At 42.8% G+C, this 71,005-nt stretch overlaps 5 protein-coding genes and 1 pseudogene across 7 annotated transcripts; 2 read left to right on the forward strand and 4 right to left on the reverse strand.

Annotated features, from left to right (window-relative positions):
• Positions 1–14,187: 14,187 nt before the first annotated feature.
• LOC147459630 (uncharacterized) lies at positions 14,188–16,763 on the forward strand. Its single transcript, XM_086510844.1, has one exon. It carries the CDS (start codon positions 15,564–15,566, stop codon positions 16,755–16,757), a length of 1,194 nt encoding a protein of 397 aa, XP_086366970.1. The 5' UTR covers positions 14,188–15,563; the 3' UTR covers positions 16,758–16,763.
• A 70-nt stretch (positions 16,764–16,833) lies between these two features.
• On the forward strand, positions 16,834–19,649 carry LOC147459631 (LRR receptor-like serine/threonine-protein kinase RGI5). The gene is made up of 3 exons (XM_086510847.1): positions 16,834–18,182; positions 18,625–19,034; positions 19,186–19,649. The coding sequence occupies exons 1-3, from the start codon at positions 16,834–16,836 to the stop codon at positions 19,647–19,649; spliced, it is 2,223 nt and encodes a 740-aa protein (XP_086366973.1).
• A 70-nt stretch (positions 19,650–19,719) lies between these two features.
• Positions 19,720–22,991, reverse strand: LOC147459632 (double-stranded RNA-binding protein 2-like). Of its 2 annotated transcripts, XM_086510846.1 has the most exons (7): positions 22,838–22,991; positions 21,972–22,219; positions 21,629–21,848; positions 21,127–21,446; positions 21,027–21,043; positions 20,022–20,084; positions 19,720–19,934 (listed from the first exon to the last, which is right to left on the reverse strand). In XM_086510846.1, exons 2-7 carry the CDS (start codon positions 22,215–22,217, stop codon positions 19,913–19,915), a joined length of 888 nt encoding a protein of 295 aa, XP_086366972.1. In that variant the 5' UTR covers positions 22,218–22,219; positions 22,838–22,991; the 3' UTR covers positions 19,720–19,912. The 2 variants fall into 2 exon arrangements, with proteins under 2 accessions (XP_086366972.1, XP_086366971.1); XM_086510845.1 differs by lacking the exons at positions 19,720–19,934; positions 20,022–20,084 and having other exon boundaries at positions 20,756–21,446; positions 22,838–22,989.
• Positions 22,906–23,891, reverse strand: LOC147459633 (uncharacterized). Its single transcript, XM_086510848.1, has 4 exons — positions 23,721–23,891; positions 23,521–23,613; positions 23,229–23,425; positions 22,906–23,042 (listed from the first exon to the last, which is right to left on the reverse strand). The coding sequence occupies exons 1-4, from the start codon at positions 23,889–23,891 to the stop codon at positions 22,991–22,993; spliced, it is 513 nt and encodes a 170-aa protein (XP_086366974.1). The 3' UTR covers positions 22,906–22,990.
• A 3,517-nt stretch (positions 23,892–27,408) lies between these two features.
• On the reverse strand, positions 27,409–45,176 carry LOC147459634 (uncharacterized). Its single transcript, XM_086510843.1, has 2 exons — positions 44,891–45,176; positions 27,409–30,397 (listed from the first exon to the last, which is right to left on the reverse strand). The coding sequence occupies exon 2, from the start codon at positions 30,293–30,295 to the stop codon at positions 27,821–27,823; it is 2,475 nt and encodes an 824-aa protein (XP_086366969.1). The 5' UTR covers positions 30,296–30,397; positions 44,891–45,176; the 3' UTR covers positions 27,409–27,820.
• Positions 40,514–44,894, reverse strand: LOC147459635 (uncharacterized; annotated as a pseudogene). Its single transcript, XR_015187889.1, has 5 exons — positions 42,256–44,894; positions 42,103–42,153; positions 41,465–42,014; positions 41,141–41,374; positions 40,514–41,035 (listed from the first exon to the last, which is right to left on the reverse strand). The product of XR_015187889.1 is annotated as an uncharacterized LOC147459635 (transcript).
• Positions 45,177–71,005: the final 25,829 nt, after the last annotated feature.

Genomic DNA, 71,005 nt, shown 5'->3' on the forward strand with positions numbered 1-71,005 from the left:
TGTTTCCAAAATAATACTTGAAAATATTTCGCTTTCAGGATGCACAATTGTGAGTGATGGTTGGTCAAATGTTCAAAGAAAACCACTGATCAATGTAATGCTGGTTTGCCCAAGGAGAGAAACGTTCATAAAGGCGATTGATAGTTCTGGTACAATTAAAAGTAACAAATATATTTTTTAGGTCTTGATTAATGTAATTAAAGAATTTGGTGTTGAACATGTCGTTCAAGTAGTCATGGACAATGCAAAGAATTGTAACAACGCTACTAAATTAATAAAGAAGTGATTTTTGAACATTTTTGCCAATGGTTGTAATACACACAGCTTAAACTTGGTGTTGAACTATTGGTACACTAATGAAGAAACCATATGGTTTGCCAAAATAATTGACACAGCACGTCAAGTTGTGAAATTTATCTTGAAACGACAAAGAGTGCTCTATTTGTACATAACGCGAATGTCAGTGATGTTGAAAATTTCTATTGAAACTCGATGGTGCACGCATTTTTATACATTGGAATCACTTCTCCGCAATAAGTACGCTATGATTGACACTTTCAATTGCACAACCTTTGATGAATAACAGCTTGAGCAAAAAAAAAAGTGAAAGAGAAAATTACATGTCTATGTGACAACATAAACAAAGTTTCTTGGTGGAGGAGTGTAATGGATGCATACCATGTTCGCGATTCGCATTTTTTATCAAAAGCCGCCAAATATGGACAAAGTGTGGATGACATGGTGGTCAGTCCAACAGAGTCTTGAAAATCCTGAGGAGCTGAAAGAGCCTGTAGCAGAGAAGGAGTGGAAACTACCATTCTCTGGCAAACAACGAAGAATTTTGGCCAAGTATTTTCATGCAAGATGGAAGAGTGCTCATAGTCCACTCCATAGTGTGGCTTCCATGCTTGATCCGGAGTATTGGAATTTAAATATGATGTCCAATATAGAGGTGGTCAGCGGTTTCTATCACGTGGTCAACACGTTCTACTCCAACGTTCATGACCGAATTGATTGTATCAAAGAAATGGGTGCATTTAGATTAAAAGAAGGTCCTTTTGTGAATTATTTTGTACAATCAATGGCAAAAGAGCAACCTGCATGGAAGTGGTGGATGATAGATAGTGAAGAGCATCACTCGAACTTACGTCCCCTTGCAATAGAAGTACTATCACAATGTGCAACAAACTCAAGTTCAGAGAGAAATTTGAGTATGTACAAGGATGTTCATAGCACTATTTGCAACAGACTATTAGCAGATAGAGCGGAAAAATTAATGTATATGTTTTGCAACGAAAAGATATTGCATCACATCGAAAGTGCTAGCTATGAGGAGGAAATACCAACCTGGTTGTATAATTGTCAAAACATATACAAAGAAGAGTTCAATGTCGGTCTATCTCAATGCACTATAGATGAAATAGAAGAGAATATGATAATAGATGTGGAAGTTGAATTACAAAGAGACCCATAACACTCAGATTTAGAACCAGATAATAACTTCACAGATTCAATATAGCTTGAGAGTAGAATGAAGATTGTGTCAAAACCATTATGAAAGAGCTTGTATTCAATTTCTTTTGATCATATACAATGACTCATATTTGCGGTTGCACATAGTTTGTTGATCTCAATTGTTATGCTCAGAACCAGCATCTTGGTCACCAAACAGATTTCTGATTGTGCTAGGGGTATCTTGGCAGGCTTGCTTGAATTTATACTCATTTGCCATGCCAAACATAACATATAATCCTTGTGGAATATCTTGTGAACAGATTGCACATCGGCTACTATTTTGCATTAAACGAATAAAACAAACGAAGTGATAATAATGACCACATATCAATATATAGTATCCACTCCATCCATCAAAATTCTTGTAGCAAATTGAACATTGGGAAGATGAAGATGCATCCGAAGTAGACGAGGGGACCAAATCTAGATGCAGGATAAGGTGACCGATGTGTGTCCCTTGTACAAGCGGAGGATTCACTCGCTGTGTCAGATTCTGAACATCTTGGCTTAGGCGGTGAATACTTTTCTTCATCCTGACCTGTGAAGGTTGGGTGTTTGGGTGGCTACATAAAACCGTGTTATTTTTGCATCTTTCTCTACCAGCTGTGTCGTGTAAATATCTTTCTCTCTTTAACTGTAGGTGCCGGGCGCCTTTAACTATCAATGCCAGCTCATCTCGGGTGAAAGTGACACAACTCTCCTTGATATCATGGGTGGCAACATTTGTCTCCTTTGACAAAAATTCCATTGATCACTGATGCACAAAATAAACATATAACATTTTTACAAAATATTTCTCACAATCTGCATTGTGCCAATGGATGGCCATAAACTTCCAAGTAGATTCTCTCAGCGTTTTCTTTGATCGCTTCCTGGAGGCACTTCGATATCTTCCACCGTCCTTTATCATGTTTGATCACATGGCCATATTGTTTTGATCATGTCCTTGATCACTTATTTATTGATCTCTTTCCATTGCATGTGGTTTGGATTTTCCCATCTTGAAAGTCGTCGAGCAGTGCGCATCGCTTGCTGTGCCGACATAACGTGGGCTAGAGATTTCAATCGCTAAATGCATTAAAACAGCCGCTTGTTGTTGATCATCAGGCACTGATTGGGTACCACAAACTTGTTCTTCATCGGCCATTTTATCTTAGAGCTGCAATAGACAACTAGATAAATATTCAATATCATTGAATATTTGTCTATTATCATTGAATGGACAAATAAACAAATATTCAATATCATTGACAAAAATATATTCTCACACTACAACAAAAGAAGGTGTTATCGACGCATATATCGACACTGCCCGTCGCTATGAGCGTCGCTATACGCGTCGCTGTGAAACCAGTCGCTATTAGCGACGCTGATAGCCACGCGTATAGCGACGCGCATAGCGACGACCATAGCAGAAAAAAAATTTCTTGGGTAGAGGGCAAGTAGCCTGGCCTATGCCCAGTTAAAAGATGGACACAGCCACAGCCAGACTTCCTGCCCTCTGCCCAAGAAAGCGAGCAGCACCAAAATATCAACCATGCTCCCGCGCGTAGAAATTTCGACAGAGTTCCCTTTGTTTTTACATAAACTTTTCAAAAAAAACCATATCATGTATACGCCTCCTACATGCTATCCATGTAGGATCTCACATGAGATTTAAGGCCAATGAAAGACAACCGTACCAACTGAAAAGCATAGCCATAACTTAAAAGCATAACCATAACGAACCATAACCATAACTTAAAAGCATAACCATAACTTAAAACCATAACCGGCTATAATCACTTTGATCAAAACCATAATGCAGATAACCATAACCATAAACAAAATTAACAATAACCATAAGCATAACCAGAAAAAGAAACAATAACTGTCTATACAATGGCAATGACAATAATCATAACCATAAGGGAAACAATAACTGTCTGAACACTAACTATTTGTACAAAAAAGAGACACAACAGCATGTCTGTGTCTCACAACGCATATAGATGAAATCTGGTCCACTAATGACTAGGCGTCGTAACCTGCACATAGGACAACTCACAAAATTAGTATTGATATTACTTCACATATACTGACTTAATTAAATCAACTCACGCATATTAACGTCTCACCTCAAGCGATCAGCGAGACTATAAGGCCTCCCAGTCTACAGGCTCTCCTGAAGCTTCAAGATCATTCAGTACTTCATAGATACCTCCGCGATATCCATCTGACTCCTCCTCGCGTGATGGAGCTCGATGCATCGCAAGATTCTGCGTTTATACAAAAATCAAAGTAATAAGAATACATGATTCATCGCGTTTTAAAAAACGCCATAGTTAAGATTGGATTAGAAACTCACAAACTCATAGCGAAAGGTGTCGAACCCTCCGCTGCCAAGATGAGATGTCCCCCTAGTCATTTGTCGTACCTGCGCGGCCTCACGCTGCTGTCTAAACCGCGTGGCCATTGTCCGCTCATCCTCCCTGATCTGCAGCCACGCCTCGTGTGGGATGCCCGAAGGCTTCGGCGAGCCAGTCCTGAAAGCCTTCCGAGCTGCATCTCGTCGATGTTTGATGGTGTCCCGTGCAACACCCTTGATCCACCGCGCCGAAACAACGGAAGAACCCGGAGCAGGCTGGTACTCTCTCAGGATGGTCTCCACTATGTAAGTGACTTTTTCCTTTTCTTGCTAATCCCAAGACGTCAGAATACTGGTCAAAAACTGCAGCTCCACGAGCTGGCGAATCCGCTGTCGCATCTTAGTCCCGACTCTATCCATGTCAACAGAACCATCTCCCCGTACAGTATAGAGCTTGGAGGCACTAGGATCGTGTGTCCCCCAAGGTGTCCGAGGTGTGCCAAGAGGTGTGTCGAGAGGTGTGCCTGGGTAAGACGGGGGTCATGAGTGAGGAGGGGTCGAAGCATCTGTGGACCCTCCTCCACAACAACCACCACCTCCACCTAACAATCGCCGAGATCGGCGAGTGAGCCTGTGCTGCGGAGATGAGGACGTACCCGCCTCTGCCCCACCCCTAGGTGTCGAAGCGGCCGTGATGGGAGAAGAAGGCGTCGTACCCATAGGCGTCCTGAACCCCGTAGGCGTCCCCCCCCTAGGCGTTGGTCCCTCGGGTGTGAAGCCCGGAGGCGTAGTACCCGTGCCTCTAGCTACCCAGTACTGAGAAGACTCTGCCATCTGAGCAGGCGTCATCCGTGTAACCAAGTCCATGAATGCATCTGCACTCATGGAAGCAGGATCTGGAATCTCGTCTGCCATACTAAAGTCCTGCACAAAGAAAGTAAAATAAAGCGTCAAAACACAGTTGTTTAAATTAACTTTAAGCTTAATTTTAAATCAAAGTCTTCGCACAAACACTTACAGGCCTAGGCCTCGACAAGTGAGGCATCATCGATAAGATCTTGCACCGTATCATCGTCTATCTCTAATTGCAAACATAACTCTGCCCCAACTCGTTCTGGCAGATTGTCTTCATCCATTGCATCTTCATCTACAAGTGTCAATTCTGGCTCGTCTGCGTCATTCCTCGTATATCTGTCAGCTTCCTCTGCCATACCTTCATCCATCTCATCTAATGTCACAGTAGTATGGACGTCTTCTGACTGACTTTCCTCCAGGAGATATTGCCCTTCAAATACTTGTTTATTTCTTGGAGCAACCTGAACCACAAACCACCATTGTCGCTCTCGAGGGTCCGGTACAAAGACCACTTGCTCGCAATGTTCGGGTAGAGCAAATGTGTCGCTCGCATCTGTCCAAGTCTTTGTAGAATCTATTTGCACAAGTTTGTTTCATCTTTGCGTACCGTTGCATTGCGACCAGAAGTAATCACCTTGAACCACTTCACATCCAACAAAAACATCTCAAACCGCCTGAAGCTTACTTTTAGGATATCTGACACCAGACCACAGTAATCCAGATTGCTAGTGCTCTCATTCGTGTCTCTAGCACTGGCCATGCTCTTTTGCATGAAACTAACCATTACCCCACTGTCAAACGTGTTTCTTCTGCTGTCAATTTGTTGTGTTCTGAAATGCTTTCCATGCGACCACAGTGCCATGTATGTATGATACTTCCAGTCACATCCAATAGCCAGCTCTTCCTCTTCTAGAGATATGGGTTCTCCGATCTGTCGAGCTGCTCTCACTGTCTTGTCCAACCATGCCATTGTAGGGAATTCGGGTATAGGAGCGAGATAGTCTAGCAAGGGTAAGCCTCTAGTCGTTCGACTTCACCTGAAATCCTGTCGCTCTAGATTGCGTCTCTCTTTCTCTTCTTCGTACCTTTCAAGCCATTTTTGCATCGGCGCTGAATTTAGTATACAGAACTTCATGATCTTTTCTCGCATGGCCAGGTTCATTTTCTTCGGCACCCCTTGCCCTTGCGGCTCCTCTCCCACCAGTCTTGCATCCTCCTCATCGCTCCACAGTCGAGGCATTTCTGGGTCAGAAACGGATAGAAATTCGGTCGTCAATACAAGAGACTCTTGCACCAGCCATCCTTCTACCATGATCCCCTCTAGACGCGCTTTTTGGCGAACAAAACCCTTAAGTGTTTTCATGAACCGCTCTAGAAAGAACATCCAACGGCTGTGGACTGTACCTGCCACTGCAACCTCATCTACTACATGGACGAGCAAGTGCATTTGGATAGTTAGGCAGCTCGTGGGTAGATACTTCTCAATCATACAAACTGCCTCAATGGAGTTATCCCTTGCGACTGCAATAGATTCCTCCCGTATCTCCTTGGAAGAGATCCACCACACTCGCTCTGAAATCTTGTATATGCAGGTCCGCACTTCCTCCGTTAAACACCCCTTGATCGCAATTGGAAGAATGAATTGCAAGAACTTATGCCAGTCGTGCGATTTCAACCCTGACAGTTGATCGTCACGGGTGAATGCTGTCTTGAGACATCGCATATATCCTGTTGGCATCCTAAACTCTGAAATCACCCTTTTCACTTGTCGCTCTTCGTTTTTTAGCAATACCCATGGCGCTCTTGGAAGTTTTGTTTGACCAGCTGCATTGGTGAAAGGCCACAGCTCTGGCATCTTTCCAACTGACTGCAAATCATCTCGTGAAGCTCGATTGTCTTTCATTCCCATGATTGTCTTCGAGAGGAGCTCTCCCACATTCTTGAATATATGCATTGGATCCAACAAATGGTTAATTAGTAGATCACCCCAGTACGGCAACGTATGGAGAATGGACAAACGTTTCATTCCTGGAACAGGTTGCCCCTCATGTTTCTCCCATCGGCAACGCCACTCTTGTACATGCATAGGACGACATTGGACGCGACCAAGCTGGCCTTCGCGCAAGTGATGGCCATCTGGAAGATAACGGTGGTGGCTTTGATAAATTGTCTTTCGAAGAGAGGTAGAATAGCGCACATCCAAAGACTGCCCATTGGACATGCATTGTATCCCGAAGTTGTTAGTCCTGCATATATTAAAGCATGAATCAGGCCAAGGCAAAGGGCTTGCGAATAGCGAGAATTTTGTAAATCAATAACCATTACCAGAAGCTTCTCCGTATCCTGGCCAATCATGCATAGTCCACATAAGAAGTCCATGGATCCTTGCATGCTATTGTCCTACTGGTTCAACCGCATCTGCTATGTCGATCCCATGCCATAACTCCTGGAGCTCGTCAACTAGTGGAGCTAGATAAACATCCATGTTTTTTGCCTTGAACTTACCAAGTACAATCAAGCTTAAAATCAAATGACCCTTCTTGATAGCAAGCCACGACGGGAGGTTGTAATTGATAAGGCACACAGGCCAAGTGCTCCATGACGAGCTTCTCAAGCCAAATGGATTGACTCCATCCATTGCCATACCCAAACGCAAATTGCGTGGTTCACTCTTAAAATGTGGCCAGGTATCTTCAATGTGCCTCCAAGCCCTCGAATCAACGGGCACCCTAAATGTTGCGTCAGTGGATCTATTTGTAGAATGCCACCGCATCAACTTTGCAATGGAACCACAACGAAACATGCTTTTTATCCTAGGAATAATAGGGAAATGCCACAACACTTTAGCTGGCACTGTCTCGCCAACTGCATCTTGTTTGTAGCGCATTGCTCCGCACTTAGGACACGACAGACAATCTACGAATTCATTGCGAAAAAGAATGCAATCATTTGGACATGCATGAATCTTGTTGTAGTCCAAGCCAACTGAGGTCAAAAGTTGCTTTGCGTCTGGCCTGGAGGGGGGCATTTCATTGCCAACCGAGAGAAGTTGCTCCCACAATAACCTGTTTAAGCCACATTAAATTAAAAAGCTCTTCGAGCACATCACCGTTGCAATCGGAAAATCTCTTTTGTAAATTACGTACCTAAACAAAGCAGTGACTCTTGCATCTGACCACCCGTACACTGACTGAAGATTCAAAAACACCAGACAAGTACGAAGCACAGATATTTTGGCGCCTTCATAGATTGGTTGACGTGCCAACTTTCTCAACATGTCTTCAGGAGATAGGCGCATGGCTTCTGGTGCTGCTTCGTTCGCGTTCTCCTCGCTTGTCTGGAAGAAGGCATCCAGCATCTCCTCCATGCCGTCGTCTTCTGTCTATAATCCCTTTTCTGCTTCCATCCGTGGCTCTATATTGGTCGAACCTTCACGCATAATCTTTTTCTCTCTCTCTCAAATGTACGTGCTATGTCGCGGAAATCAATGCCCGTTTCGTAGGAGTCGTATCGCAGATTCTGTACGATTTCTCTAGCAAACTCTCCGTACTTGTGCACATGCTCATTACATATCCTACGCTTGCACAGGATTTGATACTTGCAGAGCGTGCACGAGCATGCAATCTTTTCCTCCATGTTAGTTGATGACGTTGCCATCTACAATGATTATGAATGTTGTTTTAATATATATATATATATATATATATATATACTCCTCACAATGTAAATTACCTCGCATTCTCTAGTCTTGCCCAATCTCCGTACACCTCGGTCCAGAGGTGTACGGAGATCAGGACCACCGGGTCAAAATCTCGTCTTTATTGGTCAAATCCTATATGGGTAGACACATAAGTGCACTCCCAGGTGTACATGGCAATGCATGTAGCAGACAAAACCCCTTTGCCTCTTTTAGTTCCATAGTTTCTTCTCTGTCTACGAACCCACCTGCCTCCATTCCGAGGTAGCCTGTCAGAGAAAGCTTTCCAATGCCGCACTTGATGAATCATATATTAACCATTTTTGTCATTTTTGTAATGTTCCGTCTGTTTGCAATTTTTTGCATAGGTTTTTCCAAGGATATTATGCCCATCCTGGTGTTTTTTTCACCACATGCACAAGCCATGGAAGTTCTCAGCCCAATGAAAGTTTTCTACCTAATTGTAAACTGGACGGGGCCTCCATGTCCAAGCCAGAAGATAATGTGGAGATGGATGAGCAACTTGAGAAAGATTCAGAAGCCTTGCATGGTTCTTGCTCAAAAAAGCGATCTCGGTCTCTCTTTCTCTCTCGATCTCACTCTCGCTATCTCTCTTTCTCTTTCTCTCTCTCTCTCTCGATCTCGCTCTCGCTATCTCTCTTTCTCTCTCTATTTCCTTATTTTCCTATCTCTCTTTCTGTCTCGCTCTTCACTTCCCTACCTACTCTCTCTCTCTCTCTCTCTCTCTCTCTCTCTCTCTCTCTCTCTCTCTCTCTCTCTCTATATATATATATATATATATATATATAACTCTCTTTCTCTATCTCTCTAGCTATTTCCTATCTCTCTCTCTCTCTCTCTCTCTCTCTCTCTCTCTCTACTTACCTCTCTCTCTCTCTCTCTCTACTTCCCTATCTCTCTACTGATCGAATGAGCGACTGAGCTAGGGAGATCTAGACGTCCACGACTACGGAGGACTACACAACATCGACAGAGGCTGCATCAGAGGATCTAGCTAGGTCACTTTGGCTCGACATGCATAACGCCCGGTCAGACTACTGACCATGGAGGAGATTGATGAGATCCGCCTGCAACAGCTGCTGGATCTCCTATGATCTACCTATCCCAGCTAGCTGGTTTAGCCGTTTAGTCCATACCCAGCAGTTTAGGATTCAATAATATTTTATTTTGTCATCTTCTTACTCTGACTTTGTATCAGATCCATCACATTGTAACTTTCTTGTCTCATGTCTCATAGGTCACTTTGGACTTTCAAAGACGTTAATATAACATTTCATTTCATTTCTCTCTATAATTATTTTTCTTTAATTTTAATTTCCTAAGTATACATTAATTCTCTATCTCTCTCTCTCTCTCTCTCTCTCTCTCTCTCTCTCTCTCTCTCTCTCTCTCTCTCTCTCTCTCTCTCTTTCCTACACACACACACACTTCTCTCTCTCTCTCTCTCTCTCTCTCTCTCTCTCTCTCTCTCTCTCTTTCCTACACACACACACACACACACGATGTAGAGAGAGAGAGAGAGAGAGGGGTTGGGGGGGGGGGGGGCATAATACCTGCGCAGCAGGTGGAGGCCAAGATTTGAGCAGAGCGCAGGCAAAAATGGCCCCTGTTGCTTGCGGGTTTTGCTTTTTTTTCCCAAATTTTTTTGCATCGCTATACGCGTGGAAAATAAATCCTTTCCACGTGTATATCGACGCACATTGCGACGCGTATATCGACGCCCGCTAATTTCGTCGATATACGCGCGTCGATATCTCCATGTTGTGTTGTAGCAATCACAATTCAATACTCATAGATACACAAAGTAGATCCATCTCGTCCACTACATAAGACGTCGTAGGTCGACTAAATCAAATCACAATTGATGCGACTAAACAAAATCACAATTGACGAAACCAACTGAACCACAAGACAAATTTGAAATACCCCGGACAACAAGATAAATTTGAAATGACTAAAGATAATTGATCCAATTAAAATACAAGACAATTGATCCGAGTGAAATACAAGACATGACTCAATGAGGTGAACCACCCCAAACCAGATAAGACACTTCAATACAAATAAAATACCCAAAAAACAAGACGAATGTATATCACAAAAATGTTTAGGGCGAGTAAAAAGATGACGCAAGTTCAACATGCGGTCATTGGACAGGATTAGGGTCTGTCTTTAAATGTTCTTTGAAAAATATTAAAACATCAGATGTATTTCTTCTATTTTCCCGCTCTCTTAACTTCATCCAATAGTCTACTTTTATTTGAATAGCCCTCATAACATCTTGATCGTGGCGGTAAAATACTTCTTCTGGGAAATAAACTTTTTTGACTACACTCCAAAAATCTATCAACATGTCGAATAGATAATCTAATGCATAAATGTCACTCGATTTTGTGTACGCATCTGTGCACCGTGGACCGTATAGTTTTACAACAATCCACGGTCGCTTCGCAATCTCTCCTTCCCCTGCTTTCTGTGCCTCCAAAACTGCAGGGTTCGACTATCCACTTGGATACAGATAATTATTTAATACGCACTTAGCTAGCATTCTAAGCATCATTCCCCAATCAATGATACCAATGCGGGGTTTATTTACGCGAGTAAAGTCAAACATTATGTTGAAAGGGTGCAGGTCGTTGTGCACTATATCAACCGAGTGAGCAGCCGCAACACCATCAATTAGGGCATGACAGATTGTTAGCATCTGCTCAATCACTGCTTTGATCCGTGTTGTCTCTATCTCTGGTAAGCGCTGATTTTTTGGTGGCAATGACCTCCAGCCGTGTTGTAGCATGTTCATGTGGCATCTGAACGCTCCATGGGCGAATGGCAAGCGATACATCATGTCCCCCAAGGTGCCCCCATTGTAGTATGAAAATATTGTGATCTACGGAGCTTCAATGGTAAAGCCAATGCATCTTACAATGGAGAGGTGAAGTGTTTGTATTCCTTGCTCTGTCTAGAAGCTATCAAATTTTGCCTCACTCCCTCCTTCGTAGAATTTTTCCACATATGTTATGTGCTCTGGAAAGAAAGAGATGCCTTTGATGGTGTATAATGTGCACACACCAAAAGAGCCTGCTCCAATCCTTGTACCTTCTACCAAGGCCTCGTGGGGAATGCCAATTAGATGAGCGCACTTGGCATTTAATTTTGTGCAATGATTGTGTCGGTGCCGCTCGCATCTGATCGGTCACCCACAGCTGCTTGCGCATCTTCGGCCATCTTCAATCTCTTGAGTAAGAAAGCTTGGTCCTAAGCTTTCACCTGTGACCTGTTTCTCTCATAATTTGTCCCAAAGCTCTACTTTTGTCATATCGCAAGCAGGAGGGATATCGTCCTTTAAGTCTCTGCAACAGACTTTCATATTGCCCAACACTGTCCTAACCTTGTGGTGGGGGTCAAATTCTCGAATCCCTGTTGGAATCAATAACTTATATTGGTCTTCATCTTGCAGCCTGCGCTCTGTGTTCTCCCATATAGCGCTAGTGAGGTCTTTAATGAAGATGTCGTTTCCACTAATCTGTTGTATGCGACCATCTACACATGATGATATTGTCAAAATACATTCTTTTCGAATGGCACGGATAATAATTATCTTTTGGGTAAGAAAGCTTCGTCCTGAGCTTTCACTCGTGACCTTCTAATCCTCCCATAATTTGTCCTACAGCTCTAATTTTGTCATATCGCAGGTAGGAGGGATATCTTCCTTTAAGTCTCTGCAACAAACTTTCATATTGCCTAACACTGTCCTAACCTTGTGGAGGGGGTCAAATTCTCGAATCCCTGTTGGAATCAGCAACTTATATTGGCCTTCACCTCACAGCTTACGCTATGTGTTCTCCTAGGCACGCATAATAATTATCTTTTGATCTAATGTCATTTTAGTACTGGATAATAAAAAACAACATATTAAATACAAATTCATGGCTACACACTACACTAACACTCTCACACTAGTTCAGACAAACCATAACCATGACTTGAAGACTTTAAGAAATGTGCACGAATATATTGATAAGCATTGGAAACAATTTTCACTTTAAAATGCAATATGTACTCGTGTAAAATGCAAAGCAAACTAGTAGTTTTTAAGAATTTCATTTATATACATGTTAAAAACCTGAAATATTTTAGCATATTGTGAATTTATAACTTATATGTTTCACCGTGCACTCTCACACTAGTTCAAACAAAGTATACACTGACTTAAAGACTTCAAAAAATTGTGCAAGATTATATTTATTCTAGTTGATAATCATTTTGACCAAATCTAACAGAACATGTTAAAAGCTCAAAATAATTCAAAATTTTTTGATAGAACAAAATACCCGAGTTTATATGTTGCACGTTATCACAATTCACTTCAAAAATAATGCCTCTTGGAAGATACATGCATTGTGACGTACATACTACCAATTTTATTTTAGCTATAAACCGGGCTAGAAAATTGCAAAGAACATCTTGCTCTTTAAAAAGATAAAAATGAATATTTAACATGCAAATTGTGTGCATATACTTTTTTACATAGAATTTATGTAAATGTAGCATTTAAAATAGCGATGGTGATTGATGTATAAAGCATTCTTTTGAATACGATTAGCTAGTGGATATTTTCATAAGAATACTTAAAAACAACAATTCAAACATTTGTATATGAAATACTCTTCACGGCTGCGCTACCGACCAAGTATTTCATATACTTAATACTTAAAAAAATGAACTGCACATGCACATACAAATTATATGGCATTCGTACGGCTGGGTTAACGACATGAACGTCACATTTATGCAAAAATAGATGCTTCTAACAAACGACACTCAATTAACCGTGCTACCGATCGAATGCCGCTCAAATCTAAGGAAAAATAATGGCTTGCATACGAGCATCATATAGACGCGTTATTGATCGATACCCATATGTTTTGTTGGAAAGGGAAGGGAAGTTGACTCATCATAAGGATACTAGAATCGTCGAGTTACCAACATAGTATCCAAACACTGAGCCAATGCTTGCCACAAAGACACCATTTTTCCCGCGTCACCGAGGTGATGCCCCCGTGGTAAGCACTGTTCCGTAGGACAGCTTACGCACACACTCCCATTGTGCAATAGAAAAAAAGCACGCTACCACACAACGCATACACACACATACAACACATGTCCGGGTCGTGTGGTCAGGTACTCCACTATTGCCGCGCACTGCGACGCAGAGTACGCTCCCACACAACTCCCTCTCTCCTCTTGACGTACATGCGAAGTCGATCGTCTCTCTCTCTCTCTCTCTCTCTCTCTCTCTCTCTCTCTCTCTCTCTCCCAAATGATGGCTCAAGGAATAACACCCAATGGGCCCGCTGATCGGGGTCCTATATATATTATTTTGCGGCCCTGCCGAGCTTCTTGGTTTTCTCAATGGGCCCGCAAGGAAAACTTAAAAGCCCGACGGGCCCACAAGGAAAACTGAAATTCCCGACGGGTTTTTTGTAGGTTTCCAAGTTACTCTTAACCGGCTTCTTTGTGATCATGTTAAGTGTGATTATGTAAATGTGTCAATAAGACCTTGTGATCGCACAAAATTTGTGGTAATTACGTAAATATTAAATCACTGGAGAGGAAAAACACGCAATGCCATCTTATCTCGTGCTAGTATTGACCTTGCTTTTTGCCATAGCTAGGATCTCTGCTTTGACATGTCGAAGCGCTTGGATCGATCACGGTTACTAAGTTCTTGTGCAAGCATGGTCTTCTCGCATCTCCATGTCGTATCTGAGGCAGTTTTATGCTCATCTTGAGCTAGAATCGCCGCAAGAACATGCCCTTTCCAATTCACCAATGCTTCATCCACATGCACACGTGTCGAAGTGCTAGAGCTCGGCACAGTCAACAGTCGCGTCTTGTCAGTGGTGAGTTGATTGTTTGCTTCCTCCTCGATGGCACCTTGCGAACCCTTCTCATATGAGTCTTCTACTCTCTGTCATCTTCACTTGCCAACGGGACCCAACAACATATGAAGTCCTTTCAAGTTTCGGATTCTCAGAGGGTCTGTTACCCAAGGTTGAGTCTGAAAATCGTTTATAGCAACGCGGAAAAGCGGAATTGAGAGCTAAAAACTGCATAAGAAAAAGTTGAAAAGCTCGTTGTTTTTGGGTTTTTTTATTGATAATTGACAATTGATAATTGTTATCATGGTTGTCGATAGAGATCTCCAATCTCTGGTCGGGATTGAGCCAAGTGGCTCAATACCCTGGCCTTATTTGAAAAAAGGAGATTTGGCTCACCAAGTAAAAACTCTCGTTGTTCCTAGGGTTTTTAATTGATAATTGATAATTGTTATCACGATTGTTGATAGAGATATCCATTCTATGGTCGTGATTGAGCCAAGATGCCCAATACCCTCGCCCTATTTGAAAAGAGGAGCTTCGGCTCACCAAGTATAGAGGGAAGTTTTAATGTGGTAGGAACAATCTCAAGAGACCTCAATCAAAGATCTATCCTGCGAGTTTTGAACTGGGATAACCAATCTACAACACTTGCGTGATACTTCTTGGTGACATACTGGCTCGTTTGTTAGTATATTCAATAGCACACCAGATTCCCTGGAATCTCAAATGTCACGCATTTCTCCACTCTACAATGCCAAGGTTGAAACTGAATGCAGTCAGGTGCACAATCATGACTTTGAAATTATTCGTGTAACCGGTCCAACACCCGGCCAGTGCTGATGCTGATACCAAACGTCACATATAAAAAAATGTGAACTGGCGCAGCTCAGCAATCAGCTCTCCCTGCACGCATGGCATCCCTCCTCGCTTGTCGTCTGAAGCTTGCGCCCCTCCTCGCATATCGTCTGCAGCCTCATGCCCCATTGAGGGTGCCTCGCCTTGCCTCCCCGTCAGTCATCGGCTGCTTGCGAGGGGATCCTTGCCGATTCCTATTAATAAAATATTTTCTAGGATTGGGTACCCCATAATACCTTCTTATTATTTGAGGAACGAGGGGACGGGTCCACCTTGAGGTGCTTGATTCTCTTTGGAGCTATGTGATTGTCCTGAGTATGTAATACTCTCACAGTATTCAAACCTTCCTTATTTTTTAGAGACCGTCCGTGGCCTTTTGGTTTCAAATGGCATGTGCAGCAGCAAAGAACGTCAAGTTGCTGTGATGGGGAATATGCGGAATTGCAGGGGCAGAGAAGGTATGGCATTAGCAATAGTGTGCATGCAGATAGTGGGCATGCAGCTACAGGGAAGTACAATAAGCGCAGATGAGGAAGAATTTAGCATAAGCAGGCAATTGGTGTTTGAGGTACTCTCCTCCTTCAAGCTAGCCATCAGCAATGATCCACTTCAAGCCTTGGCCTCTTGGAACACCAGCTCTTCCGCCATTAACCCCTGCACCTCCAACTGGACTGGTATCTCGTGCCAATTCCTGTCCAATGGCTCCCCTGACCTCATCTCCTCCCTCTCCATCGACCTCCACAACCTCTCCTTGCACGGCTCCGTCTCTGTCGACCTCGCCCGCCTCGGCCCCGCCCTCTCCTACATCGACCTCAGCATCAACCTCCTCTCTGGCACCTTCCCCTCCCTCTCCAACTTTTCCACGCTCCAAAACCTCTACTATTTCTCTCTTGCCCAAAACAGCTTCTATGGCCCCCTCACCCTCCCCACTTCTTGCTTCCCTAGCCTCCTCTTCCTCAGCGTTGCAGAGAATTCGTTCTCGGGTCCACTCCCTGCCGATCAGCTCTCGCGCTGCCCCTCTCTGCAACTGTTGAATGTCTCCAACAACCATTTCACAGGCTCCTTCTTCCCATCAGGGCTTGGAAATCTTACTGGGACGCTCTACAGGGTCGATGCAGGCATTAATAACTTCTCTGGGCCCATTCCCCCATCTATTGGCAACTGCTCATTGCTGAATTTCCTCAGCCTCCCTGACAACAACTTCTCTGGTCAGATACCATCTTCCATTGGCCTGGGATGTCCCAACCTCAAATTTTTCTCTCTAGTAAGCAACAGCCTGAGTGGAGATATTCCAAAGGAGATGGGAATGCTTTCACAACTATCCTACCTATCCATCGGATACAATAAATTCACTGGCAAGATCTTCAGCGTCCTCGCAAATTGCACTGCATTATCCACCTTGGACATCAGCCAAATGCTCATCACTGGACAAATACCGGATGATATTGGATCGCACCATCCAAATCTTACATTCCTGAACCTCGAATTTAACTTGCTTACGGGCTCAATCCCTGAATCGTTGGCGAATTGTTCCCGCCTTGATTATCTGCTTGTGGGCTTCAACTACAATATTTCAGGTAAATGAATCTCTTCTCATTCACAAGTGGCATCAAATTCCTCTTTCTGAAGATGAAAATTCCTCATCGTTATTATGTAGCATTATGCAAACATATATAGTGCTAGACTTGATGCAATTGTGTCGGCCAGGAATGATTTCACCGAGGTTATTCGAAGCCCAATTCATCAGCCAGCTAGACCTACAGCACAATTCATTGACCAGCAGCATCCCGCATCAGATAGGAAACCTCACCTCCTTGCAAAAAGCTTATCTTAACAACAACCAGTTTACAGGGAGCCTTCCAGAAGAGCTGAGCATGCTAGCTTCGATCCAAGCTCTCGCCTTTGAGCACAACTCCTTGTCAGGCAATTTCCCGAATCAGCTCTTCAATTGCACCACCTTGATTTACCTCAACTTACATGACAACAGGTTCCTAGGGCCCATCTCGTCTTCCATCGGCTTCCTCAGGAATTTGGAGGGATTTGATGCATCCATCAATCAGCTCACAGGACAGCTACCTTTGGAACTCTCTAATTGTACCAACCTCAGATCAATCTCCCTAAGCAACAATATGCTGAGAGGTGAAATCCCCACTTCAATCGTTGATGGTCTTGCTACAAGTTGCCTCTCATTCGAACTCGCACACAACTTCTTGACTGGTCCAATACCAAATTCAGAGTTTCAACACATGACCTTTCTGCAGACTTTGGATCTCTCTTACAACCAGCTCTCTGGTCCCGTCCCCTCCGGACTTGCAGGTTGTGCAGACCTCCAATCCTTAAACCTGTCTCAAAACAAGTTAGTTGGGCCCATTCCCTCTGGACTTGGAGGGGGGCTGCTTAGTTTAATAGACCTTAACTTGTCTCACAACTCGATAAACGGTAGCATTCCAGAGGAATTGGGCCTTCTCCAGCCTTTGCAGCAGCTAGACTTGTCTTCCAATGCTTTGTCAGGAACAATTCCTTTAGAGTTGGCAAATTTGAAAGGCTTAAGGTTTCTCAATCTGTCTTACAACAGCCAACTGCAGGGCAAAATTCCTGATGATGGGGTCTTCGGCAATTTGACGAAGACATCTTTCTTGGGTGATCCAATGCTCTGCGGCATTGCTGTCAATCAAACGTGCACCATCAGTTCTACCACAGAAGGTTTTTACAAGAAGTGGAAAATTGTGAGCATTGTAGCGTCAGCCTCCGTTTTCCTCATTGTTATTGTTTCCATCTTGATTCTGCTTCACTGTTGCAGAAGAACTCTCAAAAAAGGGAAATCACAGCTGGTGGGAGCCAGTTGGGATTTTGATCCTTACTTGAGACTCACCTTGGAGGATATCCAGCAAGCAACCAGCAACTTTAGTGAGGACAATATCCTTGGTGTTGGAGTCACAGGAACTGTATATAAAGGCACCTTGAGGGATGGAACGATACTTGCATTCAAGAAATTCAATCTGGACAACAGGTTGGTTGTTATCTCAAATGAAAGTTTCTGCACTCACTTCTCCCATCACAAAATCCTATTAAAGGTTGAGCGACTACTCTCATGACATTTCTTCCTCAGTCAGGCATTGAAGTAAAACGGGTAACAGAATGAGTACAAGAGGAAATTAGAGAGATTAACCACAAATTAGTGTTAGACCTAAGTTGCGATATGAAAGGATCAAATAGTGGCCCCAATCAACACCACAATGAAAAACAATTAAAAAATCTGCAAGTTGAACATGACAAGAGCCCCGACAACACAAGCCCAAACCAAGTGACATTTAGGTATCCCTTTACCTGAGAGTGCCTGTGCAACATGAACCCACAACCTTCCTTTTGTGCAGCACTGCACAAATCTGTTTGTACTTCAAAAGCTTCATGTTGTACTCGTGCCTGTTTTTTTTTTGTTGATTGAGAGACAGCTCAATTCAGTCCTTCATTGGAGAGCTTCAATCCGTGGGACTGATCAGGCATCGGAACTTGATCAAAATTCTGGGTTACGTCTCCAATCAGCTGGATGCCAACATTTTGATACTCGAGTACATGCCAAATGGAAGTCTACATGACCAATTACATGGGCAAGATCAGGGAGGGCTCTCATGGGAAGCTCGTTTGCAAGTAGCAATGGGTGTTGCAGAAGGATTACTCTACCTTCACAATGACTGCCCTACCCCAATAATTCACTGTGATCTCAAGCCTCAGAACATACTCTTTGATGAAAACATGGAGGTTCGCATAACAGACTTTGGTCTTGCGAAAGTATTGGTGTCTACCACGGAAACATCTAGCCTCACTGACAATATGAAAGGCACCTTTGGATATATGGCTCCTGGTACATCAAAACTCTTCTGACAGTTCCATTTATACATCAAATTTTCTAAATCTTAATTACCTGCCTGTGGGCATTACATGCTTAGTGTGGGCATTACATGCTTAGTGTGGGCTTGTCAATCTACCTCACTACTTGTATGTTGTTTTGGCAGAAATGGCATCCTTTGGATACATTTCAAGGAAATGTGATGTATACAGCTATGGAATACTTTTGATGGAGTTGATAAGTGGGCGTAGGCCTTTGGAGGAGGGGCATGTAGAATTCAGCAGTGAAGAAGATGAGGGCACGACGATGGCACTAGTTCAATGGATTGCTGCCAAGTATGATGCTGATGAGATGCTCGCTATAGTGGGCAAGCGCCTGCAAGAAACATTTGGAGAAAATGAGATCAATCAAATGAAGGAGCTGGTTCGTCTGGCTTTGGAATGCACACAAACAAGTCCAAAACAGCAACCAACAATGAAGCAGGCGGTGCAAGTTTTGTCCTCGGGATCTGCAGCTTCCTCTATTGAAGGCTTGAAACTCATTCACCGGATAGACCCAAAAGAAGCAGCTTTTGACCCCTTTCCATTCCTAACCCAAAAGAAGCAGCTTTTGACCCCTTTCCATTCGTAGCCGTGAACTCCATTCTTAGACATCACAGAGCGCTTGTAAAAATTCTTCTGACAAGTTGAGGTGCTTCTGAAGAGAAAATGAGGCGCTTCTAAATGTGTACTCGCGTAAACAAGGCGTTTGGAGGCAAACGATGGCAATGCCTTTCATTCTGATCAAAGGGAGGGTTGGCCAATGCCAAAGAATGTGTCCATATCAAAGAATGTGCCTTTCATTCTGATCAAAGGGAGGGTTGGCCAATGCCAAGGAATGTGTCCATAAGCATATCACGAAGCACCACAAGAAAGCCTTCATGGAACAATCAGAATCAAATCCCATGAAACAAAGGCAGTCAGATCAATGTACCTAGAAACAACCATTCCACCAGATACATACCTCTCTAGTAGCGTGGCAAGGGCCGATACAAAGTGTGTCGATATTGGCTCCAGGACCATGAACCTGAAAGACTTAATTGTGAAATCTACAACTAAGCCTACAATTAGATTTAAGTAGGTAAGTAAACCTGCAAACTCAAACTCTTAACTATGAATCATGGTTATTTTCAACTGGTATTAAAGTACATATGCCATACCACTCACAATTCTTGTCAAGGAGTGAAAATAACATTACAAACCAAAATGAGGACATCATGTCTAAACCAAGGACTAGTCTTTCAAAACCAGTGTGTACTCGTATGGAACCATGTATGTCATACCACTTACAGGAACTTCTAGTTTTCGACCTTTACCACTAGATCAAACCATGAGCAGATGTGAAAGGAAACGTAGAACAGATTGCCAAGGCCAGCTGTAGTCATTGCTAGCAGTTCATAGAGGCCACATATAATGACGATTATTGCTGAGAAACTGCATGGGACTAGACTAAGTACTGCCCAATTGCAAGGCTCACATTTGCTGTGAAATACGGTTGGCCAATACATACTGCAAACATGGAAGGTTTGAGAGCCGAAGTTGCTGGACTTCTCAAATTGACTGTATCTGTTGAACTGCCATTAGTGACCAAACAGAAAAGCTCTAAAATAACATGTAGAGTTGAAATAGACAAAACATCTTATTGCCTTTCTTGCCGATCATGAAAAAACGGAGAGTATGTAATGCCACAATACGGTATTAAAAGGAACAATCTGTCAAGATCTTGTTTACAAAACTCCAATTTGTAATTATCAATTGAGGATTTGATGCAAAGCATGCTCAACCATATACACATTGGATAATATGACTGGCTAAGTGCAGCTTTAGAAATATATCTTTCAATTATCTAGCTGCATACTTGTGATGTGGGGAACATTCAACAACAACAGGTGCTATTTTCCTTTTTGATACACCAAGGTGAATAAAAGGTTCATGCTGCTACGGAAGATTTGTAAGAGTTGCCTATTACCACCATTTGCTCGACTTCTGGAGAATGAATCTTGTTGTGTAGGATCATTGCCAAACCAAGATGGGCTCCTTTGATATCCCCCTATGATATTTGGGCTCACCGCATTGCTGCCAGCGCTGGATTGACTACTAAACAGATAGCTTTTGTCCTCAAAACCGATGTCAGAAGGTGGGGACGAAGGAGAAGAAGAAGCCCCAAAATGAAATTGCCCAGCTGGGCTCCCTTCTCTGCTGAGGCGATTTTTGCCCCTAATGTTTACGACACGCACCCTAGAGCGACTACCATAGCTGCGGTGGCATGATTGTATCTGAGAGGAAGTGTCATCTCTTCTGTTCAAGGTCAGTGCATAAGTGTTGCCAGTTCTCTCACCATCATTGGAAGCAGCATCCTCTGAGCTTGTAATGGCAGGAGGCTGTGTCCCTGCCAAAGGCACAATACAAGCTCAATACAGAAATAATTTTGAATAGCATTCAAAATTCCTTATACAAGGATACTAACTGATAGACATAATTCCTACTGTGAAAGTTGAATACATAGATACCCCTCAAGAATGAGGAAATTCCAAGAAAAATCGATTTGAACATAATAAAGAAATCACCCACATTGCTTGATAACAGACCATGCTGCCATGGCTGCATTTTTCTCTGCTTGCTTCTTGGTCTTGGCTGGCTCTCCTGCAAAAACCCTTCCGGCAACTTCCACCAGACATTTGAAGACAGGAAGATGTCCAGGTCCGAGCCTCATGGTGGTGTACATAGGGAGAGACAAACCAACTCTTTGTGCCGTCTCTTGCAACAAGTTCTTGCATGCACTAGTCTCATCCTATACAGAAAACCTATGCAATCGACATAAATCTACAATGGTGCAGTACCCAAACTAAGAATACAACAACATATTTCAGAATCTAAAGAATATTCAACTAAAAAGGATAACTTGCAAACTCACCAGAATTTTTGTAGCAAGGGACTGAGAAGGGCCCCTTTTCGAGAGCGTGTTCAATGCAATCTCAGCAGCAGCATGTTCTGCTTGGCGGAGAGTAGTACAAAAATGGGGGCTCTCAAAGATCTCCCCATTGAAGTTGACGGTTGCCTTGAACCTAGGCGCATGATCCGGTCCTTCCCTGATGCAAGAGTAAGCAGGCAGATTGAAGCAGCTCCTCTGGGCAAACTCCTGCAGCTGGTTTTTATACATACCTGAGAAAAAGGCAAGGAAAAATCAATCATGCAAATAGAGCATCGGGTGATCGCAGCAAAGCATATCATTGATTTAATTACACTAAGGAAGGAAATAAACATCCGAATTAGAGTATGCATCGCATACATCCGCACCATTGCTTGCTTCAATATAGACAGAGCTAAGTCTCAATCTCTCTCTCTCTCTCACATGTATCAGTTTTGTATCAGTTTTGTTTCATTTGTCTTTCCGATAGACGGATGACATACACACCATGTACATTTGATTTGTCTCATAGGCCGATTTCGGCCTGACATAGACGTTAAAAATCTTTCTTTCTTTCTTTCTCTCTCTCTCTCTCTCTCTCTCTCTCTCTCTCTCTCTCTCTCTCTCTCTCTCTCTCTCTCTCTCTCTCTCTCTCTCTCTCTCACATGTAATCAGAATACGCAACTGGAAAGAGCAGCATAAAGAAACATGAAAACTCGAACGCTTCACATCCATGGATGTAAGCTCACATGCCCATAAACTAACAGTTGATTGCTTTCTCACGTACAAGGTTTAGAGCAAAAAGAGCCCATTCATCAAAAAGAGTACCCACATGCAAACATTGGTGGGATGACTGAGTGCATTCGTCTTACTGAATTATGCAGACCAAGGTACAAATTTCGAATCGAGCGCAGATCCATTTGCAGCTTGTTGTTGCGAAGCTCTTTCTTTGGGTATGCGCCTTGCCTGCGATCCTTTTGATGCATAAGTGCGGAGCAAGGTGAACGTCTCTTTGTGGGTTCGTGCTACAAGGAACAATATCTGCATTTGTTTTTTGCTCTTTGCTCTTTGAAGAACCTGCCAAGGGTAGAGAAATCCATGGCATTATTATTATTATGTGGGCAATACTGGCAACGAAGGCTGAGCAACACTAACGGAAAGAAGTCAGCTTCACAAAAGATGCAGGAAAGCAACAAAAAACTTCAACGAAGTAAAAATGGAGGTATTTTGAAAATGACGTCCGTAAGATGAGTAGAGACAGACCTTGATGAGTTGGGAGGGGTTGCTGAGAGCGCAGATCCATTTGCAGCTTGTTGTTGCGAAGCTCTTTCTTTGGGTATGCGCCTTGCCTGCGATCCTTTTGATGCATAAGTGCGGAGCAAGGTGAACGTCTCTTTGTGGGTTCGTGCTACAAGGAACAATATCTGCATTTGTTTTTTGCTCTTTGCTCTTTGAAGAACCTGCCAAGGGTAGAGAAATCCATGGCATTATTATTATTATGTGGGCAATACTGGCAACGAAGGCTGAGCAAGACAATGACAAAGGGAATACGCACCAAGCTCCAGTTGTTCAAGTCTGAATGTGCTGGGTAGTTTTTGCAAGTTGCTGGATTTGCAGGTTTGAAAAGAGAATGGTTCGAAGAATTGACCTGTCTCTTTCTTTTTTGGAAGGTCGTATTGAAGGACCTCAGACAAATTTGAGTTTTTCAATTGAGTATTGGAAAAAGAGATTTTTGATTTGCTTTAGTCAACTTACTGGAGCAAGAGATTGCTTGTCTAATAGAATGTATATAGCGTCATGGTCTGACCAGTATACTGGAAAATTGTTTGTTTCAGAAGTAAAGCAAGATTTAGTCATCCAGATGTGATCAAGTAAAGATGCATATATATAGTGGTTGGTAGTGTATTTCGAATGTGTAAACCACATTTCGACATCATGCTTTGTAAAGCTAGTTGTTGATGAGATTTTTTTAGCATGTCAACATTGAAGTCGCCCATAATAATCAAGTTTTCATTCTGCGAGCATCTTGTTAATATCATGCTGAGAGTGGCTAAAAAAGACTCGAACTTGTGAATATTTGGAGATCGGTATAGCGTTATCAAATGTATGTAAATTTTGCTACTGTGTTGCATAGTGGTTTCAATGATTTTGTAGTCAGTGTCAATGTAAATATTTGTTTTATTAGGTACGAGAGAAGATTTGTATGCGATAGTGGTGTTATATTTTGTTTGCATAGTTATTATTTTGAACTTCGTATTTGCATTTAGCAAGTCTATGTGAAGTGTATGTACCTCTTGAAAACAAGCTATGTCGCTCTTCAATATTAGTGGATGAACTTTGATATCTTCAAAGTACTTACATAATGACCTTATGTTTAGAGACATCATCAAAATGTTGTTTGGATCAACTTTTCTGAGTGATGGCGTGGACAGTTTCCAACGCGCTTCTGAGGAGAGTCTGGAGGTCTCGTTCTTCACATTGTCATCTACAGTGAAGTTTGAACTAGGTAGAGGATTTAGGAGGAATAGGTTTTCCGTGGTTCGAACTCGTGAGAGTGCAGTATATGTTAAACCATGCCTAGTACATTTGTCGGGCGAGAAGGCTAATTGATCGAGTGAGAGTCCTTGGGAGCGGTGTATAGTTCTTGCTGAAGCTTGTTGAATTGGGAACTGAGTTCTACAGACTCTGCTAACATTGCTTTTTCCTAGTTGGAACTCTTTCGTTACTGGAAATATACATGTCCACGTAGAGCCAATGCCAGAGGTATACAAGTGCTTATTTTTGAATCGTGTTTCCTTGCCTATTTCTTTGTTGTAGAATTCAATCCACATTACCAATTTTTTGTTTAAAGTTACAGCAGTTTGGAAAAGTCCGTCTGCTCCATTTACAAGCCCGTCATTTGTATCGTAGTTTCTTGCACATAGCTCAACCAGCATTAACGGCTTTATGTTCAGTACGTTGTGCAGTCCAACTGTTTTGTTTGCGTCGCTCAAGATTGTGGAGGTGGTTACAGGGGGTGTGTCTACCGCAGTAAGTGTAAATATTGGCCCTTCCATGAGCTTGAATATAACGTTATTATGTTGTAATGTTCTTTGCTGTGTATAGAATAAATGGGGTATATGTATGTTATGCAACACTTTGTTGAAGCATATGTTATTCAATGTTTTGACATCAGTGTTCGTTTGTTCATTTTTCCTGATCCGGTTGAGAATATTCACAAAGTTGGTGTCAGTTTGGCGCATAACTTCAGTCAGTTCATATTGTTTAAAGTGTGCTTGCCATACATTCAGACTCAAGGGGTAATAGTTTGTGAAAACCCACTTATCTCTCGTACCGGGGGAAGCTGGTATAAATCTCCAAAGCAAAGTACATGTATACCTCCAAAAGGTATATGATGTCTGTGTTTAATTGTTTGGAGGCGTTTGTTGATGTTCGAAAACATTCGTGCTCCCAATAGCGAAATTTCGTCTATAAAAAGTACCTTCAGCTCCATATAGACCTTGGTTAAGGTATCTAGTTGTGAGTCGGGAAGTTGTGTTAACATTTTTTGGTTTATAGGTATATGCAGAGCCGAGTGAATTGTTGTTCCATCAATATTGTATGCTGCTTTTCCTGTGTATGCGAGTTTGAGAATTTTTGGTTTTAATGGGTCGCTCTGCTTATTATTGTTGTAATATCTAGTAAGTTGTTTAGTGATTGTTTTTAGAAGAATTGTTTTCCCTGTTCCAGCGCCTCTTGTTATGAAAGCGAAGATCTGTTTCTCTTGCTCGTACCGTACTTTGTACATTATGTCGTCGAAGAAAATTCGTTGCTCATAATTTAGCTGGCATATCTGTTTGTAGTGTGTAACTGTGTCGGAGGTTACGCCAAAAGGAGTCAAGTACTCATAGGTTTGAATGTTGCCAATGTGTGTAGCTGTATTGGTGCGTGAACCGAGTTCGATTGTGAAAGGTTCTACATTTTTAGTGTTGGTGACTTTCACAAGGTGCTCGCTCTCATCGTCAGAACTTGAACTTTTGCTGCTTATTAGAGCGACTACTATTTCTGCGACATCATGCCATTGTGTCTGGTTTTCTGAGCTTAATTGGCGCGTGTATTTTTTGTAATTTTCCAAAATTTGTTGTTTGTGCAGCTCGTAGACACTTCGCCAAGTGTTGTGTTCGTTTAGGAGGTCGGCTTCATCTCCACGAAAGGGCAAATGCAATAGCAGCATTTCCCTATGGAAATTTTCAGGATCGCGCTTTTTATTGTATCTAATAGACCTAATCACTTTTTCTTTTTTTCGCCGTCTGAAGTTTTTTTCGTGATTGAATTCAGTGACAATGTCTGCTAATGTACAAGGTTCTAGTTGCGGTGGCCGTTTTTTGTATTTATCAATAATTGATTCTCTCATAATGTCAGCAAAGTTCTTTGGCGTGTTTCAACATGAACACACGTTCAGCCGCTCGTTCAGCCGCTGGTGCTGTGTTCACAAATTAAAAAGATCTAGATGCATGAAAGAAAGGAAAAGATAGTATCAAATACGCCGCTTGCTGAATGGACATTTGTTGAGCGTTTAATAGTGTTGTTCCGAGCTGTTTAATTTGCTCAGCTGGACCAGTATTTTTAGTTTTAGTACGTCTCAGAATTTGCTGGAAGACTTTTGTCAATGTATTGTCCATTTTTGTTAAGTAAGGAGTACAATACTTTGCCGCCGCGTATGGGTCAAGGATGAACTGGGAGTCAATGTTTGCTTCCCAAACATTTATTAAATGTTTCGCGAACGCGTTCGTTCGTATGTTCTGGGGACTTCTTTTTAAGAAAATTGTTGGTCTTTTTATTGTGGAGCAGATTGCTCTCGTATAGGCTTCTTCTGTTACCTGAATCAAGTTGAGGAATTTATGGAAATCTATGGGAAGATCATTCTCATCATGTGTTTCTAAAAAATAGAAAATCTTTTTTGCGTTTTCATTATCTGTACATGTGGCATTCTCCAGAGGCTTGAGAATAGTAGTAAGTAATGGCGGTTGTGGAAAATTGAATCTGCATTTTTTTCTTTTTGCGCTTTCTACATGTGTGTGTGTGTAAATGGGTTTGAATATTACGTTGATGTTCGGCAATGTCTTGTTTGTCACAAGATATGTACTTGTCAATGAAAGCAATAACCTCTATTTCATTGGTGTCGTTATATATAGGTGCATTCTCTATCTAAAGAAGGCCGTGATCATGCTCACTTCCACATGGTTGGAACTCAGTCATGAAGAAGAAGTCTTTGACGGGGCCGTATATATTTGGTGCTTATTTTAGTAACTTTCGCAAGGATGCTATTCTGTGGTTGTAATATCTAGCGCATGTGACAGGGTCCTCTCTTATGAGATCATGCAGAGTGGCAGTTTTGTTCCTATAGAGGTGATTGTCGTTTAAAAGTGTCGGTAATGCGGTTTGTAATGGCTTCTTATCAACAAAATATATTTGTAGGGTCTCTCTCTCTCTCTCTCTCTCTCTCTCTCTCTCTCTCTCTCTCTCTCTCTCTCTCTCTCTCTCTCTCTATATATGTGAACTCCGTTCACCGCTTGTGAACGTCACGAAAAATGTAGGTGGGCCAAGTTGACGGATCATTGCAAAAACGTCTTTTCGCAAACGCTCGTAATAATCTGGAGAAATTCTCAAGCGTTCAAGGTCTCTGTATCCAATATCTGATTGCAAGACCTTTTCTAAGTTTTCTGTTGTCTTCACGTCAGCCGCACGGATGACTCGATCATTCAATGTTGACTTTCGTAGTCTAACCCAGGCGGATGTGTGAATTTGATGTATCATGATCTTAATGACTTTGAAGAACATGTTCGTCATGTGCCTTGCAAATCGTCGGTCGCTGTTCATAATTTCCCATTGGCAAATCTCTTGATACGTATACCGATGAGGCCCGCTTGGTTAGATCGTTCCTTCCCAAAGAAAAGCGTAGGAAAGTTCAACTCCTCGCAGTCTATGTCTACAAATAGTCCAAGTGGCCTATTACCCTCACATGGAGCTATCGTCGAGACCTTTGTAAAGGCATCAAAAAAGTCGTTTGAGTCAGCAAAGTTATGCAAGAGGGTATCTGTGTGCGGTTCTGTAGCTTCTTCTTGCAAGTCATCGATTAGTGCTTCGTGATTCTCATCCGGTTCGTTGCTCTCAGCATGGAGTGCAGCCATTTGCTTGCTAAATAGTGTGTTAGGTTGTATATTGTGTTTTCTATATAGCGCTGTACCTATCAAATCAGTCAATGCGGCAATGACATGTTGCGGTTGGATTTGGCCACTTTTATAAATTGCCTTGTACTCCAACTTCCTCTTTATTGCTACACCGATAGTTGTGTTTTCAATAGCTATGCGGGGCAAGACGCTCTGAACTACGTCTGTTGTCGCTGGAATGTTTATTACACTTCCTCGTAAGAGATATTGGCCGTAATGCAAGTATTGATGAATTTGTGCGAACGTGTTTCTTGGTGCGACCAATCGCTCTTCAAGTTCGTTAAGTGCAGTTATTGATTCAATTTGGTCATTCATACATAGGAAAGAAGGCGATGAGAACTTTGGGACGTTTTTCTTTTTACAGTAGTATAAACAACTATTACACAGTTGCACTTTGTTAGTATTGTTTGGTTTTAATATCGTGGATAGCTCGTACTCAATCAGATTCTTTTTGTATGAGCAGTCGCCCGTCAGGTCTTTTGGGAAATTCAGTCGTTTACAACAAGAACAAAATTCTGTCGGAGTTTGCTGGGTAGCCTCAATAAATCGCGACACAATGTTCTCAGTTTCAAGATCTTCATACACAGTTTTCTCACAAGTAATTTCGTGTACGTTTTTGGGTTTCTTTAGCAGAAAGTATAAGTGACGTGTAAGTTTACTAAGGTTAGTGTCTGGTAGATTGCGGGTTCTTAAAAAACGCAAACAAATCTCTTTCTTTGGCAAGTTTGGATTGTCTCTATGCAAATGTAGTAACTCTATATCTATAATTGATTTTGGGAGTGGAAAATTCTCATTTGAATGTTCTCCAACGTGTTTATTGCTGGCAAGTTTCTTTAACAAGTTTGTAAGTTTCCAAGCTACTCCTTTCTCAGAAATGCATACTTGTTTGTTTTCTTGCAAGAACATTTCTATAACGTATTTCTTTATGGCTCCAGTATTCAAATTGTACAAAGACATCAGTTTTTTTTCCAAGTCTTCGGTCCAATGCGTGTAGCTTCTCTTCCTCTTTTCTTTACATATTTGTTTTTCCTTTTTGTGTATCTCTTTCTTCACAACAATTCTTGCTTTTTGTTCTCTGCTAGGGACATCAATAAACGGCTCATAGTGTCCTTCTTTTCTGTATTCATCATGGAAAAGTAAATTTACAATTTGCTTACTTTCAGAGAAGTTTATCTCAATCATTTTTTTCTTGTTTGAAAAGCTCCATACTGTAACGTTTAATTTTAATCCTCGTGCTATCCAATAAAGAATAATCGCGTCCCCCCATAGGCCTCCGACAGAGGCAGGCACTGTCATCAATTCAGTGTATTGTTCTATGTTTTCAACATTGTGCGTCTCCCGCAAGAAAGGTTCGGTTAAATGAATTTGTACAGTCTCTATAGCTGCGGCATCATTGTTTTGTAGGTTTTGAGTCAGCTCACGAACACCTACCTGTCTTATTTCTTGGCTTGATCTTTCGTGGTTGAGCAAGTAGGCTATAGCATCGAACATGCAGTCACCAGCAGTGTAATCAAAATTTTCCACTGTCTGTAGGTCTGAGAAACTTAGAGTGCACTCATTACACCATGTAATATCTTTTGAAGAGTGTGTGCATACGGCATTTGGGCATGAAGGAGCTTGAGAAGGAAGTAATGGTTCAAAATGTCCAACATGTGAAGGACGATTGTCATAAAGTATATGTAAGGCTACATCAAAGTGAGAAAAATATGTTATGTAATTTACCATAGTTGACTTGGACCAAAGTGTAATGCTTTTTCTGTAAAGGTATGCACACCAGAAAATGCAGAAAAGGTCTCCCCACAATCCACCAGCTGAAGCTGGTAGCTGCATTTTGTAACTGTACTCGTTTACGGAGTATACACCATGCAATGTCCGCAAAATATCAAGCGATAAAAAAGTTCGCAGACATTGCATTGCATGGCCTTCTTCATTACGTAAGGCAGAGATGAAGCTGTTAATGATTTGTTTTCTCAATATACGAGGTGAGAATGTATTTCCTAGCAAATAGTTTAGTGTGTTGAACAAGCAATCACCAGGAACGTACTCATAATCATTTGGGCGTATTAAGCCAACACTAGTATATGTGCATCTTTCTTGCAGTGGGGCTCCAGTCAAAGCCATGGTCAAGTATGGAAAAAAAGCTTTCAAATGTAATGTTTACTCACCTCCTCACCCTCTCCTTCTCCCCTTTCAGTTCGTCACTCAGGCAATAGTGCACGGTCCCTGTTAGTAGCAAAGAGAAAGTCGAAGAGCTTTAGTGAAACAATAATCTTTCAAAAAGTTCAGCAAGAATTTATCATGCGTCATCTAGGTGGAGTTGGTCATTTCGCATGTAATCGTTTCTAATCTATGGATATATCAATGCAAGGAATAAGTGGATTGAATGAAAGAAGCTCCGGAAACAAATTCATATTGCTATGACAGTCATTGTTTCTTAGGCTAACCGCGTTCCGAAACGATTGTTGCTGAGTCTATTCGCCAGTCTATGCAGATGTAGAAACTCTGTATCTATAAGTGATTTTGGGAGCGGAAAATCCTCATTTGAGTGTTCTCCAATTTGTTTATTACTGGCAAGTTTTTTTTAAGCAGTTTGTAAGTTTCGAAGGTACTCCTTTCTTAGTAATGTATACTTGTTTGTTTTCTTGCAAGAAAATTTCTATAACATGTTTCTTTAAGGCTCCAGTATTCGAACTGTACAAATGTATCAGTTTTTTTTTCCAAGTCTTCGATCCAATGTGTGTAGCTTCTCTTCCTATTTCTTTTACGTGCCTGTTTTTCCTTGTTGTATATCTCTTTCTCCACAACAATTCTTGCTCTCCCCAGTACACAAGCTGGTAATGCCTTGTATACATGCTTCTTTTTGCCAAGAGAGGAAAAGAAAGAGTGAAAGAAAGAAAGGAAGATAAAAGCAAATTGGTAGAGGAGAATACGATGAGCTCGACGGGCAATGTCGCCCACATGGCAGGCGACCACTAATGCATGCCAGCAAGGAACGAGCATTCTTTTCGTTTGTCCCTGTCAACACAAGAAAAGCAATATAATGGCTGCTCTTTATTTCCAGGCAGCAAACGACCAAATTGTAGTTACATTCTCGGCATGAGCGGATCTTAGATGGCAACCTTCTTCTCTCTTGTCGCAATGAACCTGGCATTAATCAGCCTCAAAGCTGGTGCAAGCATTGAGCTTAAACGTGGAAAAAAAAGCCAGCACCGGAGTGTCATGCACAATCTCTGCAAGCCCGGCCTTAACCTGCGTGTAAAATCAACTCTGCAGGCAAGCAAGACTGGTAAAGGTCTTGACCTTGAACCGAGTGCAAATCAGTCCCAAAGGCTCCTGCATAAATGAACCAACTCTCGTTCCTAAGCCTGGTGTAAATGTTAGCTTGGCCTTGGTGTAGGTTGGTGGTAAAGAAGGCGCAAATGCTGGTTATGTAAATCAGCCAAGTAACCGATGCAAACCTTGGCCCCAGTCCTGGTGCAAGTCGGCAGTAAGCTCAGTCACAGAAAGCTCCTCACAGACCCATACAAACTTTCCAAGATTGATTCTAAGCTCCAAGCAAGCTGTAATTTCTTAATCAGGTAGGCCAGAACGACACTCAAGGCCGGAAGATGGATTGATCTGCTCTCGTGAAGAAAGGCCTTGTCAGAAAGAATTGTTCCACAAGCCTGAGAAATAGGGAAATCCCTCCTTTCCAAACCTCAGGCTCGAATGGCGGATTCTTCCTCGTGCGGAAAACCCCGAGAGGTAAGCTCTCTTTTTTGTCTGTCAAGGGAGTGTAGAACTCCACAAATCGTCGCTACGTGCTTCCTCGTGGTAAAGGAAGCTGAAGTTCATGACAGCCGCTCTCGCACGCATAATTGTCGAGACCTTCTGTGTATTCAAGTTTGAATGGGGAAACTGGTGCAAGAATATTCACAGAGGTAAGCTCGACTCCCAGATTGTTGGCACGAACTTGAAGGCGCCTATCTTCAAGCCCATGTTGAGGGAGAGCCTCGAGTATGTAGATATTATTGTTGCCAAGTATTTTCTCTATCATTCGGCTTGATTGCAAGCATGCCCCGGATATGCAGGTTCAGGAGTGCCTAAAAAGAGCAGAACACCGCAGGCTAAACGGAGTTCTCGTAACTAGATAGCAATGTCAATCTGGTGGTCCTCTAGGATTGGCCGAAAAAGGCATCTATCAAAAACGCGCAATCAAAGTGGGTGTTCGATTCTCGACTTTGAGCCTCGTCACAAGAAGACGCCCGAGAAAATGATACAAAGCAAACCATGAGGCAAGACTTAACCTGAACCAAGTCTCGGTCCTGAACCCTGGATAATTTAAATCTTGCACAATTCGAGTCTCAAGGAAACTAAACTTGGTACGAATTTTTCCCACCTCACGTCGATTGGCCGGCCGCTAAGTGCACGGTCCGTTCTCAATGAGTGAAAAGAGGCACAAGGGGAGGCTGAACAAGCCCTTCTTTCTTGGGATTCCTGTCACTCTTCAACAAAACACGATTAGGAATCGCCACGCCCAAGTAAACCTGTGGTTCGTACGATTGCAACAAGCGGAAAAAAATCTTGTGGTTCTTGTGGTTCTTTCCTTGAGTAACGCAGAACACTTCCAAAGCTCTGATACCAATGCTACGTGCAGTGGAATGAATGTTGTTTTTTCTCAAGATTAGTGATCTTTATTGCTCAAGGTCCCTTTTAGTTCTTAGGGAAGGAGGGAGCCTTCCGTCTTCATGGGGAGTGCTGTGATTACAAACAAAGTAAGTAGATATTGTGCGTGCATAATCTTTATTGCTCAAGGTTCCTTTTAGTTCTTAGGGAAGGAGAGAGCTTTCTGTCTTTATGGAGAGTGCTATGATTACGACCAAAGTAAGTGGGTATTGTGCGTGCAAGTGAATGAGACTGAGAGAAGGAGAGAGAAGAGATACGACGTCCGAGAGGTTGTAAAACCTTCCTCCGAAGGCTCCACTCTCGTCGGCGAGTGATCTACTTTGACTGCAGAAAGGTGTACAATGCGTATGCAATGGACTGATGCAATGGGACTATGCCGATGGCGACGACGGTGGTGAAGACGACGAGTCGATGGCTGAAATCTGTAGTCTTCTATCTGCTGGTTTTCGGGACTGTTTTGGTGGCTGAAAATGACTGTTTTGGCTGTGTTTTCTTGGACGAAAGTTGGGAGAACTTCTGCAACCGACTTGGGGGAATTTGCTACCGTGCCATGGCTGAAAACTTGCGTTTTCTTCAAGGCTGAAATCTGCTGACCAAACGCTGATATGGCCAGGCCCAAAACGCTAAACTGAAGCCTCCTTTTTGCTGAGAATCATTAACGCTGGGTTGTTTTTGTTCTTGCCAAAAACGCTGGGCTGTGGAGATACAAAACGCTAGCAGGCTGCTTGTGGAAAATGGTAGCAAAGCTGAGGTTTTAGGCTGGCGTTTTTTTGTGAGCACAAAAACGCTGGCTGGGACAAATGCTTGGTGAGCAAAACGTTAATGAGATGTCTGATCTGCAGGAGGGACAACGCCAAAAGGTGGAAGCTTCAAGGCGATGGTTCTGCTGGGAATCCCCGCAAAGGAGGAGGTCCAAAAACGTTGGGAGGTTCTAGGGGGGTATTGCTGAGAAGTTGCCTATTGAGCAGGAAACTCGTGCTGCCTCTTCTGCCAGAAAGTGCTAACTTGGGTTTGCTTATATATTAACTTAGTAACTACTTTTGTTGGAAAGTCACTTAAAAATAATAAGTGAAAATGACCCAAAATAGGAAAATAGGCTAAATGCTGTCATGTGACACATCCCAACCCTATGTGTCCGTGGACAAGCTACACCATAGCAAGGTTCCCGTCAGTCAAGTCAAGTTAGATTAGAAGTGATCTGGCACTTTGTGAGTCTATTCGTAGACCGTGCATGCCCAGTCCCTTACCAATAGATGCATATCCTCCGGTTGCACACAGCATGATCATCAGTATTCCATTCAAAATCCATCAGAACTAGTTAGAGGATTTTTCAAGTGACTTTATCCCGTTTTCCCTATTTTTGACATTTTTCACTTATTTATTAAGTGACTTTTGTTGGATAGTCAATAGGGAAAATTGGGTAAGTTAATATATAAGAAAACCCAAGTTAGCACTCCACAGCAGAAGAGGCAGCAGGAGCTTCCCGCTCAACAGGCAACTTCTCAGCAGTACCCCCCCTCATGACCTCCCATCGGCATACCTCCCCCTTCCTTGGCATTTTCACAGAGCATCAGCATCGCTTGAAGTCTTCCCCCTTCTGGCGTTATTCCCTTGCAGATCAGCCTCATCCTCGGTGTTTTCCCACGACAAAATTAGCTCAAGCCTTAGCGGTTTTTTTTGTCCAGCAAGCTCAACGTTTTTTTTGCAACCATCCAGTAACGCTGGATCTGCTGGTCAATTCAGGATTTTTCTTCATTGCATTCAGCAGAGCAGGCATCAACTTTGAAGCGTTTTCACCAATAGATGCATAGCAGCCCTAGCGTTTCCTGTTTCCAACCATTTGGCAGCAGAAGCTCAACAAGACACTAACGCTAGGACAGCAGGTCAGCTTTTCTAGTTTGCAGCCTAAAAAACGCAGGTTTTCAGCATATGAAACAGTAGCAGATCAGCCACAGACCGGTTGCAGGAGTCCCCCCAACTTTAGCCCAAGAAAACGCAGCCAAAACAGTCAGTTTCAGCCACCAAACAGTCCCCGAATTCAGCGATTAGAAGATCACAGATTTCAGCCAATAAGTCGATGTCGTCACCACCGTAGTCGTCAACGGCATAGTCCAACTTGCATCAGTCCATTGCGTTCGCATTGTACACCTTTGTGCAATCAAAGTAGACCACGCTTGCCGACGAGTGTGGGGCCTTCGGAGGAGGGTTTTACAACCTCTCAGGTGTCGTATCTCTTCTCTCTCCTTCTCTCAATCTCATTCACTAGCACGCACAAGATCCACTCACTTTGTTCGTGATCATAGCACTCTCCTCAAAGACGGAAAGCTCTCTCTTTCCCTAAGAACTTAAAGGAACCTTGAGCAATAAAGATCACTAATCTTGAGAAAATACAACATTCACTCCGCTGCACGTAACATTGGTATCAGAGCTTTGGAAGTGTTCTTCATTACTCAAGGAAAGAACCACAAGAACCACAAGATTTTTTTTTTTTGCTTGTTACGATCGCACGAACCCAAGTTCGCTTGGGCGTGGCGATTCCTAATCGTGTTTTGTTGAAGAGTGACAGGAATCCCAAGAAAGAAGGGCTTGTCTAGCCTCCCCTTGTGTCTCTTTTCACTCATTGAGAGCGGACCGTGCACTTAGTGGCCGGCCAATCGACGTGAGGTGGGAAAAAGCAACCTCGGTGTGAGCGCAAGGCCGCCAAGGGGTGCACCCGCAGAAAAGGGTAGAACTCGGTTGAAGAGAAGATCCTTCTCAATGCGATTCACAAGCGAAAGAAATATTCAAGAATCTCAAGAACCCACAATTCTCACGAATCAAGGACCTCAAGAACCTCAAGAACCCAAGTTCCTCGTGAACTTAAGAACCCAAGACTATAGTGCATGGTCGTCACCCAAAGCGGGATGGATACTTCACATACAGGTAATGAGCATGAGAGAGGGGACGAAGAGTTTTCTCCACCAAGAGACTTTTCCAACCCTCCCCCCTCCCCATCTACGCCACCAAGTGCACCAAACCCTATGGAGGCAGTGGTCACGAGGATGATGGCCATGATGGATAGACAAGAAGAAAATCGCCTTGCTCAGGAACATGAGCACCTTGCTTTCAAGCGCGAGCGTGATGAATGAGAGGCTCAAAGGGAGATTCGCCATAAAAAATTTATGTCCCACATACTAGCCTCGAAGACGGAACCACCCAAAGATCGTGGGAGTTCCTCTCGTGGTGCAAGCCACGACGCGGATTCCAACAACCCAATCACTGAAAAAGTGACTTTCAGTAAGTATGATGGTAAGATGGATGCTACGGTTATTCATTCTTGGTTGCATCAATTCAATGTTTATTTTGCGACAACTAAGAAAACAGGAAATACCAAAGTTTTGACGACAGCTATGTACCTCGCCGATGATGCCATGAATTGGTACCATGCGTGGCAAGAGGCACAGCTAGCCGCGCACCTAGAGACAGCCGACGATTTCACGCCCCTCTCTTTTAGTTGGGCTGATTTCCAAGACAAGCTCAAGGCGCGGTTTATGCCACCTCAGTACCTCGCACGATTGACAAAGGATTGGCGTAATCTCAAGCAACATGGTATGCCAGTCATGTCTTTTTCTAACAGTGTTTTGTAGCCAGGCACTCAATTACGCAAGCCGGATGATGAGCGCAAAGAGGCTTTTCTCTTTGGGTTAGACGAATACATCAAGTTTGATGTTGAAGTCTTTGAACCCGCGGATCTCAATAAGGAGGTAGCGATTGCTCTCGCACAAGAAATGAAGCACAACAAGGGAAAGCCTAAGGAGAACAAGACTTCCACAAGTACCTCTCAGACTTCGCACTCTTCCTAGAACGGTAAGAACGGTAAGAATGGTAAGAATGGTAACTCTTCTAACCAGTCTTCCAATGAATCTAAGGGTAAGGCTAACACAATTGCTAAACCTAAGCTTACTCCAGATGAAAAGGTAGCACAAGGAATTGTAGGAGGTCATATCACTTCGGAAGAACAAAGCACGTATTCTAAGGAAGGTCGTTGTTTTCATAGTCACATTAAGGGTCACATAAAAAGAACATGTTCTAAGCTTGAAGGAAATGAATGTACACAATCTGCAGTACCCACTACATCTATCAATGTAATGAGTGATAACACGATTGTGCCCAAAGTTTCTAAGGACCCTCTCATTGATGATTCTCTCATTAAATGTTATGGTCGTACGTCGGGGCACCATTTTGTCATATTGTTTGACCCAGGTAGTATGCATGATATGATCAGTTCCTCTCTTGATGAGAGAGCCCGCCTCGAAGTTAGTCCGAGATCTCCTATCGAGGTCTCTGGCTTTCGTCCTGGTATGGACGCTCTCATCATGGAGGAGTGCCTTGATGTGTTGTTTGCAATTCAGCAGACTGCCTTCACTAGAAGATTTGTTGTTTCTCCTCTCTCGGGATGCGAAATGATTTTGGGCATTCGATGGTTTCGTGATAATGATGCTCATATAAAATTTTCGGCTAACACTATCACTCTCAATGCCGACAATGATTCTCCTACTGTCTTTCAGGGAATGGACATTGCTCCTTCTCCATCTCTCATTGCTAATATGCAGGACAAGGTTGAAAGGATTCGGGATAAGGAGACTCTCCCAGTCTCTTTTTCTCCACAGCATGACACAGAGGATTTGCATGATTGTGTGAAGCATATGATGATTTGGATGACAAAGATGAGTATGATAAGTCGAATGATATTGTTAAGCATGATGATTTGGATGCCAATGACAAGCATGGTAATTTGCATGATCAAGATATGATTGCTCACAAGCATGAAGATGACGTGATTGTTCACATGGATGACGTGTTAGTGGATACTTTTTCTAGCGAAGCTAACCTCGTTGTAGATTCGATCAATCACGAAGGATCGTTCTTGGCTCTCGAGCCTAGGTCAACAAAATCCCCTCAGAAAGAACCCACTCAAGAAGAACCCCTTCAGGAAGCACAGATCTTGGCTCTCGTGCCTAGGTCTCAAGAACCGTCACAGGAAGTATTATGTGTCCGCATAATTGATACGCACGCATTGTTTGAGTGTTTCATCCGTGGCGGTTACCTGTATTTTAGTCAACATCGTTATGTGATCCCTTTTCCTAGGCATGACATATTGTATGTTGAGCACGTTTCTCTCATGGATGAGCACGAATGTATGCGGATTGTTCATGAAAAGATGAAAAGTTTGTATGTCAGGAAGTCACATTCCATGTCTCTTCGTTGGCATGACACAGTTTCCGAACGAGCACATGATAGTATGAGCACCGAACATGGGCATTTCCATTGTGAATTGCCAAAGTTGATTGATTTCGATCGAACAGAAAAGATTAGATCGCATTGTTTGTATGTGTTTGACAAACGGGTTGTTACTTCGTCTTTATGTTCATCGACATTGCATACACAGTCTTTAGAGAAGACAAGATTTTTCTCCTTCACTTTACATGGAATGGATATATTCATGGTTTTGCGTTGGAGATGGTTTCAGGAATTTTCAGCCATGGAGATCCTTGAAGATGAAAGGAGCAGGACTCTAGACGAAGTTGAAACAAGAAAGGAGACTCAGAAGACTTTGTCGCTTTCGGCGCGGCCCAAAGAAGAAGGCTTTGCAAACCTTCATGAAGTTCAAGTATCGCACGACCCACACATCAGAGTGGGCCTGCGAAGAGTCCCTTCTAGGATTCCGGATGCTCTTGACGATCTCCCTCGACGTCGTAGAGTTCGGTTCCAGTACCTCACTTTGAAAAGGAGGGGATGTCACGTGACACATCCCAACCCTATGTGTCCATGGACAAGCCACACCATAGCAGGGTTCCCGTCAGTCAAGTCAAGTTAGATTAGAAGTGATCTGGCACTTTGTGAGTCTGTTCGTAGACTGTGCATGCCCAGTCACTTAGCAATAGATGCATATCCTCCGGTTACACACAGCATGATCATCAGTATTCCCTTCAGAATCCATTAGAATCAGTTAGTTAGGGGATTTTTCCAGTGTCTTTATCCCATTTTCCCTAATTTTGACATTTTTCACTTATTTATTAAGCGACTTTTGTTGGGTAGTCAGTAGAGCAAATTGGGTAAGTTAATACGTAACAAAACCCAAGTTAGCACTCCGCAACAGAAGAGGTAGCAGGACCTTCCTAGCCAGAAGACAACTTCTCAATAGTACCCCCCCTCAGGACCCCCATCGCCATACCTCCCCCTTCCTTGGCATTTTCACAGAGCATCAGCATCGCTTGAAGTCTTCCCCCTTCTGGCGTTATTCCCTTGCAGATCAGCCCCATCCTCGGTATTTTCCCGCGACAAAATCACCTCAGGCCTTACCGTTTTTTTGTCCAGCAAGCTCAACGTTTTTTACAGCCATCTACTAACGCTGGATCTGTTGGTCAATTCAGCGTTTTTCTTCATTGCATTCAGCAGAGCAGGCATCAACTTTGAAGCGTTTTCACCAGCAGATGCATAGCAGCCCTAGCGTTGCCTGTTTCCAACCATTCGGTAGCAAAAGCTCAGCAAATCACTAACGCTAGGACATCAGGTCAGCGTTTTTTGGTTTGCAGCCTAAAAACGCAGATTTTCAGCATATGGAACAGTAGCAGATCAGGCCCAGACCGGTTGCAGAAGTCCCCCCAACTTTAGCCCAAGAAAACACAGCCAAAACAGTCATTTTCAGCCACCAAACAGTCCCCGAATACAACGATTAGAAGATCACAGATTTCAGCCAATAAGTCGACGTCGTCACCACCGTCGTCGTCATCGGCATAGTCCAACTTGCATCCGCCCATTGCATTTGCATTGTACACCTTTGTGCAATCAAAGTAGACCACTCTCGCCGACGAACTCTAGGTCCGATGTAGTGCCGGTCGGCCACTGGCATTGTTGGAAGTCAATGTTTGGAATGTAAAAGGAATTTTTCTTTTAAAACAGGTCGCTCACAAAATCTCCAAATTTGGGCAAACCTCTTTTATCTTCTTATTAGTTCTCACGCTTTTGTAATGTGAGAAAGAGGAAATTATGTTGTTTCAAGATTTGGTGACCCATGTAAAGAATCATGTCTCTTTGTTATACAATCTTTTGTCGAGGAAATCACTCAAGGTTTAGAATTTAAATTCTTTTTTCTATTTTCTCATCGCAGAAAAAGGAGGAGGAATTTTGCAACAACCGATAGTGTTGAAGAAAGACAATTATAAATATGGAATTGGGCAAGAAAAGCCTAAGCAGAGTCTCAAGGAAAAGAGAGTACATGTTTTCTTCAAAGAAGACAAAGGCAGTTCTGAAAACGACACATTAAAGTTTTAAATACCAAACACAAACAGTTGGAGATTCCAAGAACCTGAATACTTAGAAAGTTGTTATTCACAATCTAATTTCGACTCTCAAGGGAAAGAGAGTATGTATTTTCTTCAAAGAAGACAAAGGCAGTTCTGAAAATGACACATTAAAGTTTTAAATACCAAACACAAACAGTTGGAGATTTCAAGAACTTGAATACTTAGAAAGTTGTTATTCACAATCTAATTTCAGGCGATTAACCGATGTATACAAGTATGATGAACGATATAATCTCTAGCTAGGAAAACCATGGTATGTACAAAGCTTCCATCTTTTGTTGTCGCTCGATCTTTCATTGACTATTTCTTTCTTCGCTAGATGAGCTGCTTAGGAAAGAGTGCTTGACTCCTCAAGCAGAAAAAAAGAGAAGCAGAGTTCTAACTCTAAGCAAGCAAATTGGCAGTGTGAAAATCTTAGAAAGTGTTTATTGCTTCTTACCTGAGAGAGCTGGTCAATTCTCAGTCTTTTGAGGTGCAGACCATTGCAATCTACGACCACATGCGCTTCATCTATCTTGTAATGACCATACACACGCGTAGTATTCAGTTTTTTATAGAATTCTTTTCTATTGTTTTCAAAGTATGAGTGAATCGGTTCCTCAATGTCGAGGAGCCTTCCAACCCATTCATTCATCACAGACACCCTCACATAAGTTTGGTTGCTCTCGATTGCTCCAGCTAAGTAAGGAACAAATTGGAGGTGAACTGTTGCAGCACAACGAGGACAGTAATGCTCTGTTGTCTCAAGATGGACTAACAAAGGGTCAATGTCATGGACATGAGTGGCGCATTCACTGCAGCCCAAGTAAAACGGTCGGCTCACTGAGCAAAATGACAAGTACCCAGACACCTGCAAGAAAATATACCATATTATTTTTTGTTTTTTTCCTTTTTGTCAAACAAGAAGTCTTTTTTCTTATGAAGTTCCCTCGATGGCAACCCGAGGGCTCTTTACCTCTATGCGTGTTGCATACTTCACTCTTCAGAAATCTACGACATTTTGCAAGTGCTTTACACAGTCTTCATCATAAACAGGGGCAATGATGGTCGAAGTTCGGAATTGCAGTGACCGTTTGTTGTCATACACTCCGGAGAATAAATTCTTCAAGATGAACATTGCATACCTTTTCTTACGGAACTCACTAAGAATGTAATTTCTGTCATCCTCACATCCACTCATGAACACCACCTTGTAAAAAGTTACATCAAACTTTGTCAACATTGCAAAACAAAAAGCAATAAATCAAAAAAGTAGCTCTTTGCAAGATGGATTCCTTACAGTTTCTTTGTCATCAGTGGTAACGCCATCCGCAAAATCAATGTGGAAAATGGTTTTTTTGTTTACGCGTGACTTGTGCTCCTCCGTCTCGGACGACCACCGCAGATACCATTTCTTCTCTTTCTGCCCGGTTCTGTGTGTGCATAATGTCTGAAATTGTGGCGCTCGAGAAAAACATTATGTTTGCCTTCTTGGGAGGGAGCTCGCGTACTACTGAGTCTTTGTTGAGCACAATGACCACAGGAGCGTCTCCTTTGTCGTAAGAAATTTTCTTTAGCTGGATTTGGAAGTTCTCCACTCTAACCCATGATCTTTTCTTTATGAGTTTTTCGAATCCAGGAATCAGATCTTTGAACACTTGCAATGTGATTGTAGCAAAGCCCTCTTCGTCAACCAAGTCTGCACGCACAACCGAGGTAGCTGCACTTGTAGACTGGTCGTAAGTCCCGTACCTGCTCAGAATGTACCCCTCGAAGACAACGCCGAACTTTAACTGCTCTGAAAAGTCAGCTACAGCCATTGCTTTCATGGTAGTGCTTTCAGTTCCAGGCTGAGGCAAAAAACACAAACAAGCAAATGAAGCCTCTATACGAGTATGCAAGTTTCAACAGAGATGAATGCTAGCTATTTGCACGTACCTGTGAGGGGCTCGGCAAATCCATCACGAATATATGAAGCTTTTGTGTTGCCTGCATCCACAAGAATTTATTTTTTGTTTTTTTGCTTTGTATTTCATCGTGCAAAATCAATGAAATGTACGTTTACAGACGTGCAAAATTGAAGGGACGCACCATCTTCATTGCCTGAGAAACGTGGTAAATGTGGAGCCACTTGCAATTGTGACCCTCTGTCATGAGCTTGTGAGTCAGTACGTCGGTATCTCGATTTTAGCTTCCCACACACAGAATGTAGTTGCTGTGTTACGCGTGCACACTCCTACGTAGCCACGCTCGAAGCTTAAAAAGATAATCTTATTGAAGACAATGATGGCAATAGGAAGAGAAAGAGAAGAAAGAAGACGCTTAGGTCACCGAAGCCTCAATATAAGGCTTGCATCGCAACTTTCAGAACCAAATCTGAGAATAGAACTCTAGGAACATGGAGCTCAGCTGAAGCTAGCAGGCAATGAGCGTGTGCTTTGCCTCTGTCGATGACGGAGGTAGCGTCGGTTGGAAACCATATTTTCACGGCCACTGCGTAGTCAGGTTGCAAGTGCGTTTCTCATAGCAAGGAAATCTTGCGACCCAGCTTCTTCCTTTGTAGAAAGAGGATAATGGGCAATGTTCATGTTCCCCACGACAAGGAGATCTTGCGAACCAGCATTTCCCTTTGTACAAACAAGGCGACAATCAATGCCCACTACATACAGCTCTCTTATGGAGCCCTTGTAAAAGTGCATTTCACATTCAATGGGCACCAGAGGAGTCGTGCATTGCTTTTTTGTGCCTTTTGTGCGAAGAAGAGAATGGCATATGCTCACTACATTGGCCCAGCATGGGGAACCTTCATATAGGTGTGTTTGACAATTATTGGGCACCAAACGAAACTTGCACTGCGAATTGGCCTTGGAGGTGCTTCATCTTGGAAAGTCACCGATGAAGAATCAGCAAGACAATGTTCCTTGTTCTAGCTAATGGAGAAACACGTAGTCACTGAAGACAACAGTAATAAGGGGGAGAAAGAGAAAGAGAAAAGCATTTGCATTTTGAGATTCCTAACATGAGTCTACACAACATACGTAGGTCAGCCTTCCCACTTCTGCATTTCAGCGCTTTCCTCGCTGAAGCCGACTCAGAGTTGCACCCACCAGTGCTCCCATTGCGACTCAGTATTGCAATAGCCCATTAAGCCTCGCCTCAGTCTTTCCATCATCAGAAGCGCACATTCCCATCGCTCTCAGTCGTCAACGGCATCGAGGTCTATTTTCTCAGCCTTGCTACATGTTGTAAGCCCGTTGTACTCTGTGCATCGAACCTACGTTTTTCACAGCCAGTTTCCCAGCCAGCAAATGAAGGAGTTGTAGTTACATGCTCGGCATGAGCGGATCCTACATGACAGCAGAAACCTGTAGAATCGTACATTCTGCAAGTGGCAAACAATGAAAAAGCACTTTGTACCTTTCTCTTAGCTAGAAATATAGAAATTGTCACTGAACATGTGTATAGGATACTTGGTAATTGCTTCAGTATGTCTTGCAGATGATTGTTGGGGATGGCGAACCTTAGTTATACTCTTGAGAACTGAGAGAACCAAAGCGAACATGGAAATTTTACCACTATTGCTACTCAAAGCCAGCTAGGTGTGCTTGCTAAAGGAGAGCTACAGTACTAGAATCTTAGCAAAGGATGAAGTACTTGCCTTACCATGTAGTTTTAAGTGATCTACATGAAGTATCTCGCCTATTTGAAGTTGCCAGAACATCCTCTTCCCGTCACGACCCGTTAGACCAGTCCCGCCTATCACCCCAATGCTGGCCCCCTACGCTTGTGCGACAAGCCACTAGAAGTCTTCCATAGGAGAGAGGAAAGGAAAAATGGCACAGACCAGACAGAGAAGCTAGTAGACTACAGGGCACACGAAATTTGATGGAGTAAAAAACAAGGCGCCTTCTCCTGACTAAAATAGACAAGCCAGAAACAGCCCTTGGCCGTGCAATAGACAAGCCAGAAACAGCCCTTGGCCGTGCCCTCAGCCCAGCGAACGCCGGCGAACTCAGACTCCGGCACCTTGATAAAGGAGTCTACAAAGAGAGAGACATTGAGACAACCAACCTGCAAAATTACGCAACCTCGACCTCATGTAGCGAACGCTACTCTGACCTCCGAGCTCACGAAGGTCGAGCTATGTGCAGGCAGCGAGTGTGGGAGTCAGTTGTCAAAGAAAGTCAGCAAGCTAACATTTTGCTATTTTCGCCTGAGCCATAAAAAGCAAAAAACGTGAAGATCCCCCAGTACACGGGCTGGAAAATGACTCGCATACACCCTCCCTTTCTCCCTACACCAGCACAAGGCCTGCTCATGGTCACCTATGCTCGTCCCCTTCATCAGACGCAATGCATGCTGGAACAGAGACTCTTGTACATTCTGTAGGTCGAAATCTAGGCTATGGCTTCGCAATACTGTCGGAAATCCCTACACACGCTACGGTCTATGGTCTCAATAGCAGCACTGAAAACAACTTTCAGCCAAGGAAGGTAACGACAACAGTGCTTATGTAGAGGGTGGCCAATTGGACGCCATTCCCCAAGTAGCCGGAAGACAAAAGTCGGAGGATTACATTTTGTCGACAATATCAGATCAGAGAGTTAAGCCGTGCTCATTTACCAGAAACACCCCTTGGCCGTGCCCTCAGTCCAGCAGACGCCGGCAAACTCAGACTCCGGAACCTTGATAAAGGAGTCTACAAAGAGAGAGTGAGACAACTAACCTGCAGAACTACGCAACCCCGACCTCATGTAGCGAACGCTACTCTGACCTCCGAGCTCACGAAGGTCGAGCTACGCGCAGGCAACGAGTGTGGGAGTCAGCTGTCAAAGGAAGTCAGCAAGCTAACATTTTGCTATATTCGCCTGAGCCAACCCTCCAAAAGCAAAAAATGTGAAGATCCGTACACGGGCTGGAAAATGCCTCGCATACACCCTCCCTTTCTGCCGAACAGGCAGTGCCAGCAAATCTAACCAGTACTCATAACAAATTTGTGGATCGGCACTAATAACACAGCAAGATGCAGAGCTAGCGGACAAAATGTACCAAAAAGCACCTACCAAACCATGGCTTTTCTACCCAGGTCGAAGAAAGCCAACACAAAAATATGGACGTTGATGTAGATAAGTACATACGGCCATTAACATAGAGAAGGAGATTAGCAGGTGTCTTTGACATTGAGCTGCCTTACATTACTAGGAACCATGGCCATGGATGATAACAACTAAAGACCTGTAATGATCATAGTCTGTTTCAAATTGGTAGTGTGCTGAGTCTTTGATCATCTATGGACGGAAGTAGGCATGCAAGCATGGCCCTTTATCTTAATGCAAATCTGAGGCTCTACTGCTTCACTCAACTTTGAACTCGAGAACTCTACTTAAATTAAGATCACATGCTTGATATTTGAGTGATTGCGGTGCTAAATTGGGATGTACATTTGGACAACTCCCTATTGGGACGTACATTTGGACAATGTCTTGCAACTAATTATAGGTGAGGTTTGACGCAAGGAAGCAAGTGCAGCAGAGAACAACACCCTTCACGGTTACAATCACGAGCAAGGAGCAAAAGAGGAGTAGCATTAATTGTCTACAGCCCCATTAACTATCGGCCATTCTTATAATGATAGTCTGCATGCAGCCACCATAGCTGCAAGTCAGAGCAATGAACGTCTTTGAAGGGTGAAAAATGAAAGGCTGATGAGCTAGCGTTCAACGATGGTAATCTCCAAGGTGGTGCCGCCAACCTTCCTGAGCCTCACGACATAAATCTTGGAGGTCCTTCAAATAGTGAATAATAATAGACTGACTTGTATAAGTGAACGAACAAGCTGAGTAACAAAATTGCCAAGCTGCTTATGGAGGGAGAGAGAGAGAGAGAGAGAACACCAACCTGCAGAATTATGCAACTCGGACCTCGCACAGTAAAAGTTACTCTGACTTCGGAGCTCGTGAAAGTTGAACTACACGCAGACAACGATTGTGGAAGTGGCTGTCAAAATTTTGCTATTTTCGCCTGAGCCATAGAAAGCAAAAACGTGAACTTTCCCCAGTACACGGGCTGAAAAATGCTTCACATACAATATATGAGCTTGGAGCTCGTGTGACTCGCCTACGATGGTTCTAGCTCGCTATTACCAACCATTTCCAATTGGTAATTCTATATAGTTTAATAATATTCAATCCTTCAATGGTTCTTGCTCGCTCTTACCAACCTTTTCGAATGATCAAATCTATATAGTTTCTCAAGCTCACAATATAGAAACACTCATACTATACCTCTCTTATTGTTTCTTTCAATGTCTCCGTGCATATTGCGTGCATGTAAGTATGTTTATATGTGTGTAAGTACTTAGACACATACAGACATGTGTATATGTATGTGTGTGTGTGTCTATCTTTATACATCTCTCTATGACACACATCACATTCTCTTTATCTCTTCCTTATTGGCCTCTCTCACCACCGCACCTCTCTCTCTCTCTCTCTCTCTCTCTCTCTCTCTCTCTCTCTCTCTCTCTCTCTCACACACACACACACACACACACACAGAGGAGTTGGCCAAATATAGGACCTACTAACATGTGTAAGACTTCTCTCTCTTATGTGGAAAAGGGAGACCACAGAGCCAGGCATCACGGCATCATGACATCGGACCCTCCGATCAGCAAGTGTTGGCATTGTTGCGAGCTCTATCTCCCATTCCTCCCCCCCCCAATGGGCTAGCTGAGTGGATGCTTCAATTATCGCTTGTTCGGCTTCCTCCTTTGGCATCTCTCTAGCTCTCGCTTTCGCCTTTCCGCCTCTAATACTCCAATAGCCAAACAACTGTGGTGGTGCCACACGGCTGTTGCTTGCTTGAGATCACCATTCGGACCCCAAACTGACTGTTCTCGCTCCCATGTCTTGGCTGCTATCTGTTGATGTCACCACCTAGAGACCTTCTACTTTGTGCCTCGTGGAGAGATTCTTGGGCTATTGTAACCCCTTCAATGCTTGGAGAAAGACCTTGTGTGTGTGTGTGTGTGTGTGTGTGTGTGTGTGAGAGAGAGAGAGAGAGAGAGAGAGAGAGAGAAAGAGAGAGAGAGAGAGAGAGAGAGAGAGGGAGGGAGAGAGAGGTCGAAGCCAAACAGATCGTATGTAGCTTTTACAGAGAGAACACAAACCAACATTTCCTTGATATCCTTTCCAAAGCTGCCACTGGAGGCTCTTTAACTCCCTAGACTTGACGTCTGTTCGCCTCACGCTAAGTAAGCCCCGTCTCATACAAAATGGAGCTTCTTGCACCACGGGGATCATGTGGATCCACTTCAGCTTGGAAATCCTCCCGCCGGTTCGCCACCCCCTACATTGTCTTTCCATGCCACACAATAGGCCAAAAATGCATTTGCCATAATTTAGAGTAGCATACATGTTAGCACAATTTTAGATGTGTGTTGTGTGCACGAAAGAGGAACACCAGTCAACCATGATTGTTGTTATGAAGGTTGAATAAACATCTGCGATAGGGAGTGCTAAAATGTTACTATATAAGTGCGAAACCATAGTGTACTTGGGTCCAATTAATACAATTTTGGAGCAATCATGATCATGAATCAAGAGACATAAAATAGAGCTCTTTATCTATGTAAATGGGTTGAAGGACCATAGGGAAGCAATGAGGAGGCAACAAAGTAACCCATCTTTTTTCCTTCAACAATAAAGGGGGCTAATTTTTTAATTCAACTATTCCTTAGTTGAATTATACTGGGTCTGTGCACGATCCGTTAATTAATTAGAAGCCAAGATCCGTTTTGCTATGGTTCTGAAACTAAGTCGTCGCCCATGACGTGGGTTCTTGCACGCATCATGTCGTTTTCTCGAGCACCCCCTCTCATCGCCATCTCTACGAACAGCGTCCTTGCTTCATCTACTCGCTACACAACCCTCCTCGAAACCCTCGCCTGGCGACATTGATTTTGCCTCTCAGAGAGAGAGAGAGAGAGAGAGAGAGAGAGGGAGAGAGACAGATGCTCCTGCATTGCCTACACAAGCAGCATCTCTCGTCCTTCTCCTTGGCTCACCCTCTGCCATCACTACATTACCTCGCAAGCGTCCACACCAAAGAGCTGCAGTCGATCGCCATGCAGGCCAGCATCCCGAGCTCTGCCAGAAGATGCTACAGCAAAAGGGATGCGGGGGGGCCTTCGTCTCCTCCCTTGCATGCAGGTCTGACCGCTGCAATACGACACATGCCCGGCCCACTTCTGGCTAGATTACACTCACCGCCTGCGTGATACCTGCAAAAATAAAAAATCGGTGGCTCTCAAGGATATGCAGACACGCGGCCTCCGTCCCTCTCTCTCTCTCTCTCTTCCTTTTGCTTTAGTTTTTGGAGGGCATCTCGGCAGATACCCTCTGAATTGACGTGGTGCCAAAATTGCGGCCACATACTTGTGGAGTTTTAGAATATAATGAAACAAAGGCTTTTTTCGTTTTTTTTTTTTGCTTTTCACTTTTTGTTTTGTCTCCCTCAATGTTAAAGAATAGGATAGTGTGCCAATGGAAGCGGGCATAGAGCCTCCTCCTCCTCGCATGCTTAGTTATAAAGGTTTGTCTTACACCCATTGTACCTCCAAAAGTTGAGAAACATATTTGACCTCCAAAATTCTTGAAATCTAACATGGGAGTAGGAAGGATATTCATGAAGCGAAAAGAGAAAACAATTTTGGGTTACTTCAAAATATCAGAGTTTTTGGCATGCCTAGCTGTAATGGGTCAACATACTTGGGTCCAACACCCTTTCATTAATTAATTAATGAACGAGATTCTGTTTCGCCCTAACATTGAGGGATTCTCCCCGGTTCATGAGTAGCAATGTCGTCGCCGCTCGCAGTCGACAGAGCAGGCCCCTCCATCCACCACCATGGCGACCTCGGCCCCTGCCCCCACATCGAATCTCCCACGGTGTACATCTGATGCTGGCACCTCCTCTGCATCTTTGCGCAAGGCCTTGAGCCTGCTGCCTGCAATCAACGCGGAAGAGAGAGAGAGAGAGAGAGAGAGAGAGAGAGAGAGAGAGAAGCCCTTGGTTTCACTGTTCCGCCTCCCGCTAACACAGCTGGCCACCAAGGACGTGGACTCAGCCTGATCACCAAAGGGCCATCGAGGCCTCAAGTGTGCAATAGAGAGAGAGAGAGAGAGAGAGAGAGAAAATGCCTCTCCTGCTACCTCTATGCCGCCTTGCATTCACCAGGCCTGCCAGGTTTTCCTTTCCGTCTCCACCATCGACCCCTCTCTGCGCAGGCGACGGAGAGACAGAGCAGCCAAAAAAATGCCCTCCCTCGCATTCGCTGTCGAGCTGCCAAAAATCGATCCTTTCTCTCTCTCTCTCTCTTTTCTCCACACGTGTCCTCCCTCCCTCTTTTCTCCTCAAAAACCTCAAGAGCATTTCACCATATTCTGGCTAATTAGACGTGCTTGCAAGATTGGGACAACATACTCGGTCTATGCATTAGCAACATTAACTTAAAAGTGGCCCAACAAATCTGGAAGCTCCAAAAGGATCATAACTATTCTCAAATGAATACCATGGTTGAACCCTCATTTAGAACACATACACCCATGCAATTCCTGCAATTCACAATCATTTTCTCACCAAACATGTTCACAACGTTCAAGCAAATACTTCATTTCTTCAATATCATCCTCTACTACTCATATCAACAACCTTATCAGATCTCACATGCTTTGTATGTAGCAAACCATTGAAGCGAGTATTGTAGCTTGTCTAAATAGGTTGTAGTAATCGGAACCCAATGCCTTTGCGCCATGGAGTTTTGCCCACTGTTTGGGAGCTTGAAGAGATAAATGCACTGAATCTTTGTGGCTTTGTATGTTGGTGCTTTTGGATATGTATTGCTACTGATAGTGTAACTTTAACTTATGAGAAATTTAATCAGGTTGTTTGGATGGAGAGAGAGAGAGAGAGAGAGAGAGACCTTAGAAATGAGCTCATCTTGTCATTGGTGCACCCATGCATTTGCGCAACAGCCTGTACACCTTGGCCATCATGAAGCCATGAACTTGTCCCAAGTAGCCTTCCTCCATGCTACAATGGCCATGCTCCCTGTGGTAATAATCTCTCTCTCTCTCTCTCTCTCTCTCTCTCTCTCTCTCTCTCTCTCTCTCTCTCTCTCTCTCTCTCTCTCTCTTTTCTTCTTTTCTCTCCAAGGTCTTGGCTTATGTTGGCTACTTGCTAAACTTCTAGCACTAATTGTTCGTGTACTTTTGGTTTGAAGGGGACATGACCGTCCAGGGAAAAATACTTTCCCGAACACTGCTCGCACCTTATTGGTTGCAACCATCTATTGCGCTCTGGGCTTGGAGCCATTCACTCCCCCTTGCTCTCATGCAACTCCCCTTCTACCACGTGGTTTGTTAGAATCCTAGCTTGCCTAATAGATAGTATAAGTGCAGATACTTATCCAAGCAATGCCAATAAATGCATCATACTTGACATTTCAATCTATTTTGACAAAACAACAGAGCACTACATAAATCCTAGGGAAGTATTTGAGTGCAAACTTGCAAGAAATCCACAGCAACAAAGGTGGTGCTAACTGAGACTCAAATTTGGAATTAGTGAGATATACACCTATGATCAAGCAAAAAACTTATGATCTGAGGTTGCAAAAGCACTTGGAGCGTGACACATCAGCTTCATCTCACAAAACAGATGTGTGCTCCCTCTTGCACACAAATAACGCTCCCTTAGCTTGCAAAGTCTTTGATTCTTTCAAAAGTAAAATATTATGGATGATGAAATTGTGAAGGATGTTGGAACATCCCTAGAGTCAGGTGGCTAGCCGCAAGGTGGAGGGAGCTCTATTGGCTTAGGTGATGGCCTTGAGATGGTGCAAAACTGGCACGAATAATCGTTGGGTTGGGGCAACCAAAAATACCTATGGTGGATGATTGTTGGGTGGCAAGGTAGCCAGAGGGGAAGCAGACGTAGGGACAAAGCCTTGCAGCTTGGAGTGCTCAAACATGGAGTAGGGCAACGACCTCATTATGAGAACCCTGGGAGCTAGAGACCTGGATCCTCCACCCAACCGCCCATACTTATAGGCTCTTAGCCCTAGGATCCCCTGTCCACACTGCTAGCTGGCCCATGGCCGGGGTCCGTGACCCCCCTTTAGGGTAGGGCCCTGCCCGTAGGACCCGTGTCCTGACATTACTCCCCCCTTTGGAAGAGTTTTCATCCTCGAAAACACAAGTGGTGGTATCTTCATACGAACACTAATGTTTTCCACCGTGGCATCCCTCATGGATCCAACGGTTTGTTGAATCGGAACCCGGTTCATTGGGAGGTTCAATGAAATCAAGAATAACATCTTGATTTTCCACATTGTTGTCCCTGTACCACCGTCTTGGTTAACCGACCCGTAACTAACATAATGTGAAGAATCCATTTAAAACTCACTTGAGTATGTTAAACGAGTTATCATAACGAAGAGGTGTCTAAATGCATACCCAAGTTTCAAACTTTCTGGAGGTACTTGAATGTGCAATATAACCTCCGCTCATCTTTCCATGAAAGTACTATGCTGACATACTCATCAATAGCAACAACCAAGTCCTTGACTTGCTATGGTTTCTTGCTAGTAGCCAACCGCATCAAAACTAATGATTAAGGTTGATAACTTGAGAATAACAGTCAAAGACTAAAAGTAGCCGTAACATGCCTTTCATCATATGAAGCAAACTCCAAACTAGAAAGGTAACAGATCCAGTTGTTTCACTTCTTGCTAACGTATGCACTTAGCATATCCTTTAGCGTGATTTAACGTATGCACTTTGCATATCCTTTAGTACTAAATAGAATGCTTGTAAAATGCCCATCCTACGCGGGATGAGTAGCAGCAGTAAGAGTGAGGTGCTTGGTGCTTTCCCCCAACCACTTACAGACAGTCGCCCACGACTGACGACAAACTATGACTCAATCATTGAGTATCCAGCCATATACGCGATATGGAATGGAGACAACCAACTAGCAGTCAATCAGAAACACCCATACTCAACCATCACCTTGTATGGCAGGGTGTAAACTCATACAAAATTTGCAAGAGAAATTGCACTGATATTGCAAAAAAATTTGCATGCCGCTCCAAATAAATTTGTGTTAAACACTAGGGCCCATAACACCTAGTGTGCATGCATTTAACACAAACTTATTCGAACCGCAATTCCATGACGAAACTTTCCACTATACTTACGTGAAAATCTTGCAACAAAAGTTGGACCATAATAGAATGTGACAACCCGGTCACACCTAGGAACCAACCATGAGACATTCTCATGAACGTAGCAGATTTTGCTATACGTAGAAACAACCCTCCGTTAAGGTGGTTTCACAGCACTTGTAATCACCGCAAGTCTGTACTTAGTACCCGACAATTTCTAGCCACTGAAATTGTACCTGATACTGTGTGCTCAAAATGGTCGAACCAATGGATACGACCAGCACCTAGGGACTTCGTCGCGACACATTGGTAGAAATTTGGCGCCAGTGTCAGTCCCAGAGACTCATATTCTCCACATGTGGAATATGTCTCAAACAAGGATATCAAGAAAAGTGACATCCATCAAGTACGAGATGTACTTGTGTGTGGAGGTAACTACAAACACTCTGCGACAAGAGTGAGAGGGACCCTCATTCATTGCTCCACACTGGCTAATCCGAACTCCTGGAGTTCCTAGACCATGTTGTATCCCATGTGACAACATGTGCCAAATTGAACCCTACAAGTAGGTTCGTAACAACAAAAGACAGAAAGATAGATTGGACGCTTGGCCCAAAATACTTTGTGCCGTCATGCCCTTGGCATGGCTCTGTAACATTCAAGCGTGCTTATACGTCTTGAAAAAACCAAGCAAAGCATACGAAAAATAGAATAACATCAAATCGATACATGCGTACCTGGAGGTTTGAACGTAATGTTCACTTACCCGTATTCAAACGGAGAGGAGCACGTCTCCTACCTGAAAAAAGAAACAACATTGCACTGGGAACCGTGGGTGTTGCCCTCGCAATACAACCCCTTTGGTTAAAATCTACATAGTCAAACCCTTTGGTAAGACCCTTTGTAGAAACTGCTCAACTAGTAGGTAACAGTAACCAATATAGGTAACCGTGTACGTAATGATTGAAATCAACTTGAAAAGTTGAATTTGTCTGCTACCGTGTGGTAGATTGCAGAATTCTTTCCTTGAAAGTCTAACTGGGAGACATCAAACTGTGATCCTCAATGCAGATCAATTGTGATCCGCAATGCCTATGGGGTGATGTAGCAGTCACCCGCCGGGGTGTACCCCAAAACAATATGTCCATAGACACTCCGTAGTGCCATGGGGAGAGCAAGAAATCCACACAAGTGAACTGCTTAGTTCTTTTGGATAGCCATGCAGTCGTAACTGATTGTTGCATCTAACTTCCTTGTAGAGATCAGCTACTGTGAGGTGAAGATTATCAAAAACTCAACTTGAGTGTCGCACTGAAAACTTGTAGTGCAAAAATGACATCCTAAACATCCGTAATGACAAGACTCTTGCTTGTCCATTAACGTCGATGTTGACTCCCCTAGGTAGATCTGGTCGAGCTGGAGAACAATCTTCCAAGGAATACCAACAATTGGGTCTTACCCAAGATCTGACAATGACTCTTAGCCAGTGTGTGTGGCTCATAGCCCTTGTGGCAATTAGTGTTCAATCGAGGAACCGATGAAGACTAATTTAGATGGCGTCTTGCCCAATTTCTAGGTGAGAGTTAGAGTACCTTGTCTCAGGCTGACTTACCAGCAAAACATGTATCAAACATGTCTTATAAGAGTTTTGTTATTCTTGAAAGAAAGAAGAAAAGGAGAGAAAAAAAGAGCATGTTGGGCTGAGGAACTTTCCTTAAATTTGTAGAGTGTGCCCAGAATGTGTGCTCTTAGACATCTTATGCCTGAATTGCAGCTTATCCTATAAGCATTCCACAATTTGTTTGTATGATGCTCGCATCGAGAGAGGCAATAGAAAGCACAAGTTAAATCTTGACCATCTACCGTGTAGGGTCGTGACTGTAGGAGGATGACTTGATAGCAACCAACAATCCATCCGTACTCTATCCGTGACAGAGTTGCGAGTGTGTTAGCGAAAGTGTAATGCATGAAGCGGCAGAATTGAATTCACGTCACTAGCATGCCTTGCATAAAGAATGCTAAGCTCTTGCGCAAAGTGATGGCCTCAATCGTGAGAACCAAAACTGTAAGGATCTTGCACAATTTAAACCGGTAGGGATTCTGTGAGCTAATAACCCCTATTTTGTCAGTTTCCTGAAGCCGTGCTTCCTATAAAATTGCCAAGCACTTTGCTTGGCAGAATGACAGTAATTGCCAAGTAAAGTGTAAACAGGAAGAAACAGGAAAAACTGAAACTTGGCTAACCTGGTTGTTGTTGCTGCAACCAGTTGTCATGAAAGTTGGGAGAAAAACTCATTCCAAAATGGCCCATAGCCATATCTTGCCTATTCCTTCCCCATTTTATATGCTCATAGCATAAGCCAAACGTGGCCAGCTTCAATGAAAGATGTAGAAAGTGAAGCCGTGCTTCATAGAACTCTGTCTGGCCTCGTTGCCACCAAATGCTATTGACGACAGCTGTCATAGCAAAAAGAGACGACCTTGTCGTTCACGCACAAAAAATCGACCGTGTCGAATTGTAAATGTATGGGAAAAACTAGTATAACACGCAGAAGTTATGCATCTCCGACCTGCTTGGTGCTATGAATAATAGGTGCAGTAAAAGGTGATGCATGTCTCCTTGAGATAATCTTGAAACCAATCAAATTTCTGGTGCTTGTGATGTGTAGGCCTAAAGTGTCTGCATGTCTATCGCATATCGTAGTTATCAAGCAGATGCTTCATAATCAAAAATCAACTATGTACTTTCTTAAGTATACTTACCGACGAAGCGTGCCGCCGCCGGAAGAATTTAATAAGTCACCTGTTGCTTAGAATTGAAAGAATGATCGGCCACCCAACCGCCCATACTTATAGGCTCTTAGCCCTAGGATCCCCTGTCCACACTGCTAGCTGGCCCATGGCCGGGGTACGTGAACCCCCTTTAGGGTAGGGCCCTGCCCGTAGGACCCGTGTCCTGACACTCATTATGGCTTGTAGGCCTCTCTCTCTCTCTCTCTCTCTCTCTCTCTCTCTCTCTCTCTCTCTCTCTCTCTCTCTCTCTCTCTCTCTCTCTCTCTCACACACACACACACACACACACACACACACACACACACACACTTTTAAGTACTTATACAGCTAGTACTTAACCCAGTACAAAAGCAAACTCTTTACCAAGTTTGGTTTAGGATTTCTTTACCCCCACAAACCGCCAATAAAAAATCCCTCCCCCCCCCCCCGCCCCCCCCGCCGGGACTGGCCCCTTAAAGCATCACTTTGCTAAACTTTTTAGCCTCTCAAAGGCACATGAACTATGGGACACTACCCCAAAATAATTGGTAACTGGCGGGCATTTCTGAATATTGTGTTAATTGACTTTGTGCATATCGAGTAGTTCACACTTGTCGCTCACAATATCTACCTCATGACCTTACTATCATATGAGCTTTGTGCACCCGCACGCTACATGATGATGTTCTTTCTCTCTTCTCTCCCACTCAACCCCCCTATGGGGCCATGGCGGTTGTCGTTTGTAGCCAGACACTTTGGAAACCGAGTAGAATTCAAAGACACGGGTCTGCATCATCCTGAAGCACTATATAAAGGTGAGGATGGCCCTGAGCCCCTCACTTAGTCTCTTTGCGTGGTGTTTGTGTTGGTATAAAGAGAGATTTGAGGGCTTTTTTCGGAAGCTTGCCTATTGTCTAACCATGGAGCTTGTGGAAAAAGATGGTGCTTCTCATGTCCGCATTCTGAAAAACTATTTCTTTATTGGTTTTTTTCGCACTAGACGTTCTGGTTTTATATGGTTTGCACGGAAATTTTCTAAACTAAATTAAGAAAGATGGTGTAGCTTGTGATTTAGCAGCCATGAGCATTAAAAACAAACTAGTCTTTGAACTTACGTGCTTTCTTCGGACTTTTTAGACGACGCAAATTTTAAAAAAACAGTGGTCGACAGACATTTTGATTTGTTTTGACTTTGGGCATAAAGGTCACTTGGCCTGAAACAGATAAATGAGGATTGCAACAATTTATGAAGGGAATTTTCACAGACCTTGTGGTTCATGACTGAACAGGCATTAGGTCGTACCCATGCACTTCACACGTAAGCATGGCAATAATTTTAAGGCCTAGGTTTTGGGCTCGTAGTTTTGCATACTGACTCAATATTTTGGGCTATTAGCTGTAGTTTTAGCCAATGATACCATTATGTGCGCGTATGTCGCACGTGTCAATGCAAGGAACTTGCCGATACACTGTGTGCGAGCCACAAATGGCTCCAAGCACACAACAAGCCTAAACTAGTAAGCTCAAAGATGGCGTTGGTGTGTCACTCACCGCTCTACGCTTCCTGTCGTGAAGGATTCCTTGCCGCGAAGAAGAGGGAGACGTCGCTACGCCGCCCTCAACTGCCTCGCTGTCGTCGTGGTGCCGCAATGCTCGATCGCTCTCTCTCTCTCTCTCTCTCTCATACATACACACACAAGGAGATGAAGAAGAAGAAGATGGAGATGGAGCAAGAGCACTCTTCAATTGCACAAATGAGAGAATGAGTGAATTTTAGGTTTAGTTGACTTTTATATGAGCTCGCCCCATTCACACTTGGGCGCCCATGCTTAGCCAACTAATCCCTTGAATGTTCCAGTTAGAGTGCGCCTCTCATCGACGATCACTCTTACCCTTTTCCTATTGGACCGACAAACCCGATACCTGACTCTACCAAGTAAATAATACAACGTCCGTCGTAGGTGATAGGGTGTCCGTGAGCCGTGAGGGTTAACATGCCCCCCTTCCTGATGTAGATTCCGTCCTCGGAAGCTATTGAGTTGAAGCGCGTTTGTCGATGTGGAAGAGATTTTGAGATGAATGTCCTTAGCCTCCTTCAGTCACTGCAAAATCAAACAACATTGGCACAGTAATTGCATTCTCATAAGCAATTAAAAAGCATATGCAGTTGTAGGCAGACAATTTGATTGGTAACAGAATTTTAAACCATTTGTCAGCAATAAACATTAAATTGCAATATAATCAAACGCATAAACAGTTGTAAAGGTAAAAAATTAAACAAGTCTAGGGTCGCTAATTTAACGATCGAAAGGCACTAAAGGTCAACTATTAATACCATGGGTAAGCTTCTCAATTTTCTCTGGTCAATTAAGCTGTTTAATCGCGAGAGCCAAGTATTTCATGCTCGAGGGCTGACTAGAGGCTATACCTAGAAGACCTTGTAGTTAAGTTACGATAAAAGGAATTTCTCACGAAATCATCGCCTGATTGATTACCTTTTTTTTTTTTGACCCCCAAAGTCTTTTTACAGTGATTCAATTTTGATGTGTGTGCTTATTTTGTATGCCTTGGGTTTTTTTGCTTTTCAAGGAAAAGCGCCCACAGTGGGAACCTCTAGGGCTCTAGTACCATAGGCGATACATGTGAGTGAAGTACCAAATCAAGCTGAGATTTCTCTTCCAGCTTAAGATTTTATATTGTGGCACTCTGAAATTGTTCTTGTTTATTCATTTTCAGCATTTTAATTTTGTAACTTTGGGGGGTCATATGACACTAGTACACCTCCCCAGGCTCATCACACTAGTAAACTCCCTTTATAATACCTAAGCTAAAGGTCAATAGGGACTAAGCCCACTAGAAAGACCTAGTACATTTCACACAATGATGCTTAAATTGGATTAAGAACCTAAGTAACCATTAATTATTAGGAAGGCATTCCCCATGGTATTAAGAGAAGATCTCTAACGCCGAGCTTGGTCAAACTAGCTTAGTCGGACTGCTTGATTTTTAAACCTAGACAAGTGATTATGATAAAAATTACATTGAATTTAATGTTTGATACGAAACAAAGGCACTGAATATTATGCTACCAATCACAATCAAAGCAGACAAACATGGATGCAAAAAAGATAAGGGTCAATGCTAATGGACAAGAAATACATGTTTGTGTTGGATTACTCTTATGCAGGTCAATGTGTTCTCCTAGAGAATCGCATATTTGTTCAAACACTTCGATATGCTTTCTCACATCCCCATCTCCACTAAATTTTTGTGTGAGCTTGGCTATTTGTACTGCCTTACTTCTAGGTTCTCTATCAGGCGTGTTACGCATATTCTCAGCAATAGATCGACCAATAGCCTGAGCAAATGTTGCCAAGTCACCTAAGTGAGCAGGCACCGTTGGTGAAGGCGCTCTAGAGATTACATGTGGAGTAGGTATTGGCATTGGGCTTGGCGCATACGAAGCCCTTGGGTCCACGTTGGGTACAATGTTGTGTCATGTGGCGGCCCAAAGTTCATATGTGTGGCCCTAGGCATAGCAGACGTCGGATGGGACACGTAATGCTAGCCGGTATAGTTCCATGGAAATAAGAACTTGGGTGTTGTGGTTGTTGAGCATAGGTAGTTGAAACAATGGGAGGGGTAGGGACTACATGAGTGTGATGACCCATAGGTGCATACGATTGGTACACACTTGTAGGTACTGTTGCAGGCATTGAGCTACCATGTAGTGGTGCTTTACTAACAAATGAGGTCCATGGCGTGTTTCTCGGCATGTCCATCATTGGGGTAGGCATGGTAGCCGTGGTGTCATCAAGGGAAAGATGAGCTAGACTTGGAAAGGTGAAGCTATCACTTGTGGGCTCAGATTGCACCGAGACCCCTGGAGAAACAACATATGGAGGATCAATTGTTTAGCCTTTCCTGTATCTAAGAATCTCGTGAGACCCATTGAAAGCATGTTGATCCCCTTGTTCTATCTCTCTAACTCAATGACCCTATGGATGACCTCACAAACTCTTTGTTGTTGATCCTCCACACTAGTAGCACCCATTGTGGATTGTAGGACATCTAACCAACCCACGTGATAGGTGTGACCGGTGTATAGGTCGGTCAGAGTTTCTGTTTGTAGTTCGTACTCCCAGTTCTCATTGAAGAACACTCCATCTAGAATTGAGGTGCTAGGGGTGCCCTTTGAGCTAGATGCAATGTTGCTTTCTAGGGGTTGGCCCTTAGCGGTTGCTAAGTCAAGAGCACTCGATTGCTCTCTTAGCAAGGATATTGACATAGGGGCTTTCACTTTTAACTCTCTTCATTGCTCTGCCTTGCGTAAGCTCTCGACTTCCTTTTCCCTCGTTGCAAGGATATACCGCTCAACCTCTTGCACTTCGGCAAGGCTTCTACCATCGGGTAATATGGCCTCGGAGGGAAATAACTTTGAAGAGTCAGGAGGTGCAGTGAATGAAGTATTCACGTGCACATTCTCTAAGGGTATAGGGTCTACGTTGGTCACGAATGGAGAATTTACTTCCCCACCCCCCTCATTTACATCATTAGCTCCATGTTCGGAGCGAGTGGCTCTACTAAAGGTTTCCTTCAAGCGGCTAAGCACGCTCGGCCCGGACCGTGGACCCATGGCATGCATGTCTTGGATTGAGCTATCAGGATTAGGCATTGGGAAACCCTCCATGACATCCTAGTCAGAGGAAGAGTCACTAGCCGCTATGTTCGGGTCTTGGTTTGTACTGCCTTGGGTCCCCGCCGAGGGGCCGTAATGTAAAGTAGGTGGATATTGAGAACTCGCGTAAGTCGAAATTCTCTCTAGTTGCTCCGTCTCTAGCACACGACCAGAGTGCAAATGCATGTGCCTTTGGCACCCTACAAGCGTCGGCGAATAACCTCAAAGGTTAACCACTTACTTTTTTAAGCGTCCGTTTTCACTCGTGTTTTTTTACGTTTTTAATGTTTTTTAATGATCGATTTTTTTAATTAAAGTGTGTGATAGCTCAAAACGAGCATATCACTCAGAGGGTCGCGGTGTGCTTTACAGCACAACGTTCGATCACTTGAAGCTCCGTTGGTCCTCAAAAAAGTCGATTTTTAGCTACATGTGAAGCTAAAATTCGTAATTTTAAAGGGCGATAGATGCCTAAGCCTGAGCGTGAGCTTGGGCTTGGGTCTGGGAGATATCCCCGATCCCGGTCCTACCTTTAAAAAATATATATATATAAAGTTATTTTTTTATTTTTTATTTTAAGGGATAAGGTCACCGCGGCCTGCACGCAAGCACACATACACTCTACCTACCTACTTTCAACTAATACACCTACTGTTACACACTAACACACTCTATTAGCTCTCACAGATCTACTTCCTACTTACTGTACTTTATATTACACAGAACTAACAACCTTAATACTAACACCTTACACAGAGAAAAAACACAGTACCTTTGAAAACTCCATTAACAAAAAAATACACATGAGCAACACAAAATCCTTCTTCTCAACACACACACCCTCCTTCCTTACCTTTCCTACAATTGAAATTGCACCACAAAAGAAGCACAGAAGCTTAGTGTATGGCATTCCCCGGCAAAACGGCGCCAAAAATGTGCACGTATGTCGCACGTGTCAATGCAAGGAACTTGCCGATACACTGTGTGCGAGCCAAAAATGGCTCCAAGTACACAACAAGCCTAAACTAGTAAGCTCAAAGATGGCGTTGGTGTGTCACTCATTGCTCTACGCTTCCTGTTGTGGAGGATTCCTCGCCGCGAAGAAGAGGGAGACGCCGCTGCGCCGCGCTCAACCGCCTCGCCGTCGTTGTGCCGCCGCAATGCTCGATCGCACACTCTCTCTCTCTCTCTCTCTCTCTCTCTCTCTCACGCATATATACACACATAAGGAGATGAAGAAGAAGAAGATGGAGATGGAGCAAGAGCACTCTTCAATTGCACAAATGAGAGAATAAGTGAATTTTAGGTTTAGTTGACTTTTATATGAGCTCGCCCCATTCACACTTGGGCGCCCATGCTTAGCCAACTAATCCCTTGAATGTTCCAGTTAGAGTGCGCCTCTCATCGACGATCACTCTTACCCTTTTCCTATTGGACCGACAAGCCCGGTACCTGACTCTACCAAGTAAATAATACAACGTCCGTTGTAGGTTACAACGTCCGTCGTAGGTGATAGGGTGTTCGTGAGCCGTGAGGGTTAACACATTAAAAAACAAGATACACCAATAATGTATCTATGTACTGGCTGGGTATATTGGGATGACTGTCAAAAGAAAGGGGCCGAGTCCAATGAGCATTTGTTGCATTTGATGCCTAGTTTTTTATTGGGTCGCTAGCGTAATCAAGGTGTCACATTGATGATGTATTGCGCACTATGGTATTGGTCATATTGCATACCGTGATGGAGGTTTTTGATAACGATGCCGTGACTGAACAAACTGGATTTAATGCGTTTATTTTCACTTAAGGCATGGCTTATTTACACTTGTTTGTACAGTTTTGGTATTTTTTGGTTCTTATTACTCAAACTAAAATCTAGTGGATTTATTTGGCTTGATATGCTTAGCTGAGTTGTTTTGCCTAAGCCAAGCAACAGTCAGCTATTTGAGGTATAATAAGATGTTTTTTTGAGAGTCGCATCTAATGCTAAGGACGAAGTTACCACGTTTTGACTGATGGTTTTAAAGATGGAGGTGGTAAGAGGTGTACCGCATACACTTGATTAGTCTAGATGAATTGTTTGACTAATTTTGCCACATTAAGCAGGAGAATGACAAACTTGCTATGTAGAATTTTGATGATGTATGGTTGAGGAGTAGGCACAAAATAACTTTGAACTAATGGTATATTAAGTTACTTGGATCAGAAGGGGTGGTGGCCTTCTGATCGAAATGATACATATGTAAATATCTATTTAAGGTCTATTAAAAAATTGGGCTACATAGAAACCATACATACAATAACTACATAATTCAAAGGGCTAATGGACTTTTTTACAAGCTTTAAAGAGATTTTTTTAAAGAATTGAAATACATGTACACTTTGGACGTTTGCTTAAGCAAAAAAAATTGTAAGTTGGACATGGATAACAACTGATATGGTCCGTTGATGCCTGTAAAACACATTCAAGACTAACATATTTGTTGTCTTGCTTGAATGGATGCAGGTGAGGACTCTATATTTTCTTGGATTTTTTTTTGGCTTGAAGCAAATGTTTGTCCATGATTTCACTTGCGTCTACTACTTGGGAAGTACTTCTTTAATGAGTCATTATCATTGTATACTAGTATGAAGCCTCATTCTCATAAGCCATGTACAAAGATAATTTTAAGACTGAGTTGTTTTTGAACTAATCATTGCCTTTTCTCTAAAGCCAGCTGTCTTTCGAATGTTAAAGTTCATTTATGTCTTATTATATAAGTAAGAACAGCTACACACACGTCCTATACATAAGGTTTTTCCTTTTTTTTTGGAAAAACTAGGATGCTGACTTTGGAAACTAGCTTGAATCTTAGTTCTAAGTTGGACCCACTACCTATAATTCCTTTTTTGGTGGGTTGGTGCTAGGTGGTCCTTCATGGGCTAATATTATGGATACTTGCTCACGGCTATTATAGTCTCTGACTTTGCCGGTTTAAGGATTGCAGGTCCAACCTACAGGACTAATTATATATTTTCTTTCAGGATCACAAACATTTTAAATCAACAGCTCGCATGAGAGTAGACTACGACCCAGAGAAGCATACAAGTTTTTTATAACAAATTAGGTTTTACCTAAAGGACCATTCTCCAAAAAAAGCCTTGGCTATTAAAACTAGACCTTTTCTCACTCGATGGGCCAAATGTTGTGTTACATATTACCATAAGTAATCCCTAGCTTACTAATAAATTTGTTTATTTCAGAACCCTTACTATCTTGCAAGGCTGGAACTATCTTGTGAGTCCCTCTCTGTGGAAGCTTATCTTGTCCTCAGATGTATTGGGAGTTTGGATGCTTCTTGACTAATATATGATTTGGCTCTTGCCTCAAAATTTATCTATCTTACACATGCTTTCTTTCAATGATTGGGTCAAGATTCTGGCTACCCAAGACAAGGACTCCAAAGATGGGATTAATATAATTTTCCATTACATAGCCCGATTCCCTATACTTTGTGTACAGTATCAGCAAGAGCTAGCCCTATTTTCTTTTTCTGGGGCTGAATTATTTAACTTTTTGAAAAAATTATGTGGCCTCAATCCATCTTTTATCAGTACGCCTGTTGCTTCAAATGTCCCTCAAATCGGTGGTATCTTTTGCAGAGATAGTGTGGCACTTGAAGTTGTCACCGAGTTTCAAAACAATCTTTGCTCCCTTAGTGACTCTAATCTCTTGGAAATGGTACCCAAAGTGTTCAAGGTTTTTCCTTTCCTACCAGTTTGAAAAATTGAAATTGAATCTTTTGGTGTGGACATCAGCTTTGGGTTTTATCTAACAAAGCCTTTCTGGCACCAATTCTTAGTGAAACCTGGGTTTATTTGGCTAATCTTCCTTCCTCCACAGTTGGGGATTGTAGACTCAGGATTCTGAAAGGAGGAGAGTTCTTAAACCGTAAGGAAAACTCATTAAATCCCCCTTCAACCTTAACCGTATTGACCATTCCAAATGCTCTTCCAAACAGGTCTATACATTTGGACAAAAGGGAACATGGAGTTTGCTAAAAGTAATCATGACTTCTAGACAAAATCTATTTGGAATGTTTTTCGACCATATAGTAAATGTGCATGTAAATTTCTTGACCCTAAAGCATCGTGCGAATCCAGCATTATGTGGTTTGACCATGCTATCTGGTTTATCCTCAACCATCTGGACCAGCTCTTCCCCGAGAAGTCGGTGGCTTTTCATCTATCCCTTATATGTTCTTGGTTAGGTGGCCAAGCTAAACAATTAGTGATTGCTCATATTTATTTCAATATTTTTTGTGGGCTTATGTTGGATATCTTAGAGAACTGAAATTTGATGAACCTGAGACATATTTGACCAGTTATGCAAACTACAAAGGTGTTAAAGTATCACTAGTTTACTCAAGCCATGTATTGAGGATGATGACTCCCCCTCGTTGAAAAGACCTAACTCTCTAGCCACCCCCAATTCATTCACTTCATGTATGACATCTAGCTCTTCCTCTAATTTTAATAGAGGAAAATCTCGCAGCATTACTAGGGGAAGAGGAAGAAACACCCCTATCCGACACCTTCTTGAATTATGATCACTTACGCTGTGTAGGTTGCTATTGGCCCATGTGGAAGGATGCAACTTACCAAAAAGACTTCTTGTAAAGAGTATATTTACATACATTGTCTTTTCCAAAATGAGCTTCTGGATTGCGTACACCCAAAGACACTTTTTTGTGAGTGTTTTGACTTACTTTTTGGAAACAATGAAATACTTGATAATGTACTTATTGGTTGGAAGTATCATCAACCTATTAAGAATCTGGTCTATAGTAATGATTTTTTATGGCACAACAACGTTCTTGATTGTGCTTGTGATAAATATATTCCTTTTTGTAAACCAAATCAAATTTCTGGATGAAGGCCAATACTTTGTCGGTGGCACCAAAGGTGCCATCATAGGTGAGAAAAGAGACACTCTTTCCTCCCTCTTTGAACTTCTTGAGCTTTTGTGATCTTCGCCATGCGGGGTATGATTTGCAATGCCCTCCCCTCTTGTATTCTCTAGGATAATAGCCATAGCTTTCATCGGGAGAGGAGGAAGGTGAAGAAGAAGGAGAAGAGGGTGACCTCTTTCTTGACCTTTCCTTCCTTTGTTTCCTCTCTTCCCTTTTGGAGTGACAAGGAGAAGGACTGTGTGTTGACCATTTTCTCATAGGAGGAGTTGGCGATCATCTAGACCGTTGTATTCATGGAGCCACATCTTTAGAGGAACTTAGGGATTCATTACTTTCTTGTTCTTTGGAATCCTCTTCTCGTATGTAGAGAGTCTTCTTTTGGGGGTCTCATCAAGAGACCTCCTAAGGAAGGGAAATCCCATAAGCACGAAGGTGTTGAGTAACTTTGGCTTGCAAAGTAGGGTTGCCCATAGCTTGATGCAACCGAGTAACAAGATAATTGATAAACATGGGGGCATCATCATTAGCACCTTCATGTGCAAAATCAAAGTTATCAATGTTCATTCTACTCTCTTGGTTATTGTCAGCCATGTTAATTATACTTATGTGTTTACTTAATGTATTTTTTGGCAACTCAAAACCTTAGTTGCTACTCCTCTTAGCCTTTGAAAATAAGCACTTAAGTATCTACACCCACCGCTCGAATTGGTTAATTATAGAGAGTAGTGGGGTGGGTCTAACATATAGCAGAATTGCCGAGGAATAGCCCATTTCAGACTTCTTATGGCTCAATAATGGTAAATCTGGTAAAGTTGTAGGCAAGTCTAAAAAGAACCCATTATTAAAACCAAAGCTCCCAAGGTGTGCACCATATCCCACATAGTGGACTCAATAAAATCGATAATAGATCCCAGTCCCACTTACCCTAATATAATTAGCAAAATCAACCATCAATAGGCTACTTTAAGGACCTCTCTTCTTAAGGAAGAAAAGAGAAACCAAATGCTCTGATACCAATGTAATGGAATTGGTCTATTAACTTTGAGAATACCGGAATTAAGAGAATTAGAGTGAGCATTTTTGTGAAATTACTTTGAGAACATAGAGGGTGAACTTAATTGATAGTAGCAACATAAACATAGTACTTAATTAACTTGGCATGAACAATAGTTCTGCTAGAGAGAGAGAGTATTAGAGAACATGACAATAGTTGAGGACCAAATTTACTTGGAGTCGGTCCCCCTCCAAAAGGCATTTGTATTATAGTCTCCTATCAAGAGAGACTTGATACAATACAATCTTTGTGTTCCTTTTGACCTAGGTGATGCAATGAAGATGGAAAGCTTCATGCATCACAAGGATAACATAAACTTTGCAAAAAAAAAAAAGGTATTAACTATCCCAAGCCTCAGTTCCAAGGCCTTAAACACCTTCGAAGGTGGAGAGAGCTAGCGGGGAATGAGGGTAGGGAAGAGGAAGAAGAATCAGCCATAGAGAAAGAAATAGTTCCTCACTTATCATCACTCTTCTTGCTTAGAATAGAATAATATCATAGTAATGAAGATGAATAAGATGACAAGCTTAAGCATTGAAGCATGGCTCTTGGTTGGATTTGCATTCCATAGCCAAGAGTGTTGGTGCAGGCTCTTCACTTCTCAACAAGCTTGGAGAAGGAGATGGAGCTCTTGCACTTTGCACTCCACACAATGAGATAATGTGTGTGTGTGTGTGTGTATGGGAGAGTATACCCCCATCTCATGCTTGGTCCACCTCTCTCTCTCTCTCTCTCTCTCTCTCTCGTAATATTTAATTATATCGTTTGGGGACATGTGTCCTCTTTTTCCTCTTTGAGAGAAAGAACTTAATTATTTATTTTTTATGTATCTAAATTCTCATTGGACCCCTTTAAAGCCTATCCAATAGGATTTTCAAGCACATCATGAGGGCCACATGTGGAAAATTTTACCATGTGCCTTTATGCTTCTTAAGTCATTTGGTTTGAATTGAACACTTCAAGCACTTAGTCAATCAAGCATGGAAACCATTTATGCCTCTTGAGAGTTTATCTTTGAATTGAACACTTCAAGAACCTTAGTCATTTTAAGCATAAAAACCTCAAGCTTTGGGCAAGGTTCCCACAAACACTTTAAGCACTTTAGTTAGCAAGCCGACAAGCACCTCATGCTTTGGTAGGGTTCCCACCTCAAGATCAGCCCTGGCTTGCCTAAGGTCAAAGGACTTTTTAACACTAACTTTTGGAGGTCTTTAATGAAGCTAACCCTAAGGTCTTTAAGCTCCATTGGGTAGCATTGCTCTTTAACAAACCATCTCTCATTTGGACCCCTTTAACCTTGGCCCCATGTTGAGACAGATCCATAAGCACATGTCTATATTCTAACCCATGTTCCCGTTTATTCTCCCACTTTAAATGACCAATTTAATATGATAAAATCATTTGGGTTGGTTAGATATTAGAATTTATGATAATGCATTTCCGGCTAGTCGTGGGATAAAACACCAATATATAGTGCCTTATATGCCTCAGCAAAATGGTGTTGCTGGGAGGAAAAACAGGTCACTTACGAAAATGGCACGATGTATGGTCAAAAGTCAAGCTTTGCCACATTCTTTTTGGCTTGAGGCCATCATTTGTGCCAATTATGTACTAAACAGGTGTCCTATGAAAGCTTTGCAGTCTATTACTCCATATAAATCATGGCATGATAAAAAGCCTTCTATTGAGCACATGCGTGTTTTTGGTTGTTTGGCATATGCTTTGGTGCCACAAACACAGCGTAGAAATTGGATGATAAGGTTGTCAAATGTATTTTTGTTGGTTATAGTGATGAAAGTAAAGGTACAGGTTGTATCATCCACAAACAAAGCATATTCTTGTTTCATGGGATTTTCCATTTGTGGAAGATTCTGTTCAACATTGCCATCATGTACTAGAGATAGTAATGTAAGCTCACATGACATTTATGACACTTTGTCCTCTTTTCAGTGGTGGAAGTTCGAATGTAAATTCTAATGAGGCAAATGTACATCCTATGGGGGTTTCTGAAAACGTTACAGATCAGCCTATTCCTGATGAAGATGTACATGATGTACTTGATGAGGAAAGGGCTAAAAATGAGCAGGCTAGAGGTATGCCAAAATGGCTGGTGCATACAGTGTGTGACTATAAATTGGATGCACCTTTGTCTAGTTGTACTCGTTCAGGCTCTTGCCATGTATCTTATGTATCAGATTGTTATGCTTTGGCTATGTGTAGCTTACATGATGTTGAGGAACCTATGTCTTTTGATGAAGCACAGAATTCAAAAATTTGGATGGCTGCCATGCAATCAAAATATGATGCACTTATAGAAAATGACACATGGACTTTATGTGATTTGCCTGTTGGAAAAAAGGCCATTGGTACGAAGTGGGTTTACAAGTTGAAACGCAAGCCGGATGGTGAGATCGATCGCCATAAGGCTCGACTTGTTGCAAAGGGTTATGCACAGCAAAAACGCATAGATTATGAAGAGACTTTTGTTCCCACTTGTTGTATGACTACTGTGCGTTTTCTATGTGCATTGGCAGCTCATTTTGGTTGGGATGTACATCAATCAAACATTGTTACTGATTTCTTGAATGGTGACATATTTGAGGAAGTTTATGTAACGCAGCCTCGCGGTTTTGTCATAAAAGGACAAGAGGACAAAGTGTGCAAATGTAAGAAGGCTTTGTATGGGTTGAAGCAATCTCCTCGTGCTTGGTATGAGAAAACTGACACTCATTTGGTTAAATGAGGCTTTCGTAATAGTCCAACAGAAAGCACATTGTATGTAAAGCGTGAGGGTGATGTACTTCTCATTGTGGTTCTTTATGTTGATGATTTGCTGATCACTGGACCAAATGAGAGACATATTGCTGAATTTAAGGCTGATTTGAATGCTACTTTCAAGATGAAAGATTTAGGGCTGTTGCATCATTACTTGGGTATACAGTTTAAACATTGTGATGGTGGTATTGCCTTGTGTCAAAAAAGTTACATAGAGACATTGCTATGTAAGTTTGGACTTGAGGATTGCAAACCTATTGCCACTCCTATGGAAACAGGTTTGAAGTTAAGTCTACATGATGCTGGCGATCCTGCTGATGTCACTCTTTACCAAACTGATGGTGGCTACCTCATTTATGTATGCAACACGAGGCCAGATATTCAGTTTGCAGTCTCACAGGTCAGCAGATTCATGCATAGCCCAGGGTCTAAGCATTGGCAGGCTGCCAAAAGGATTTTCCGCTAGCTTAGTGGCACTTTACACCTTGGCTTGTTTTATCCCAACGAGGGATCATTGCCGCCAGACTTACATGCTTTTTCGGACTCAGATTGGGCTGGTTTTTTGACACGCGAGTGTCCACAAGTGGTTTTTGTTTCATGCTTGGCAGTTCATATCATGGTTGAGCAAGAAGCAACCTATTGTGGCCACTTCGAGTTGTGAGGCTGAGTACATGGCAGTCTTCACAGCTACGGTTGAGTGTGTATGGCTCAGACGCCTTATGGATGATTTGGGTGTTGGACTTTGGGTGTTGGATAGGACACTGCCAACACTATCTACACTGACAGTCAAAGCGCATTCGCAGTTGCGAGGAACTGCCAGTGTAATGGTGGTATTGCCTTGTGTCAAAAAAGTTACATAGAGACATTGCTATATAAGTTTGGACTTGAGGATTGCAAACCTATTGCCACTTGCATGAAAACGGGTTTGAAGTTGAGTCTACATGATGCTAGGGATCCTACTGATGTCACTCTTTACCAAACTGCTGTTGGATGCCTCATTTATGTATGCAACACAAGGATGGATATTCAGTTTGCAGTCTCACAGGTCAATAGATTTATGCATAGCCTAGTGTCTAAGCATTGGCAGACTGTGAAGAGGATTTTTTGCTACTTGAGTGGCACTTTACATCTTGGCTTGTTTTATCCCAAGGGGGTATCATTTCCGCGAGACTTACATGCTTTTTTGGACTCAGATTGGGCTGGTTGTTTTGACACACGAGTGTCCACAACTTGTTTTTGTTTCATGCTTGGCAGTTCATGCATATCATGGTTGAGCAAGAAGCAACCTACTGTGCCCACTTCCAGTTGTGAGGCTGAGTACAGGGCAGTCTTCACAGCTACGGTTGACTGTGTATGGCTTAAATGCCTTATGGATGATTTGGGTGCTGGATAGGACACTGCCAACACTATCTACACTGATAGTCAGAGCGCATTGGCAGTTGTGACAAACCCAGTTTTTCATGCTCGTACAACGCACATTGAGGTGCATTACCACTATGTCAGGGAGAGGCTCTCAGCAGGAGAGATCGACTTGGCTTATGTGCCAACACAGGACAACCTTGTAGATCTTTTCACAAAGGCATTGTCCCGTGAGAAGTTTGAAGCTTTCGGCAAAGCTTTGGGCTTACTCCCCTTTGTGGACTGATCTTGTCCTCAGGGCATGGCACTTCCCTTTACTAATGTGCCAGCTCTCGTTCACCGCATCACTCTAGGGGGGATTTGTTACCATATACATGTGGTAGTGATGTGTGTGAACACACTTAGGACCGCCGGGGCATTTTTTCCCTCTTTAGGAGGTTTTTTCCCCCGTGCTTTGTATATACACCCATATATTCTAGGGCTATCTATCTTTCCATTTCACACTAAGTAATACACTCTCTATTGTGTGCCTTGAGCTTCCTTTGTCTTCTCCAAGCTATGTGTGTTTTCCTGCAATTGTAATTCCAACAATAAGCATGTTAACATGTTACGCTTTTTGTGCTAGTTATCATGTGCCAACAAGCACAAATTGTTAACATAAGAACAATATTTGAAATGAGTATACAAACTGTGTATTCAAATTGAGTGGGGGTGCTGCTTATGGCCTCTCCATGACTGGTTTGGATCCCATTGGTGAGGTGGGAGCAACTTAGTGATGTGGAATGGTTTAGTATGTTCAGACAGTCAAAGGACCCCAGCCAATACCACATTAAATACAGTTGCATCCACAACAATATGTATGAGCATGTGATGCAGTTTCACTATAAGGTCTTCCAGAAGGGTCCAATCAACATGGAGATAAATTCGGCATTCGCAAAGGGGTTTGTTAAAGAATTCATCCATTGTTACCATATACATGTGGTAGTTATGTGTGTGAACACATTAGGACCGCCGGGGCATTT

The sequence above is a fragment of the Adiantum capillus-veneris genome, chromosome 4 (genome assembly GCF_014529385.1).
Source record: "Adiantum capillus-veneris isolate H3 chromosome 4, ASM1452938v2, whole genome shotgun sequence".
Classification (NCBI taxonomy): Eukaryota; Viridiplantae; Streptophyta; class Polypodiopsida; order Polypodiales; family Pteridaceae; genus Adiantum; species Adiantum capillus-veneris.

Bases quoted from the DNA above. Each gene is read 5' to 3' on its own strand.
- LOC147459632 (XM_086510845.1), bottom strand. From the start codon at position 22,217: ATGTATAAAAACCAGCTGCAGGAGTTTGCCCAGAGGAGCTGCTTCAAT. The intron at 21,849-21,971 runs GTGAGTTTGCAA...TTTTCTGTATAG, and splicing joins CCCTTGCTACAAAAATTCTG to GATGAGACTAGTGCATGCAA. The intron at 21,447-21,628 runs GTGGGTGATTTC...TGCCTTTGGCAG, and splicing joins ATGGTCTGTTATCAAGCAAT to GGACACAGCCTCCTGCCATT.
- LOC147459630 (XM_086510844.1), top strand. From the start codon at position 15,564: ATGTGCAGCAGCAAAGAACGTCAAGTTGCTGTGATGGGGAATATGCGG.
- LOC147459631 (XM_086510847.1), top strand. From the start codon at position 16,834: ATGCAAACATATATAGTGCTAGACTTGATGCAATTGTGTCGGCCAGGA. The intron at 18,183-18,624 runs GTTGGTTGTTAT...ATTGAGAGACAG, and splicing joins AAATTCAATCTGGACAACAG to CTCAATTCAGTCCTTCATTG. The intron at 19,035-19,185 runs GTACATCAAAAC...TTGTTTTGGCAG, and splicing joins CTTTGGATATATGGCTCCTG to AAATGGCATCCTTTGGATAC.
- LOC147459634 (XM_086510843.1), bottom strand. From the start codon at position 30,295: ATGGCTTTGACTGGAGCCCCACTGCAAGAAAGATGCACATATACTAGT.
- LOC147459633 (XM_086510848.1), bottom strand. From the start codon at position 23,891: ATGTGGTTTACACATTCGAAATACACTACCAACCACTATATATATGCA. The intron at 23,426-23,520 runs GTGCGTATTCCC...TACCCTTGGCAG, and splicing joins ACTTGAACAACTGGAGCTTG to GTTCTTCAAAGAGCAAAGAG. The intron at 23,043-23,228 runs GTCTGTCTCTAC...TACCCTTGGCAG, and splicing joins ACCCCTCCCAACTCATCAAG to GTTCTTCAAAGAGCAAAGAG.